Source organism: Rhincodon typus, chromosome 16 (genome assembly GCF_021869965.1).
Source record: "Rhincodon typus isolate 14 chromosome 16, sRhiTyp1.1, whole genome shotgun sequence".
NCBI classification, from domain to species: domain Eukaryota; kingdom Metazoa; phylum Chordata; class Chondrichthyes; order Orectolobiformes; family Rhincodontidae; genus Rhincodon; species Rhincodon typus.
In genome coordinates this window covers 61,533,985-61,599,480 of record NC_063347.1, presented here as the reverse complement: position 1 = coordinate 61,599,480, position 65,496 = coordinate 61,533,985, and the positions used below count along the sequence as shown (strand labels likewise).

The window sequence follows — 65,496 nt, the reverse complement described above, 5'->3', positions numbered from 1 at the left end:
CTCAGAATCTCCAGCATCAGCAGTTCCTACCATCTCTAATCTAGCTGATTCTGTCTTCAAAACATGTCTAAACCATCAATCATTCTTGGATCCTCTTAATGAGCATTGCCCCTCATCTACATACCATTCTTTGCATTCTGGAAACTTCCAGTATTCCTTGCAGTTAACACAGATACGTGCTCAGTAACTTTTGCTCATCAACTGATCTCATGTACCAGTACTCGGATCTATGTAATGTAGAGACAATCATATTTCTCAAAAAGGGTTTTCTGCACAAACTGCATTCCTAAAATGAAAATCTGATTTCCAGTTATTTGTTCTTGGCAAACTCACGTCAACTTTTTATCCACAGTAAATTCAGATATTGATCCAACATCTGATGTACTTTTGCTCAGTTTGCACCCATGTAAAGCAGAAGAATCGTTAACTGCAATATTGGCAAAGTAGCTGGATCTCTTTACCTGCCAATAAGTTATCAATTTTCTCCTAAGTGCCTTTCATTACATATAATGTTGCACAGTGCGTTTTAAGCATGTTTAAAAGCTCCCACACTGACCCTGACACATGACCTCCTGTGATCCAGCAAATCCTACAGTCTGGCAAAGGCCTAGTTGCAAGGTGACTGGAATACAGGGTGCAACTTGTACCATACTTAATAAAGTACTTCAATGGTTGTGAAGATTCCTCTATATTTACAACGGAGCTCACCACAAAATTATCAGTTTGCAGCTTCAGAATCTGGTCATTGTGTAGTGTTAGGTTATCAACTCATCTGTATTCTTGATTATACAAGAAAAGCAAGACAACTTTCAAAGCCATTGAAAGAATAGATTACTTTTTTAAACAAAGAAATGAAGTACTGATTACACCCATTTACATTTTGGTGTGTACCTTATAAACCTCAGCAAATATATTCAGCACAAGGTGAGATGCATACAAACATCCAGAAATCTAAATATACAATAAGTTATCCCTTGAAAATCACCTGCATCATGCATTTATTTTCAAAACACACTGAATTCAGAAGTCATATTTTGCTTGTATTATGTTGACAGTTAAAGGGGTAAATTAGTCCAAATGCTTATACTTGTGATCTGGAAATTCAAACGGCTCAGAAATGGATGCTCATGAGAAAGGCAGACAGTATTTGTCTTTGTTCCAACCTTTTGTTACAAAGGCCAAATGAAAAGTCAGGCAGTACGAGTACCAGGCTCTGGTTTCTCACTGCTAATACTGTACTTATGAATAAATGAAAAAATACAGATAGACAATATAAAATTAAGAAGAGGGGAGAGCAACAGAGTGAGACAAGACAAACTGAGAGGCTATAAAAGGGCCTGTAATCAGGAAAAATAACCAGTTTTGGGGAAGGAGTACATTTTATCATCAGCCGCTACAACCAGCAACTCAGCAGGGTGCACTGCCTGAAAAAACAGTGAAGGCAGATTCCACTCAAGAGAGTGTTGGCTGATTCTTTGGATAGAAATGGCGTGCAGAGATATAGGGAAAAAAAAAAGGAGATTTTGGAACACACATTTCTCCCTGGACTGCTGGCTCTCTTCAGCAACACAACACTACCATAGGAGATTTTCTCCCCCCTTCACTGTCCACTTCTGTCTCTCATAAAGGCACCAATTAGGTCAATAACATTCTTCCTGGGGATAATCGGCATTAGTACTATCTGGGCAATGTAGCATTTGTTGTCCACACATTGCTACAAGGTTAGTTTTCTCCAAAGATGCAGGTTTTCTGGATTATTTAATTCAAATTAATCACTTCCCACAGTAGGAGTCATGTTCAACTGGCATGCTTGTCCCATCATAAACCATAAGCCATTCCTTACTTGACGCAATTTGTAACTTAACAGCACCTCTGCAGTATTACTCTCACATGCACAACTATTAGAAGTCAAGGCGATGTACAATTTTTTTTAAAGATGTGATACACTACTTATATGTATTCTCTTTGTAAAACCTTAACTTCATTGTTGCCAGATATTTGTACCAGCTTTTGCAATTTAAAAAGCCCACGTTTGAATAATGGAAAAGGCTCTGGTCATTATTTAACTTCAGGCTCTGTTCATATTTGTATAGCACAATTTGTATTTGACATAACACAACACCCCATGGCACTTCACAGAATCATCATAAAGAGCATGATGCCAAGTTAAATGAAGAGATATTGGGTCAGATGACTAGGCTTGGTCAAAGAGGTAGGTCAGAGAGCACCTTGAAGGAGGGATAATCCACAAGCAACTGAAGGCATGACCACCTCTGGTGGAGTGAAGAAAATCACAAGTACACAAGAGGGTTATGGGATTAGATACTACCCAACTTGGAAGTTTTTACACAAAAATGTGTTTTTATTTCAAATCTGTAGTACCTTTCATTTTATTTTTACAACTCTGCGGAATAGACAAGTTGGCAGATAAAAAGGTACGAGTGAAGGCTTCAACAGGTGAGCTGAGACAGGGGTGATGCTGGGCAATGAGAAATGTGGAAATAGACAGTCCCAATTAAATGAGGAGGTGGGTGAAAGCTCACTTCAGGGTTAAATATGACATCAAGGTCTAAAATAGACTGTTCAGTCTCTGATTATTAGTTGGAGAGGAATGGAGTCAGTCATGAAGTGACAGAATTTGGAATGAGGACCAAAAACAATGGTTCCAGTCTTCTCAATGTTGAGAGATTTCTGGTCATCCAGCACCGCGCATCAGAGAAGCCGTCTGAGAATTCAGCAACAGTGGAGGAGTCGAGAGAGGTGGCGGCAGCAGTGTAAGCAGAGAAGGCAGTGGTGAGGTAGAGCTGGATGTCATTAGCGTACATATGAAAATTAAACTGCCTTTGAAAGGCGTTGCCAATGACATGTAGCAGGGGTTCAAGGATAGTTTGTGTGGGGGAAAGCAGAGCTAACTGTACAGGAGCAGGAAGTTGAGCCATTTTGGGTCATTCTCTGGCTACAATGAGATCACTAAGAATGGAACCATGTGAGAGCAGTCCCATCCAGATGGGCAACAGGAGAGCGATTTTGAGCAAGTTGGTTGTGGTCACCGTGTCAAACGTTACAGACAGGTTGAGAATGGCAAAGTGAGAAAGTCAATCCTTGTCAATTAAACAGGTTGTCTCTTGAGACCTTGATAAGAGTTGTTTGCGTTCTGTGGCAGGGGCAGACCAGATTGGAAGGACCTGAATATAGAGTTCAGGGAAATGTAGACATGTAGTTGAGAAGTAGTGACAGTTCAAGGACTTGAAAAGGACATTTGGAGACAAGGTAGGGTAGCTTGCAAGGATGATGGGGTCAAAGGTATTGTTCTGAGGAGACACAGAAGATTTTTAAAGGGAAAGGGGGTAAACATCTGGGAGGTAAAAAATACTACAACCCAGCCAATAATCCAAATGGTTGGATACGCTCACCAATTCAAAACTGCAATAGACTTACAGAAATGATTCATTTGAAACACCATAACTGATGTTTTTTAAGAACTATTCCAGCTTAATAGCATGTAATGTTTTGAAACCATAACTTGCAAATCCTTCTCATTTTCCATTCCAAATCCTAATGATGTCTGGCTGCTAACATTCAGAAAACCAAGTGAACTTCACGCGATGGAAACTTAAATTAAAATTCTACTTTTAAAGGAGTAAAATGTTAGAAACAATAAAGGGAGAATTCTCAAAATCTTAAATCTGAACTAGTTCACATAGAATCATTATTTCATCAAAAGAGAGCCTCTCTGTACTCCAAAGCAGCAAGGTGAAGAAACCATTCATCAACACACTCTGTGCCACATAGGTAATAAATACATTTATGAAATGTCTGAAAATGCCTGAATCTCAGTTTGAATCCCGCCATGCCAGTGAAGGGTTTGAACTATCTAATCAATTCTGAGGACGCACTGGTACCAACCCCTCACCGCCTGCATCTGGCCGTAGCGCCAACCACTCACCACCCACACCTGCAAACCCCCAGCACCAGCCTGCCACTGCCCACACCTGTCCCCAGCCCAAAATGTGCAGTCCCACTGTGTGCCCACACTTGCAGACTGCAACTCTCAAAATACACCCCAAGTATGCTCCCATTTCAAACTGTAGTGATTTTTAATTTAATATTGTACGCATCCATTATTTTTCTCTCCATGCTGACACAAAAAGCACCAGTTTTGTCTTCAGACTCCAAACTGAGCATGAGCAACATCCTACGGGAATGGCTAGCACATTTCCCAATTATAAACCTGCTTAAAGAGTTCATGAAGTAATGCCTACAGCCCGACTGGGTGACAAAGAACCTCGATTTTAGCTAATATACAAGCTATAATGTACCAATTTGAGTCTCAACTTTGAAACTTAAAACCGAAGCATTAAATTTATCAAGTCCATCCAAATCAAAGCACTACAAATAATGTGGACAAAGTAATTATATTTACATAATACTGTTACAGGGTAATAATCCTAATAGGATACCCATTGTTGTAATATTAAAGATGTTTAAAATTTTGAATTTTTTTTTTCTTTAAAACAAAGACTACAAAACTACCCATACGATTCAAAATAGCCAGTTACTGAACTAAGGAAAGGACATATTATTCAAACAGGCAAAATGTCTTGTCAGCTTTCTAAAACTTACATTCTGTCTAAAACAGATAATGAAAACTTAGTCATCTTCAGGTTTTTCATTCATTTTAAACTGCTCAATAAGTACATCACATTTTTCTCCTGATGAAAAGAATGATTGAGAGGAGCCAAGTAGTTTCATGTCCGAGGAACAGGAGATAGAATTACAGGGTTATGACAACGCAGTAAGTGGCCATTCAATCCATCGTGCATGCACTGGCCAGACTGCAGTATTCACTCACAATTGCCTCATCTGCCCAACCAGATGAACTGTTTAAATGCAGGGCACAAAAATGAAATTTAGTCAGATCACTGACAGTGCATCAGGCTTGGTTCTCCTTAAGTCAGGTTCGAGAATTAGGGAGTCATTACAAAAAAAAAGAACAAATCTTGTGTGTGCAGCTTGAATTCATCACACATCCAAAAGGATTTCCTTTAACAAACTTAACATCTTTATTTTCTTTAGACCAACAGCAGCCTGTATACAGTACAAAAACGCAATACAATCAATTCAAGTGAAGCAGAGCCACATACCTGGTCCAAGTGTAATTCTGATCCAAGCACAGAATTCTAAATGTATTACATCACTTTCCATCTCCCAAATAAACAGAATACCAATCCCAAGCATAATTTTTAAATGCATCATCCTGCTCCAAGCATAATATTTCCTCAGTTATATCCATTTTTAGTGCTCAGCACACTGTATACTGTCAATCCATTTCCAATTTTCACCTAAACACAACAACACATTAGTAATTCAATGAAAACCACATTAGCACCTTCTTGAATAAAGTTCTTTTGTCACTTAAGTGTAAATGTGCGATGTTGAGATTAATATTAAATGCACAATGAACGAATGAATGGTCTGTGGTAAAAATACAAATGGATCATGCAGTCTATAGAAATCTTGTTACAGTAAATTTTTGGCAAACTAGTTATAGTGACTATCTGCATAATTTTTAAAGTGACACTGAACATAGGTCATAAACGAAAGATTTTCACAATCAGAATTTACTTAAGTAAGCAGCATCAGAAAATAATGGACACATTTACTACCAAACCCAATGTGCTATACCAGTTTATATTAAGCAAGCCAAAGCAGTACTTTAGGAATAGACATAAGGAAAGCAAAATAAAATGGGATGAGGATATCCAAGAACAAGTATCAGTCCAATCATTTCACAAGTAAAAGTGCAACACTAAATAAGGTGTCCAATTACAAAAGAGATCAAGTAATTAAAACCAGTGCATGGAAAAAGAAATGTCATTAAAAACACAATCAGGCAGACATGGACTACAATCAAAAACCCTGTTTTCACTGCATTATTGGAGTAAAGTGAAAATGCTCAAATGTACACTGATTTGGGAAAATAATGCAACAGTTGCACAGAACTTTTTTACCTTCTGAGATTACAACTTGAGAGCATGCACTTTGTAGTCCCAGAGCAGCTTGTACGTTACACTGCACATCCAACATAGGTTGGAAGAATCATACAACCCTCTTCACTTTATCTTTAGAAACAAATTCTTCCTAATGGATCTCTTCTGCAGGAAAGCTCAATGAGCCACCTGCTTCACATGGAACTTAAGCTATGCACAGCTCCTTTCTCCCCAGTTCCTGGGTTACTATTAGAGATCTCGTAAATAACCAACTCCACACACATACCAAATGGTCATCAAGCTGTAATATTTGGAGGTTCAGCAGAGGCAAAGTGAAAGGGATGATGAGTGATTAGCAATTACTTGCACTCAAAATTCTGAAACTCTCCAGAATGGTGGTGTACCCTAAAATCAACAAATTTGGAACTAATATGACAGAAAGTGAAATGCATAAACGATAAAGGCGTCATTTGCTGCACAGGATTTAAACAGATTAAAATCATTAAAGGGTAGGATAGTAAATGAGCCCCACTGACCTGTCAACACAAATAAATTACAGCTCCAGCTTTATTTAAGGGTTTGACATAGGCCCTGTCTAGGGATGATTGTTTCCTGTAAGTTTCTTTGAGACATGTAACCTGTACCGTACTACAAATAATAAAAGTACAGAGGGTTTTTTTATATTGATCTATGCACGCAAGACATCTGAACATTCATAAAAGTGAAACCTTTCGTAAAAAGTGTTATTTTTAAAAAAATGTTGCCGATGCCAATGGCATTGACTGCTCAGATAAAAGCCAGAGCTTCCCCTTTCTGCATTATAGACAGGAAGCGGAGCTCTGAAACTCCCTGAAGTAGTATACAGCTGCCTCATCAAAAAACAAAATTAAATACAAGCTTTGATATTTTCAAAATCATATATTAACTGCTACATTTTAAAGCATCACTCAAATGGAATAATCCAATATGAAGTTTCACTCTTTGCACAAACATTCCCAACACTTTGTATCATACTTTGAGAAAGTATGAAATACAATAACCGATCTTGACCTTGAATCCCCAAATACTTTAGTGTACTATTAGACACATTAGCTTTCCAAGGAGATTTAGATTACAATTCTCTAGGCTGCCACTTCATACCTAACTTGTTTCCAAAGCTCACTGCACCAATCCTGCAAATCACGGCAGCTGAAATACACCTTGAACTTATCACATCCAATCATTTTATAGTCAATGACTGTTTAAGCATCTCAGAAAGCTAGTGAGTGTCAACGTTTTTTTTTTATTAAAAAGGTACCAAATGCCAGAGTCATGATAACCCAGCTGTATTTAAACTAATGTATAAAAATCCCATTTTATTAATTCCTTATTGTATGGTTGACATGCTATGATGTGGAAGCATGTTGTGTTGGATTATCAATCGGCAATAAAGGAACAGTATACAGAATACTGGGAGATGCCTTTTATTTTAGGCAATGTAATGTAATGTAAGGCAAATGTAATGTAATGTAAGGCAATGTACATTTCTTTGTAATACAATTACAAACAACATAGCACCAACAGAGAATCACGAGTTAACAAAGAAATCGGATTTTTCCCTTTCTGTCATGCATGTCCAAGGACACTGGTCAGCAGCACTCATTTTCATTCTGAGTCAGACAAAGGATCCACATCCGATTCTGTCGAATCAGATTCAGTTTTGGATTCTTCCCCTCTTCTCCATTCTTTGAGAAGAAGCCTCCATTGTTCAGCTTGTAGCCACGCAGCATAGGCTGCATCTAAATAATCCTGTCTGTCTTCCGGTTTCTCCAGGCACAGCCTGAGCAACTGATCTAGTTGATCTGACGTAAGCCGATTCCTTCAGGAGAAATTAAGAAATAAAATTAAAATTGTTCAATTACTAATAAACCACATACAGAATAACGGCCAGCCAATTGCAACTTAACCATTACCTGTATTTGTTTTTTATCAAGTTCACAGATGTAAATCCTATATCAGGTTCAGCAGTTGAGGCAGACATCACTACACAAACCTCAGATAGTATCGAGAAGTTTGGATATTCTTTCCTCCACATATCAGAATGGGCCAGATCAATGCAAACCTGAGGGAGAGAAGGGGGTGGGGATTAGGATGGGAAGAGGAGAATGAAGAAAAGAAATTCACTCTTGCTCTAATTATACAAATATCTCGCAAAGACTTGAAAGTATCTTTCACGTAGGAGCTGCAAATGGCTTTTTTTCCTTCATACAAAGCCACGTTTCTATGTTAAAGATATCAAATATTTCAAACTGTAGACCAGAAATTCTCAGTAGGTTTAGAATATAATCATGTTCTCTACTTTCCATACTTTGCATGCAATATTCATAACACTAATACACGCATTACACCAGAATTAATACAAGTACTCAATCCATATAAAGATATTCTAAAACTTTGCTTACTTCATCTAAGCTCTCTCCTTTTCTGGATGCAATTAAGTATTTCATCTGATCCCATTCTGCAACCAAATCCTTCCCATCATTTGAAAGTAGGTCTGAGAAATGATTCTGGAGAGCTGCTGCTTCACTATTGCCATATTGAGCCAGTTTCTCTGGGTCAGAAGGAATCCTATCTGGATCTAGGATACGAAAAGCTCTGATGATTGCATTATCAGGGAACCTCTCCTTCAGACTGTCAACAATATTCTTCACCTAATAAAAACAAAACACAATTATCAAGACAAGTTAAAGAGAGCTATTCTACAGTAAAACAACAACTCCATTAACCCATTTTTGCCAACTATCAGTTTTTACTGCACCACGACTAACCCAAGAGCCTGTCACATAGTACTTAAAATTGTTGCGAATCTCTGGACTTCTCTCCCAGAGTGTTGTGAATGCTTAGTGAATGTATTAAAAGCTGAGGCAAGACAGGCTTTTGCCCTCCCAGGGAATACAGGCAACTGGGAGTGGGCTGGAAAGTGGAATTGTGATAAATGATCAGCTATGGTTATAATGAATGGCAAAGTAGGCTTGAAAGTCAATATGCTATACCCCTGCTTCTATTTTTTTTTAGATGTTCCTTTCTTGGTAGTGGCATCATTTTTAAAATCTACTAACCAGAGTTTTAACAGAGACAGCTATCTCATCAGTAGCTTTAGCTGCTGTCTTATGAAGTATAGGTCCATGTGGTTTCCTTGTCATGGGTGGCCGAGAAAGAGCACCACTTTCCAGTAACTGTATTCCTAACAGAAAGCTGCTCTCCCACAATATATTGTTTCCAAGGTACTTGCACTCAAGGAGATTGATTGTAGCTTGAACCCTTTCAGGTACTCTGACTGGGTTCACAAATCTTTCCTGAAAAAATAGTGATAGATTGTCCAAGTGGTGGAGGAGATCTTTCAAGAAGAAAATGGCAAGTAGAATGCTGTAAACGTAAAGAGAGAAAAGAGACATTTCACAAACAGAGGATTTAGTCATCTCGGGAGCTGGATAGCAATGCAATGGTGAATGCGTTACTTTAAAAGTAATTTTAACAAAAGGAGTTGCGCACTTGGAGTGTAATTCACGGTTTTAGCAATGGCTCAGCTGGTACCACTCCAGCCTCTCAAGTCAGCAGGTTGCTGGTTCAAGTCCCACACAGGAACTTCAGCACAAAATCTAGATTAAAAACACCAGTCCAGACCACAGGAAGTGCTGCAAAAGAGGTGCCATCTTTTAGATGACATGTCCAATCACACTGACTTCTCAGGTTAGCGGGATATTAAAGACTCCAAATGTGAAAATAACCAAGTGTCTTTGCTCTAGTATTCTGGTCAATAATTATTCCCTGAGCAGCACTTAAAAACCAGATTATGTGCTCATTATGTAAATTTCACTAAAGATATCAGAAGTTAAACCTGGTATGGTGCTGTCTGCAAAGTGCCAAAATTACAAAGTTCACAACAGTCAGCTTTAAAAATACTTTCAACTTTGAATACGTTAAAAATGGAGAATGTAATACCGAGGCTGTTGAAGTTTGAGGAGGATGCTTTCTGCTGTGATGTCATGGTCACTGTAACTCATGTCAGAAAAGTATATGATGAGAGTTTGGTACGATTTGCAAATTGCTTGGATTGCCCTGCCTCGATTTATCCATTTGAGGTGGCAAGCCTTTGCCAGTTTGATGGCGTTTGTCTCCAGGACATGAAGAACCTCTTCCAAACCGCTGTGTTTAACAGTGGATCTTTTTTCAAAATAAAAGAGAAAAAGTTACATGAAATGGTTAACTTTTCATCAGTTTTCCTATATAATCAGCTTCTAGCACCCAAGTTTAGGATAACTGAATTACAACTTCCTGATTGACTTCAAAAATCAACCTCAACATAAATCATTAAAGATTGGACCACGGCTCTCAACAAATAATGTTAGCAATACACCAGAATGCTGTGGCACAGAAACTGGACTGAAGAAAGGGGGCCATTTTTAGGGTTCTAATGCTCTTCAGAGAGAGGATAGAAATCTATTTGTTCAAATACAGTGGTCAAAAAGACAAACTTAAACTAATTTAACCCTGCAAAATGACTAGTCATTTTATAAAACAGAGAAACGTCTAAACGTTTACAAATGTTGAAAATAGAAGAGGTCATGTTGACAATACTACAGTATTGAACAGTAAAGAGAAAACTTGACTGCAGCGTACATACAGCATTGATTAAAAATGGGAAACTGCAGGAAGCAAACTCTCTAACATTACCGTGTTTATTACTCAAAGTTCAACAATTAAGTTTAATGGATTATGGAGGGTATTAAGGCATTTGAAGTCTCATAATACAGGGCAAAGTTAAATCACTTCCTGCTAATCCGAAACAGAAACCACTGGAAACACAGCAGAGTCTCTGCAAAAAGCATATACCAATACCTTGGGCACAAGCTCTGCTTGAAGAAGCCAGAATATTAACTGGTCCATTCACCATTCAGGGAGTCTGTAGAAAGAACAGATCAGCTAATGTTCCAAGCTCTGCAAGCAGAGCTCTCACCAGGAATGTGAGCTGGTGTATGTTCTACAGCAGGGGTTGATTAGCAATGAACAGTGATACTAACGGTAAGGCTCAATTCCCATACCAGCTGAGGTCACCAATGAAGGCTCTCCCTTCTCAACCTTGCCCCTTGCCAAAGGCACGGTGACCGTTAGGTGAAACTCACCACCAGCTATTTCTCACAGATCAGAGAACAGACGACGGTCCTCTGGGACCTGGGAACCTTTAACTTTCACAAACTGACTTGTGGAGTGGCTTCTGGCATTTTGTAAATAAGTTTCAGAATTCCAGCTTCTGCAGCTCATTTTTATTTACTGTGGCTGGGTTTAGCTAGTAAATCTAGAAAATTTCCACACTGCAGGTCTGCAAAACAGGCTCCTGTCCACAAACAGCTGAAAACCCGTTACAATTTCAGCAGACAAAACCTATTTTACCTGGAAATGTATGCATAGATAGCTTTGAAGCAACCATCTATTTCTTGAAAGAGTGTAATTTCATTGTACGAATCCTTCATGGCCAAAGCCTCTGAATGTACCACAAAATGCTGTCCAAGTAGCCATGGAATGTCTACCTATAATACAGGTGAGAAATTGCTGAAGTAAAAATCATTGCAGCAGCATTCCGAACCTTAAAAGGATATCACTAGTGGAATGCTGAAATCTTGAGCACACCTAGAATTAGGCAAAAACATGGATGGATGAAACAAAAAATCTCTACCATTTTACAGTAAGAAATTTCCTCCAATACGGGAGAATTTAAGCTACTGTCTCCACCACAAATTCTGTTCCTTAGCCATCAACTCCACCCATTGCCTGACTAAGTCTCAGGCCATGTGACAAAAACCTTTATCCAAGCCGTGTTATCTGGGGACTGACTATTAGAACACACTCCTAGTTGCTTTCGTCTCCGAGAATCTCAGAATTGATAGGGCCAGCGCTGACACGATAGGCTATGAATGAACAAATTATTTTCTACCATTAGCTCTGCTCCATTAACCTGCACATTCAAACATGCTGAATAAATTACAATTGTTTCCAGTTAAGCAATGCTTGGAATTTTAAAATTCTATTCCTGATCTGTAATCTCTCATTGGCCTGGCCCTGTAAACGTCTTCCAGCCTTACACCTCTCCAAGGTACCTGCTCTCCTCCCATTTTGGCTTCTTGATTTTATTTACTCCACCATTAGAGGCTGTACCTCCAGCTGCCAAAGCTGAAAGATATTGAATTCCAACTGTCATCTTTGTTCTCATTTTGTCTCTCCCCACACTACCCTAAAACATTTGATAGGCCAAGCTTTCTGCGCTAATAGCTCCTTACATAGCAGAGTGCTAAATGCTGTTTTGGTAATCTCAAGCACTTTGGGATATTTTACAAGTTAACAGCTCTCAATAAGCATAACTTGTTTTCATCGGTTCTATGAAAATGTACATTCATGCATTTCAAATACGCTTTCCAAGTTGATAATTGGCATTGGTATAACACAAAAGTATACAATATTTATTTGTTAGTACAGAACTTGGGAATTACCAAAAAACAATACACATTGTAGAGGTTTGTCATCATCTCACCAGGCTGGTTCACAAGCATACCAATTCACGGGCAAATTCAACTTTAAATACTAATGCATTAGACAGGAATGCTGGTAGGTTGGCAACTGCACCCTGATTAGTAGAGGCAATTGTCAAGCAGAAGCCACCCATTAATGCTGACTGACATTAAAAGGAAGACTTTGTTCCAATTCTGAACTAGGCAGGTTGACTGACTGGTCAGGGTACTAACTTGAGAAATGAACCAGTGCTAAGATTCATGTTTGAAATGCAACACTCAAATGTGATCCCTCTCCGCACTCTCCCAGTTGAGATATCAGCCAGGAGTTTTCTACCACCATCTATCACAAATCTACCTTCACTGATAAATACACATAGATCACAGAATCCCTACAGTGTGGAAACAGGCCTTTCGGCCCAACAAGTCCACACTGACCCTTGGAGCATCCCAACCAGACCCATCCCCCTATAACCCACACACCCCCGAACACTACGAGCAATTTAGCATGGCCAATCCACCTAGCCTGCACATCTTTGGACTGTGGGAGGAAACCGGAGCACCCGGGAGGAAACCCATGCAGACACGGAGAGAATGTGTAAACTCCGCACAGACAGTCCCCCGAGGCTGGAGTCGAACCCGGGTCCCTGGCGCTGTGAGGTTACAGTGCTAAACACTGAGCCACCATGCCGCCCCATGTTGGGATTCCTACAGTTCCACATGCTGTAAGATTGATGTGAAGGTGCTGGTGTTGGTGTTGGACTGGGGTGGACAAACTCAGAAGTCACATGACACCAGGTTATAGTCCAACAGGTTTATTTAAAATCACAAGCTTTCAGAGCACTGCTTCTTGAAGTCACTTTGTCTGACAAAAGAGCAGTGCTCCGAAAGCATGTGATTTTAAATAAACCTATCGAACTATAACCTGGTATCATGTGACTTCTGACTTTATGCTGTAAGACTGACCTTAACTGACAACTTCTTAAATAGAGCCCGAGGTTATTTGTTTATCAGGCAAACTTGGTGAAACAGAGCACAGTAAGGCCATCTTGCGAGATAATGACTATCTTAATAGGATCATTTCTCACCATATATCACACAAACCCATGGAGACTTTTCATAGGACATAGGAACAGGAGCAGGCCATTCAGCCCCTCCAGCCTATTCCACCATTCAACGGGGCCACAGTCGATCTGTGGCCTAACGCTATATACCGGCCTTTGACCCATATCCTCAATACCTTTGTTTATCAAAAAATTCTGTCTCTCAGATTTAGAGTTAACAACTGATGGTGCACCCACTGCCATCTGTGGGAGTGTGTTCCAAACATCTACCATCATTTGTATGCAAAAGCTCTTCCTAACATCTCTTCTGAATTCTCTGACACTAATTCTCAGATTATGCCCCCTAGTTGTAGAATCCCCAGTGTGTAAATAGTTTATCTACCCTGTCTTTTCTGGTTACTATCTTGAAGACTTTGATCAGATCACCCTTTAACCTTCTAAATTCGAGAGAGAAAAAAAACTAATTTGCATAGTCTCTCCTCATAACTTAACCCCTGAAGTCCAGGTATCATTCTTGTAAACCTACATTGTACTCCGTCAAATGTCAATATCGTTTCTAAGGTGTGGTATCTAGGACTGCTCCCAGAACACCAAGTGGGACCTAACCAAGGTTTTATATAACTACAGTATAACCTCTCCATTCTTATACTTCTCTGATAAAAGGCCAGCACTCCATTAACTTTCTTGACTTTGTTCTGCACCTGATCATGACATTTTAAAAATCTAACACTGAATCCCCAAGTGTCTTTGGACATCCACTGTAGTGAACTTCATACCATCTAGAAAGTACTCTGAGCTCTCTCTTTTTGGTCCAAAATGAATAACCTCACACTTGATTACATTGAACTCCATCTGCCGAGTCATGCCCATTCACTCATTGTATCAACATCCCCTCGTAATTTTATGCTATCATTGTTGTTAGGCATTGATAGTTGTGAAGGAGTCACTGTGCTCAAGAGGCATCAATTGATTGTAAACTGGATAAGGATGCTGTCATATTCAAGAGTGGGCAAACACAAGCAAGCAACTTTTATGTATGAAAAACTTCAAACCCATGTAAAATACTACATTCAATGAGGTGTTCACAAAGATATTGGACAAATAATGTTTTCAATTAAAATGAATTTAGAAAAGGAATAACCTAATTCAAACTTGGATTGTTTTCGCTAGAGTGGAGGCAGCTTGGGGCGACCTGACAGAGGTATTTATAAATTATGAAAAGCATGGATGGGGTGAATAGGCAGAGCCTTTTTCCCCAGGGTGGAAATGTCAAATACTAGGAGCCATAGGTTTAAAGTGAGAGGGATGAGTCTATAGGAGATGTGCAAGGAACTTTTTTTAAAATATAGAGTGGTAGGTGCCTGGAACACACTGCACTCCAGGGTAGGTGGTAAAAACAGATACATCAGCAATGTTTAAGCAGCATTTAGACAAACACAAGAACAAGCAGAGGATAACAGGGATACAGACCATGTGCAAGCAGGTGGGATTAGTTTAGACCAGTACAGGCTGCGCTGACCATGGTGCCATTCTATGTTCGACAGGAGATCATTAAGGAAGTGGACAATGGTAAAGTCCAAAGACACGTTGCCCTGTGATTTCCAGGGGACATCGCAGTTAAACAGAAAGGTTTCGGAGCTTGTAATAAATAACAGATTTAAATTTGAAATCATATACCAGTCAGTCAATGGCCCATTGTCTGTGGCAATGCTTGACAAGGGTGAGGCATTAATCTCACTCCACTGTTCTGTCCCTGTAACTGTGCAAGCCTTCAGGGATCATCTAATTCCCAATTAGGCATTACAACTCAAAATGGCTTCTATCACCTTTTAGATTACTCAAAATTCTAAGCTCTTTGTAGTTCTTCTGTTAATTAATTACAATCTGCTTCCAGTTATCAACTTTTCTGCCAAAGAGAATCATTTCTCCATTTACTCTATGAAAACCAATTATGATTCTGAATGCCTTGACCAAGTCTCCCATGAACCTTCTCTGCACAGAGAAGTGGTGCAGAATTGTGGTCTTTCCACATAACTGAAAGCTCTCAGTCACACGGTACAGAGCAATCTCCTAGGCTTCAACATGCCCAATCAAGGTTCCCAGTACTGGTCCAAAATTTCACAATCAGACCTGGACTACAGGTTTCCTAATTGTCCTCAATCATTTGTACATAGAAATCCATCAACAAAAATTTAAATTGTAGCTAGCACTAAATCAGCATTGCAGGAGCTCCAAACAAAGCATCCAATAATTGGACATCTAACAAAAATTAGCACAAAACTGTACACTGGCATTAGCGGTTCAACTGTTAAGGAATAACAAGAACCATAGACTCTTCGATCTTGAAGGGAGACTGACTAGTGATGGAGTATAAACCACGCAGAACAGGAAGCCTATAGAAGAACCCAGTCAGTTCCATTTCCCTGATCTCTGCAGCCATGCAAACATTTTCTCTCCTCTCCCTCCATGCACCCCCAACCCCAATAAATGTCCATCCACCTCCTTTTGAAATCATTGATCCACCACTACTTTCACCACTCTCGTAAGCAGCACGTTCCAATTCACGCATCCCTGCATCACTTGAATCTGAATGAGTACAGCATATTAAGGAATGAAGGCAACTAGGCAGTACTGGTGATGGGATGGGGAGGCTCAATTAATGGTGGTATTAGCACAATAAAGAGGGATAACTCAAGTACAGTAAATCAACACGTGGAAACAGTTTGGATACAAATGAGAAACGATATAGAGCCAAGGCACTTATGAAAGGGGTGTACAAGTCCCAACAATAATTACATGTCCTAGTGGAACATAAAATAAATAAGAAGAGCTTGTCAGACAGGCACGGCAATTCATATGGAGATATTAATCTACATACAAGTCAGATAGGCGAAGGCATTGGAGATGAGGAATTCATAATGTTTCAGGATGACTTCCGAGAACAGCACACACTGCAGCCACAGAGCAGACTATACTATAGCTGGTATTCTGTCATGAGTTAGGATTAATGATCACATATTAAAAAGGTGCCCCTGACTAGTTGTGACCATAATATGACTAAATTTTACATTCTGTCTGAGGTAGAGGTGGGTCTCAGATTACTTCGCAAAATTTAAATATGGACAATTATGAAGGCATGAAAGGAGCACTAGCTAAAGTGAATTGGCAAATTAGGTTAAAGGTCAATAGAGATACAATAGCAGGCACTTAAGGGGATATTTCATAATACACAATAGACATACTCTAACTTGCAAGAAAAATTCCAAGGGATGGACTCACCATCTGCGGTTAACTAGGAATGTGACACTAGGCAGTGTAAAATGAAAGAAAAAGATATAATTATACAAAACCAGGTAGCAGGTCAGAAGATTGGACGGAATATAGAAGGCAAAAAAGAACATAAAATTCATAAAGAAGGAAAGTTAGCATTTCACCGAGTTAACCAAAAATATAAAGATGATGGCAAAAGCATTTATAATTATTTAAATGAGTGTCCCGGTTCTACACAAAGTTATTAATAATAGCAAAGAAGAAATAGCAGATGAATTAAACAAACATTTTGCATTGGTCTTCACCTTAGAGAATACAAGTAACATCCCTGAAGCACCGATAAGTTAGAAAATGGAAAGGACAGGTGAATTCCAAACAATCGTGAAAAATGGTAAAGTCATGTAGAGCAAATTGTTGGTAAATTGGTTAATTAAGTGGTGAGAGATTGCAGAGCTCAGAGACAGAGATCTGTGTGCCCTCGTGCAGAAATCGCATAAGGTGAATTATGCAGGTGAAGTAATTAGGACCACCAACAGAATGCCAACAATTATTGTGAGGGGAACCAAAAAACAAAAATCTATGCTTTAAGTATGGATGACACTAGAGAAAGTGCATCTGGAGTACTGTGCACAGTACATTCTTATTTCACGAAGGTTATAAATGTGTTAGAGGCAGCTCAGAGAAGGCTTATCAGACTAATACCTGGAAGTCAGCAGACTGTCTTATGAGGAAAGGTTGGACATGGTAGGCTTGTATCCACTTGCATTCAGAAGATTAAAAGGTGATTTGATTGAAATATAAGATTTTGAGGGGTCTTGACAAGGTAGACGTACAGAGAATGTTTCTTTTCATGGGAGAATGGAGATTAATGTTTAAAATTAGGGACCACATAGTTAAAAGCAGCGATGAGGAGAATTTCTCTCTCAGGAGGGTCATGAGTCTTGAGAATTCTCTTCATGAAAATGTGGTGGAAGTGGAGTCCTTCAAAATTTTTATGGCAGTGATGGATACAATCTTGTCAAGCAAATATGTGAAAAGTTCAGAGGTAGGCAGGAATGAAGATTTCAGATTACAATCAGGACAGCCATTACTTACTGAGTGGATTACCACTGCTTCTAATTTGTAGACATTACCTTCCTCAAACCTTAATTCCACATTGACCAGCTCTTGTATCATCAGCTAACAGGAACATGTTGCCCTTGTCTAAACTCATCACAATTGTGCAGAGCCCTATCAAATCTCTCCTCAATCTCCCTTGCTTCAAGAACAATCAGAATTTTCCAGCCTGATCTTGTAGCAAAACCTCACATTCTGGGGCCATCTTGTTAAATCTTCTCTGTACCTTTTCAAAGGCCTTAATATACTTCCCTATTAGTTCACAACATCTTTATCAGTTATCATTGTCAGATATGGCAGGGAGGTCATGTTGGAATGTACAAAACTGTGGTTAGGCCACAGCTGAAGTATTGTGTGAAATTATGGTCACCACACTATAGAAAGGATGAGATTGCACTGGAAAGAGTGCAAAAGAAATTCATCGGAATGTTTCCTGGAATAGAACATTCTAGCTATGAAGAGAAGCTGGATAAGGTCAGATTAGATCATAGGACCATAGAAATGGGAACAGAAGTAGGACAATCAATGGGATCATCTGATACTAGATAAACTCAGGCTGTTTTCTTTGAAGCAGAAAAGGTTGAAGGGGGCCTGATAGAGGTGTATAAGATTAGGAAGGGTACGGACAGGATGAATAGAAAGCAGCTGTCCCGCTTAGTTGAATGGCCAATAGCAAGGGGTCATAATTTTAAAGCAGAAGGCAGGGGATTCAAGGAAAAGCCTTTTTACCTAGAGGGTGATGGGGTCTGGAATCATTGTCCGGGAAGGCAGTCGAGGGGAGAAACCTCAACTTTTAAAAATGTACTTGGATGAACAATTCAGTATCATAACATTCAAGGCTATGGGGTCAGTGTGGGAAGATGGGACTAATGTAGGTAGTAGTATATTTTTGATTGTATAGGCTTGATGAGCCAAAGGGTCTCCTCTGTAGAGTATGATTCTCTTGTTCCCTTTGACTCCTAGGTGTTTAGCATCCTATTGAAAGAATTATATAGGAAAACCAGAGCTGGATAACTTCAACAAAACCTGCTTGCTTTGAGATTTAGTATCTTTATGCGTGTAGCCCAAGATCCCACTTGTTTTTGCTAACTGTGTGCTGCGGTCTTCTAAAAAGCTATGCATGTTTGAATATATGAATTAGGCCATTCAGCCTGCTGTCCAACTCTGCCATTTAATAAGACAATGGTTGATCTGACTGTAGCTTCAATACCACTTTCTTTAATCTCCCACCCTTTTACTTACTTGTCAGTCAAGGATCAAACTAACTCCGCCTGAAAAATGTTTGATGACTCAACCCCACTACTCTCCTTGAAGACAGTCCTTAAAATCTTATCTTTGACTAAGCTTTTGGTTATCCGATCCAATATCCCCTTATCTGTCTGTCATATGTTGATTTACAATGTTCCTAGAGGCAACTTTTAAAAGTAGTATATTAAAAGATACCACATAAATATGAAGTTGTTGCTGTTGTGACCAGTGGAGATTAAAACATTGAAAAGACAATGAATCTACACTTCTGCCTAATAATGGGGCGGCACGGTGGCTCAGTGGTTATCACTGCTGCCTCACAGCACCAGGGACCCGGGTTCAATTCCAGCCTTGGGCGACTGTCCGTATGGAGTTTGCACATTGTCCCCATGTCTGCGTGGGTTTCCTCCGAGTACTCCAGTTTCTTCCCACAGTCCAAAGATGTGCAGGCTAGGTCGATTGGCCAAGGGAAATTGCCCATATAGTGTTCAGGGATGTGTAGATTAGGTGGGTTATAGGGGAATGGGTCTGGGTGGGATGCTCTGAGGGTCAGTGTGGACTTGTGAGGCCGAAGGGCCTGTTTCCACACTGTAGGAATTCTATGATGAATGTACTTTTCAATCCCAGTATAAATTCCAAGAACTCGTGTTTCATCTGAACAATATAAGTCACAGCCATTCTCTGGTTTACTCAAGAGGAAGAGGTAGATATACTCAATTGCTAAGCACAATTGAATACTGGATTGTAAAGATCGTATTTCTTAACCTGTGGGATTAAAAGTGAAAAAAAAATACTCCTTTATACCAAGGGATTGAGATAATGCTGCAGCTTTTCTTTGGAAAAAAAAGAGTATCCAAACCCATTGTTGTATAATATCTACAGGTGGCTTGATTCTAGGACCAGTTGTGTAGGGTCAGGAGTATTCCGCATAGTGACAAATTATTGATTGGTTCCATGGTATGTGGCTACAGCTGAGTTTTTTTGGTCCATACAGCAGAAAATATTGATTACTTCTGTGTTCTGAAGGAGAAAGAACATTCCAAGAGCTAACGACTCTCATTGTAGACTCCCTTTTTAAAAGGGAGAAGAGACAGTGAAAGGATGAAATCCCCAATCAGTAAATGAAAGGGCTAAAAATCAGTGGGTCCATAACTTTGTGTCCTCCTTGAAAGGAACCAGAATAGAACTGACTGAAAACATCTTATTTACGCCTGTAATTTGGACTAATGACAGAACTGTGATTCACTGCCTTTTTTATTCCTTCCCCACCTGTTAAATTGGTGTCTTGTCTCATCTCTGTGTCTGCTTGCATGCATGGGTCTTCTTTAAACAAGTTATAGAACTTAAATTATACAGAGTTATATATTAGTAATTAGCATTTCTTGAAACAACAAGCAGATAGTCCAACTAGAAAAGCAGCCACACTAGACCTTGTATTGGGAAATAAGTCTGGACGGGTGATCAAGCTGGGGAGCATTTTGGGAACAGCAATCATAATTCCATAAGTTTTAAGATAGTTACAAATAAGGATAAGTCTGGTTCTTGGGTGAAAGAGGTGAACTGGAGGAAGGCTAATTACAACAGTATTAGACAGGAACTGGAGAATTAGATTGGGGGCAGCTGTTTGAGGGTAAATCCATATCTGACATATGAGAGTCTTGTGAAGCTCAGAAAATCAGAGCTCAGGACCAGCATGATCCCTTCGTGAGAACGGTAGATAAGGATGGCAAGATTCAGAAACCCTGGACAATGAAAGATATTGAAAGTTTAGTAGTCGAAAAGAAAAAGGAAGCATGTGTAAGTTTCAGAAACTGAAATCAGGCAAGGCTCTTGAAGGATATAAAGGAAACAGAAAATAATTTAAACAAAAATAAAAATAGGAGGGCTAGAAAGGGCCATGAAATGTCCTTGGCAAGTAGGATTAAAGGACAATCCCAAGGCATTTTACATGTACATTAGGAGCGAGAGGGTGACTAAGGAAAGTGTAGACCCAATCAAGGACAATGGAGGGAATTTATGAATGGAAGAGGAAGTGGGTGAGCTCCTTAATGGGTATTCAGAAAGGAGAAGGATGTGGATGATGGCAAGCTAAGGAAGGTTATGTTGATATTCTGGGGCATGTTAATATTAAGGAGGTGATGTTGGAAGCCTTGAAAAACATTGAAGCTAGGCAAGTTCCCAGGGCTTGATGGGATCTAACCCAGGATACTGAAGGAGGCGAGAGAGGACATTGCTGGGGCCTTGACAGATATCTCTGTATCCTCTTTGGCCACAGGCAAGGCCCCAGAAGACTGCAGAACAGCCATTCGTGTTCCTTTGTTTAAGAAAGGCAACAGGAATCACCCAGGAAATTATAAGTTGTTGAACCTTACATCAGTGATAGAACCTTCTCCAAAAAAACTCCTAAGGGACAGGATTACTCGCATTTCGAAGAGATGGACTTTTCAGAGACAGTTTTACGCTGAAGCGGTTCTGTCTTACAAATTTGATTCAGGTTTTTTGAGGAAATGACAAAGATAATTGATACAGGTAGGGCAGTGAATGTCGACTACATGGACTTTACTAAAGCATCTGACAATGTTCCACATGGTAGGCTGGTCCAGAAGATCAAGTTGCATGGCATCCACAGGGAGTTGGTAAGTTGGATACAAAATTGGCTTGGTCATAGATGACAGAGTGTAGTTGTGAAGGAGTGTTTTTCTGACTGGAGATCTGTGATCAGTGGTGTTTCACAAGGATCAGTACTGGGACCTCTGTTGTTAGTAACATATATGTAAATGATTTTGTTGAAAATACACTCGGTCTGATTCACAAGTTTACCAGATAAGAGAGGTAATGCATTTTGGGAGGTCAAATGCAAAAGGAAAGTATACTGTAAGTGGCAGGATGGACACAGAGGGACCTTGGCGTCCAAGTCCATTGCTCCCCAAAAGTGGCAATACAAATGGATAAGGTGGTTAAAAAGGTAGCGTATGGCATGCTTGCCTTCATTAGTCAGGACACGGAGTACAAAAGTTGACAAGTCATGTTCCAGTTGTACGAGACTTTAGGTAGGCCACATTTGGAGTAGTGTGCGCAGTTCTGATTGCCAAGGTATAGGAAGGAAGTGAAGGCTTTGGACAGGATGCAGAAGAGGTTTACCAGGATTTCATCTGAATAGGAGTGCATTAGCTACAAGGAGAGGTTGGACAAACTTGGATTGTTTTCACTAGCGTGTCAGAGGCTAAGGGGTGATCTAATAGAAGTATATAAAATTATAAGAGGGAAGGATAGAATGGATAGCAGTTTTTTTTCCTCAGGGTGGAAACGTCAAACGGCAAGGGGCATAGGTTTAAGGAGAGAGTGGAAAAATTTGAAGGACATGTGCAAGGAAAATGATTTTTTTTAAACAGTGTGGTAGGTGCCTGGCACATGCTGCCAGAGGAGGTGGTAGAAGCAGATACGTTGGCAAAGCTCAAGGGGCATTTAGACAGACATGAATAGGCAAGAAATAGGGGATTATGGACCACGTGCAGGTAGATGGGATTAGTTTAGAATGGCATCATGTTTGGCACTGACATGACTGACAGAAGGGCCTATTCCTGTGTTGCACTGTTCTATGTTCTGCTGCTAGTTAAGAATGATCTGTTCGCAATAAATAGCTGTTATCTTGTTAAGCAAGAAACCTGATGAGTGCTTGCTTTTAATCTGGGTTAGTCAGTCGGGTAATTCAGAGATTTTGGATCATTTTATTCAGTCTTTTCACATTGGTGATCCCTCTCAGAAGATTAGGGCTTGATTTCCAGCACAACCACAGTGAGTCATGGCAGTCAGTATTTCTAGGACTTTACCCTGAAAGCAGACAAGAACTAAATGGGTTTTTAATGGGAAGATGATTGAAGAGTCATGCTTCAGGTTGCAGAATCATCTAAATTATCCACTTATTTCAGCTGTTTAGTGCAAACACCAAAATAAGAATTATTCACAAAAGAAATTCCCTCATTTACCTTTTACTCCTAATTCAAATTACTGGTCAACGAGCATAAGTATCTCAGCCAAAGCAATTCATATTGCATTTATTGTAAATTAAAGACCAAATGAATGAATCCAATGTGAGAAACACTGACTCAAGATTCCCCCAGCAATTTGTTCTATATTTCCCTCTGATCCACTGTTACACTCCGAGGAAACAGGTGATACGTTGACATGCTATTAGTTCCATTTAAAAAACAATAGCAATCATAATTTTCCCCTTTTGTGCCCGTTAGACTTAAAAACAATCTTGCAATAACATGCTTTATTACTCACACAAAAGCAGAAATTGCAGGCGAAACTCAGCACATCTACGGGAAGAAACAGAGTTAACCTTTTGAGTCCAGTCACACTTCATCAGAACTCTGCCTTCTTCCCACAGATGCCGCCAGAGCTGCTGAGTTTCGCCAGCAATTTCTGTTTCAGGTCTCCAGCACTTGCAGTGCTTGATTTTATTTTACGCTTTATTACTCATTGGTTGTTCCTTTTAAATTTGCTCACAATTATTGGGAAATATTGCATGAGTTTACAGATGGGATGATCTGCCAATTGAAAACAGTCTCAGCCAAGCCATAAAGCCCAAGTCATCCGGGCTTATTGTATCTGGTTATGCAAAAAATTGGTCGGCTTGTTTCCTATCCAAAAGAAATAGCAATGTAGTTGCAAGACTTTTGATAAATGCCACCCATCCACTTCACATTGCCACGATGTTTGAGATATTAATCAAATCACTACCAAACAAAAAGTACATCACTTCTGATTCGGCACAACACTGCTGTGGCACATGCTATATTATAAAAGGGGGAAAAATGAAGTTCTGGAGAGTTTGATAAGATTGGGGCATGAAACTTCAGAATTCACTACAGACAATCTTGAGAATTGGGCCAGAGATAACTGAACACTGAAGATCAGGGCTGTCTTTTTTGTAATTCATTCTTGGGATGCAGTCACCACAGGCAAGGCCAGAATTTATTGCTCATCTCTATTTGCCTTTGAGAAGATAATGGTGAAGCTTATAGATGGTAAACACAGCAGCCAAGGTAGGGGAGATAGCAAGTGTTGAAGGTGGTAGACAAGTGGGCTGCTTTGCCTAGACGTATCGAGTTTTGTCAGAGTTGCACTCACCAGACAATTGGGACATATTCCATCACTTTCCTGACTCATGTCTTGTCAAAGGTGCCTTGTGGATGGCACAGGCTTTGGGGAGTCAGGTCGTGAGAAAATTGCTCTGTTCTTATACCTATTTTTGTGGCTGATCCGGTTAAATCTCTGTTCAGTGGTAATGCCTAGCATGTTAATCGTGCAGAATTAGATAACAATGTCTTTGAATGATATGGTCTCTTCTTACTTTCTACTTAATAGCCCAATTGTTATCCAGCAATGAAGGCACAGAATGCTTTGTTATCTGAGAAATAATCAGATTGAATAGTAGACAGTAGCAAGTTGTAATCAGAAGGCATCTTTGTCTCAGGTTGAACATAGGCAATGAGAATCCATGGGGTATACATCATTCCACGACAATGTTGCCACCTCTGATGGACCTTTCCTGTCACAGGAGAAGCAAGGAATGTTGCCTATGATCTGCAAGGATGATTACATCATTCTTGTTTGACTGTTAAATGGGACAGCATTCTGAACATTAGCATAGGTCTCTCGATAAGGAAAGAGAACAGAGTTTGATGTGCTTATGTTTGGTGATCTTATCTGCATCCAATCTATGTGATCAAAGTCAGATAGGCCTTCGATTTTATTCTCATGGTACTACTGTGTAGCCATATTAGAAGATATTTATGGAGACAGTACTTATACGTTTGGAGTCACAAATCATATTTGAAAAGGGCAGGTTTCCTTACCTGAAGGTCATTAGTGAACAGTTTGGTTTTTCTAACAATATGGTAGCTCCACAATCGCCACTCAGAATACTAGATTTTTATTCCATAATTGACATATAAACAGAACGATTGAAACTTTTGCCTCTGAGTTATTCATTCAGGCCTTAGGAATATTAACCCCGAACATATCCATTACACATTAAGTACAAGATACACTACTAAGACTTTGGATAACTACACACTTGTAAATAGTGTTATGAAAAACATTAATCCCAAAATGACATGGAAATGAGAGACAAGTATACAATTTACTTTCCACCTCCCCACACACAATTCTCAGTTGATAGATAGTTGCGGATCACGTCAATAATTCTCTATTCATTGGATTTTCCCCAACAATTTTACCCTTCCTTCATTATTAGGCTGCACCAGTAAATTGAACAGATTGAAAACTACCCGAGGTCTGAATGCAGATGAGTGGATAAGATCCACCTCGAAAGTCTAGAGGGACAGAAGTCCATATTTTTTACAAAAATATAATTGGCATCCAATTGTCAAATGACTGAATGATCAAACAATACTCCCTGAGCTGCAAATTTAACAACAATTCTATCACAATCAAATAACTGGTTTTAAGAATGAATATTACAATGATTTACCTTCAGCTTGACATGAAGACCTCCTTTTGATCCCAGCATAATGGGCGAACCATTTGTTGTTATCATGGCCATAGACTGTAGACAGATCTGGTGCTCAACATAGAACTTCTTAATAGATTTGTAAAGGGAGAGAGCATCAGCTTTACCATCCAGATACAGCAGCTTTATAAATTTCACCTGTAGCTCAGTCTGCATGAAAATAAATACAACCACTTACCCACAATAGCATGCATGTCATTCTTTTAAACAAACACACACAAAACAGTGCAAAAATCTTGCTTACACCTTCCATATACTGAAAGAAAATTGGACATTAAAGAATATACAAGTCACTACCATCACTTCCAGATGAAAAGATAAAGACTAGAAAATAATCAATTTGGGAAAGATAGTACGTTCGGCCTCTCAAAGAAAACAAATATTAATGTCAGCAGCCAACATTTGATGAATTCATGGATGAACTTTAATGCAAGTGACTTTCTTCAATGGGGAACTTGGTAGCTCAAGAAAGGCAGCAGTAGAGATACTAAGTCAGCAGGTTGGGGAATGGGGAAGAGAGGGGGAGGGAGTCGACATGAAAGGGGACAAGGCGAGAAAAGAAAAAAATGTAATGATAGTAGAGTTGTTGACTTTTCCCTAAGATAGGGGATTTCAAGACTAGGGGCACAACTTTAAGGTGAGATGAGAGATTTTAAAAAAGACTTGAGGGGCAATTTTTGTTTTACATAGAGGGTGGTTCAAACGTGGAATGAACTTCCTGAGGAAGTGGTGGCTGTGGATACAATTACAACATTCAAAAGATATATGGATAAGTACATGAATAGGAAGGGTTTGGAGGGATATGGGCCAGGAGCAGGCAGGTGGGACTAGTTTAGTTTGGGATTATGTCCGGCCTGGTTGGACTGAAGGATCTGTTTCCGGGCTGTATGACTCTATGATGGGGGATTGATACCAAGCCCTGTAAAGAGCACTAGTCCAGAAGACTGAGTCCGCCTGGTACGAGAACTCATGACGTCTGCTCAACACTAGGAAATCTGTAGTGTGAAAAGGGAAGATCCAGTCGCTGTGGACCATGTAGGTGCCAAAAACATAGGCAGAACAAAGGTGGAGATTCTGCACAGTTAGTACAAGGAGATAGGTGCCAAATTAAAAATAGAACATCAAAGGTTGTAATACCTAAACCAATGCAAATTCACATGGGGCAAATCAGATTAGAGTGATGAACATGTGACTGATGTGGGAGACATGGATGCTGGTTCATGGCACACTGGCACCAGTATTAGGTTAAGTGGGATTAGGTTAAGTGGGAACTGTACCAATGGGACTGTCTCCACTTGAACTATTCTGGGGTCATGTTCTTGCCAACTGCATAACTGGAGAAGTAAGGAGGTCTTTCAGCAAATAGTGGGGTCAAAGGATCAAAATTGGGAAGAGGTGATAAATCAAAGCCAAGGCTAAAACAGAAAGCTATTTACGGGGGAAATAATAATCAGATCTTAACAACAAGAAATAGTGAGTATGAAAAGACTAAAGAGGACTAGAATTTATTAAAAGGCTAAACTGAAATGCTCAAAATAAAAATGATGAACTGAATATGCAAACAGAAATATACATGTACAATCAAATAGCCATGACAGAGTATGGATGCAGGATGAAATAGCTTGGGTCCTAATTATTGAAGGGTATGGGATACTTAGGAATGGTATGAGACTCGGAAAAGGTAGAGGTGGTTCTATTAATGCATTATTCTATTAGTACAATAGACAGCGATGACCCAAGTTTAGGAAACCAAGCTGTGCAAACAGTTTGGGTAGAAATGAGAAATGATAAAGGCAAGAAGCCATTTATTGGAGGAGTGTGGAGGCCCCTACAAGTAAATATACAGTGGGGTGGAGCATAAAGGAAGTAGCACCAAGAATTTGTCAGAAAGGTAAAAGCAACAATCATAGGCGGCTTTAATCTATATCTAGACTGGAAAAGTCAGACAGATAACGGGAGCTGAGATGAGGACTTCATGGAATCTTCTTGGAATAGGTTCTTAGAATACCGCATTCCAGAAACGACAGAAAACATGCTACGCCAGTTCTGGTATTGTGCAACCAGGTAGGATATTAAAGGTAGGATGAGATACACAACATTAATGGTCTCACAGTAAAATCACCTGCAGGTTTTGGCGACCACAAAAGGACTGATTATTCAGTTTGTGGCAGAAAAGGAGTGGCAAATACCTTTTTTTAAGAAGCAACGAGGGCATGAAAACAAGGCTAAAAATAAATCAGAAAATTATGTTAAAGGGCTCAAATCAATACAAATGGAGTGGCAGGCATTTAAGGGGAATATTTCACAATACACAGAATAGATGTATTCCAATAAGTAAGAAAAAATCTAAAGGACAAACCCATCACCTGTGAATAACCAAAATTGTTTAAAAAGGTTGTATCAAACAAAAAGAAAAAGCACATAATTCAGCAAAGAAGGTGGCAGGCTAGAACATTGGACAGAATGTTAAAAAAACAGAAAATGATAAAAAATTAATAAGGAGAGAAAAGTTAGAGTGCAAAGGATAGCAAGCCAGAAATATAAAATCAAATAGTAAGCATTTCTAGAAATATAAAGAACTAAAAATTTATTGATGCCAGAAAAAGTAAAACCAGAAATAAGGAAATGGCAGATGAATTCAACAGATATTTTACATGGGTTTTCACTATAGATGATACAAGTAACATCCCAGAAGCAGAGATAAATAAGGAAATAAGAGAGGGGGAAAAACTCAGGAAAACCCACAACCACACGAGAAACGTTCGAGTGTGAATCATTAGAACTGCAGACTGACAAGTGTGCAGGTCCTGGTGGACTTCAACTTGAGGTCTTACAAGAAGTGGGTAGTGAGATATTTGATGCAATGGTTTTATTTTTCCAAAATTCCCTTGATTCAGAGGTGTCATTAGATAGGATGATAGTGAACATAACTCCTTTATTCAAAGGCAAAAGAGGGAGACAGAAAGCAGGAAACTACAGCCCAGTTAACTTAACATCTGTCATAGGGCAAATGTTTAAAAAGCCAAAAGATTTTACAACACTTAAGTTCAAGGTAATCCGACAAAATCAACTTGGTTTTGTGGAAAAGAAATTATATTTGACTAATATACCAGAGTTCAGAGACGGTAATATATGCTGAAGATAAAGAGCAACTAAATGGATACATTGTACTTAGATTTCCAAAAGCCACTTGATACAAGGTGCCACATCAAAAGGTTATTGCAAAAAACAAAGGCTCACAATATAGCAAATTGGCATAAATTGAAGATTGACTGGTTAACAGGAAGTTGACAGGAGGCATAAATAGGTCTTTATCAGCCTGGTAAGATGTAACGTACAGTGAGTCATCGCGATCAGTGTGGGGACCTCAACTAATTAAAGTTTATAACTGATTTAGATGAAGGGACAGAAGGTATGGTTGCCAAATTTGTTGATGACACAAAGCTAAATAGGAAAGTATACGTGAAGACAAAGAGGCTACAAAAGATGTAGATAAATTGAGTGGTCAAAGATCTGGCAAATGGAGCGTAATGTGAGAAAATGAGTCATACAGTCATAGAGAAACAGATCGTTTGGTCCAACTCGTCCATGCCGACTAGATATCTAAACTGACCTAGTCCCATTTGCCAGCATTTGGCCCATATTCCTCTAAACCCTTCCTATTCGTGTTCCATCCAGATGCCTTTTAAATGTTGTAATTGCACCCAAATCCACCACTTTCTCTGGCAGCTCACTCCATACACGCACCACCCTCTGAAAAAGTTGCCCCTCAAGTTCCTTTTAAATCTTTCCACTCTCGTCTCAAACCTATGCACTCTAGTTTGAACCCCCCTACTCTGGGGGGAAAAACCTTGTCTATTTACCCTATCATCTCCCTCGTGATTTTATGAGCTTCTACAATGTCCTCCCTCAGGCTTCGATGCTCTAGGGAAAATAACCCCAGCCCATTCAGCCTCTCCCTATAGTTCAAATTTTCCAACCCTGGCAACATCCTTGTAAATCTTTTCTGATCCCTTTCAAGTTTCACAACATCTTTCTTGTAGCTGGAAGACCAGAGACTGAACGCAGCATTCCAAAAAAGTGTCCGAATCAGTGTCATATCCAGCCATAACATGACCTTCCATTTCTTGTACTCAACACATTAACCAATAAAGGCAAGCATACCAAATGCGTTCTTCACTATCCTGTATACCCGAGACTCCACGTTCAAGGAACTATGAACCTAAACCCAAGGTCTCGTTATTCAGCAACACTCCCCAGGACCTTACCATTAAGTGTATTAATCCTGCCCTGATGTGCCTTACCAAAATACAACACCTCACATTTATCTAAATTAAACTCCGTGTACCATTCTTCAGCCCATTTCCCCATCTGATCAAGGTCCTGTTGTACACTGAAAAACTTTCTTGACATCCAGTACACCAATTTTGGCGTCAACTGCAAACTAACTAACTATACCTCCTATATTCACATCCAAATCATTTATACAAATGACAAAAAGCAGTGGACCCAGTACTGACCCTTGCAGCATGCCACTGATCACAGGCCTCCAGTCCAAGTAGCAACCCTCCACCACCACTCTGTCTACTACCTTCAAACCAATTTTGTATTCAAATGACTAGCTCTCCACGTGAGAACCCATGTGATCTAACCTCACTAACCAGTCCACCATGTAGAAGCTTGTCAAATGCCTTTGTATCCAAAAAGACAACGTCTACCGCTCTGCCTTTATCAAACTTCTTTGTCACTTCAAAAAACTCTATCAAATTAGTGAGACACAATCTCCCACACACAAAGCCATGTTGACTATCCCTAATCAGTCCTGGCCTTTCCAAATACGTCTAAATCCTGTCCAACACTTTACCCACCACTGACATCAGGCTCACCGGTCTAGAGTTCCCTGGCTTTTCCTTACTGCCTTTCTCAAATAATGGCACCACGTTAGCCAACCTCCAATTTTCTGGCATCTCACCCCTGGCTATCAATGATACAAGTATCTCAGCAAGAAACCCATCGATCACTTCCTTTGCTTCCTACAAAGTTCTGGGGGGAAAATGTGAAACTGTCCATGTTGGCACAAAGCAAATTATCTTGAAGATTGCATGGCTCCAAGAATAGGACAACGTCCTGGTACATGAAGCACAAGTGATCAGCATGCAGGCACTGCAAGTAATTAAGAAAGCTAACATTTATTACAAGGAGAATTGTATATATAGTAGGGAGTTTATGTTTCAGTTATACAGGACATTGGTGAGACCACATCTGAAGTACTCTGTACAGTCTGTACAGTCACCTATTTAAGGAGACAATTCAGGGAAGGTTTACCAGACTAAAACTGGAAATGAGGCAGTTGACATGAGGAAAGATTGGACAGATGAGGTGCCACTGGAGCATCCAGGAATTTAGAAGAGCAAAATGTAACTTGAATGTCAAAGTGGATGTGGGTAGCATAAACCCTTTTGCGGGAGAATCTAGATCTAAGGTTTAAAACCAGGTTTTGCCCACTTAAAACAGAGAAAAGATTTTACTTCATCTCTAAGGGTAGAACTTCTTTTGAACTGCCTTCCTGTAAAGACGGAAGCAATGTCCAACAACATTTATAAGGCAGAAGTAGATTCTCATTAAACTGGGAAGTGGTAGGATATCAAAGGTTAGCAAGAATGTGGGTTTAAGTTTAGAATCAACAATGACCTTTTTGCCCAAGCCCCTTGAACAATGCACACTTGTGGAAAATTCTGGTTGACTGAATTTGAGGCTGCCCTGGGGGCTCACATGGCAGAGGTTTTCACAGTGGTTAGGTTCTACTCCCAATACACCTTGGCTTGAAACTGGTTGGAGGACAGATCAGGGAATAATTCAGACTGGCTACAGCAGGACAAATTACTCAGTCAATCCAAAACATTGGCAGATTGCAATGACCATCAGGGATGTTCAGCATCACACAGAAGGTCTGACAGAAAATTCCTCCAGTCTTACAAGTCTAAGTAATGGGTTGTAAGAAAAAGGTGCTTTTTGGTGGCACCTGTACTAACAAAGGAGAAGGAAACATCATTGAGTATACTCCATTCAATGCACTCCTCCCTTTTCATAGAAGGTAACATTCAAATCTATTGACAAGGAGGCTCAAAAGTAGGGTCTCTCTCTCTCTATCTCATTCAACTGAGAAAATGACAGGGAGCATCTCAAGCCGTGTCACTGCAAATGGCAGGTTAAGCAAATACAAACTGCTGTCCAATTGCGATTTGTGAGCCAAAGACAAAGACAAAGACAGTCATGGAACATAACAAAAGCGGATTGGGTGGAACAAAACAAAACAGACTTAAGATTCTTCTGCCTTAAAGAGCGAAAATAACTTTTAAAATATTCCTTTCTTATCTATTCCTTGTTACCTCCCAGCCATTAGTTCAAAATTCAAAATATGACCTGTGTGAATGCTGCAAGTTGACCTTAGTTCTAGAGGAAACTGGTGAGGGGCATCCATATTTAGGTCACTTCTACAAATATATTTAACCCTAAATCAGAAAAGGACTAGCCTTTCTTCTTCTTTCAGTTTTAACTTGAAGACCAAAGGTTAGGGAATCCCAGCTTTAAAGGAGAAAAGGTCTAGGGAGCATACCTTTAGCACAGTTACATACACTGCCCAGTTACCAAAGAATTCAGGTCCATATTTTCTAATCAATTCAAGTCTCCACTCAAAATTATTCATCTAATGTAGGTCGATTGTACAACTTTATGGATAAAGGTAAAGTCACCATTGTCTTACCAGACCATATGGCTGCTGTCTCATTAGAGACAACTGATGGCAGTTTAACCTGAGGGTCACCACACCACAGGTGAGGGGAGAGGTTGAGAAAGAGAGTCCTTCATGGCAACTTAGCTGGTGTCATTCTGCATCACACACCAGTCATCCATCAAGCTGACAAGCTGAATTAAACCTACAGAATCGACAGGCGCAAATTACTGCAGATGCTGGAATCTGTAGTGAAAAGAGAAAAAAAAAATCACAGCAGGTCAAGTAGCATCCATGGAGAGCAAGCATGCTAACGTTGAGTCTAGATGACTCTTCAGAGCTCTGACTGCTTTCTCTCCATGGATGCTACCTGACCCGCTGTGATCTCCAGCACATTTGTTTTCACTACAGAACTGATAGTTCAAAAAAACATGGATGCCAAGCAGTACGCATCCTAACTGAAAAATACTGAAAACAATCCAAACAATGTCCGAGTGTGAATTAAGTCCAACACCAAAGCATGAGAGTTACACCTATAATGTACACCATTTGTAGAGTTTCCAGTACAAGTTGTTTAAAATAGCTGATTAACTTATCGGCTGAGAGGTTGAAGGCTCCAAATTAGGAAGAAAAAAAAGGGGAAATTTTGAAAGCAAACCTCCAGGTTCCTCACCAGAGAGATTACACCTTCTCCCCCAACCCCACCACTACTTGTACTTCTACGTGAAGAAAACATGCCTGTGTGGGATAATACTCCAGTCAAAAAAAAACACAAAAATGCACTATTTCTTTGGAGCAGGGGTTGAGTATCTCCAGTAACATTAAGAACAAATAAAAAAAATTGTGCATCGTCATATGGTGATTATAGTTTTGTATAACCATTGGTCACAGCTCACTTAATGCTTGTAAACCAATTTTAATCAAATTCTGGATATTAAATAATACTGTAAGTACCATTACATTTATTAACAGTAACTTAATTTTCTCAGGCAAAGTACTAACTGGGGCAGGGAGTGAGCTTGGTACAAATTTAGCAGCTAAGGTATTTCCAATAAATTTAGTTAGTCTCAGCCAAAGGAACATATACCAATTTCATCAATCCCTCTGTTGCTAAAACATGGTAAAGATGGAAAGGATAACGAAAGACTTCAACCAAAGTAACTTTATAGTTTAAGAAAACAAGCACAAGGTGATAAAATAATAAGGAAAAGTAGATATGAGGGTATCCGTATCTGAATTTTAAGAGCACACAAAGTGAGATGCTTTATTAAAGTACAGGTTACACATGCAGCAGTCAGAAATGTTGTTGGACAGGAAGAGCGCTTACCACAGTATACGAAGAGAGCTCAATACACATGGCAGGAAGAAATCATAATTGTAAAAGTCACCCCAAGCTCAAATTAAAGGCAGACAAAATAAAATAGCCTTAAGTCCACAAGCAGGGGGCAAGATTAACAACAGATGTGATAATAATCTGTTCTGTGCAAAAACAGATCCAGAAAGTGCTGAAATAGCAAGTGGCAAATCATACAACTTCATATAAACTGGGACTTGCAGAAGCGCTGACAAAAGAAACTGAAGCACTGAATATCTTAGATCTAGTAACCAGGAATTGAATTTCCAAACTCAAGTGTCCAGGGAAGTTAACTAAAGTAATCAGATGAAGGAAAGAGTTAATTTTTAAAAAATATTAACCTTCCTCTTTTGTCTGTTATGCAAGTTTTGGCTGGAAGACTGGGACTGTCAGCCCAATTCCAGGGAAAGAAAGTAAAGACATTATTTTCATCATAAGATGTTTCAGGACAGGCACAAGCTGTCTTTGTTGGTTCAGCCTCAAGTAACACTACAGATGTCCCAACATGAAGATACCTGTTGAAATGCTTTCACCATCAAATCAACAAACAAACTTTAGATAGTGATTCGGCAGAAAAACTGTACATCACTCCACAGATCCCAGATTCTCAGCACTGTCTCCAGTTGAACAATGAGTTTGACAATTTGGTCAAAATGATGGTTTGGGCAGTAATTCTCCTGAAAGCCAAACATGCACACTCCAATAGGCTAGGAGCAGGATGCGAAGCATATCAACCAGATTTTGCAGTGACCAAATGGCAGTGGTCAGTGTTCTTAAAGGAAGGCGTCCACAGATTCTGGATTGATTTCAATATTATTTCAATGTCAATTTTGGTGATAAGTTATAGGGGTTTCTAAGTGTTTATTGGAAAATAAAGGACAAGTCAGCTCATGCAAATTAGGAAAAAGTTTCAACATATTTATCATGAAATATATTTCATGAGAAGCAAAAACCCTACCTGAAAGGTGATCCATTAAAGAATAACAATCCATTAAAAGAAAGCTGCAAAGCTAAGAAGAGCAATACAGAGAATGTAGAGTGTTTCAGAAACCAGCAAATGAAGACTAAAAGAACTGAGGAGAACAATGGAGAGTAAACAGAAATGCTTTTACATTTCTTGCAAGGGCTTTTTTTAAAAAACAGTTTGAGAGTCACAATAGATGCAGGATCCTTAGAGGCTGAATCAGGAGAAATCAGAATGGGAAGTAGGAAAGGCAGAGACATTTAAACATAAATGCCTCCTCTTTAAAACCATCAGCACAAAGTCTTCAGCCAATTAGATTCACTCCATACAATATCAAAAAATGGACCAAGGGTCAAAACACATTTTAAAAATGGGTTCTTCTTTTCATTTTCTCAAGAGTTAGTTTTTGACCTTCAGAAGCTACTTTTAATCATTTTTCCCCAACTCAGTTATTGACTAATCCAAGATTTACATTTAACAATTGATTCCACATTGATAGTGATCTAGCATCAATTCCTGCTTGCAGAAGTGTTCCAAAATTCTACAACCCTTCCTGGTGTTTCCTAATTTCAATTATAAAAATTCAGGTCCTCATTTTTAGATTGTGTCCCCTGGTCCTAGACTTTGTTTAATTAATTAAACATTTACTTCATGACATTTCCCTCATTACAACAGTGACTTGACTTGCAAAACACTTCTCTAATTTGGAACACTTTGGGATATTCCAAGGTCATTAAAAACAAATTCGGATTTTAGTATGTCAAAACTGGTTGCCCATTTGCCTCCAATTACTGCACCTCAAATAATTTATTGCATATTAAACACTTCGCAATGTGGTAACAAATGAAAATCTTTATGATATAATAATATTCAGCCTGAAATTATTCATTTCAGAGTCTGCATTACAATGGCATCCATTAAGTTCTTTCTCCTCTCACCAACTTCCACTCACCCATCACTGCTCCTTCCCACCCATATCCAGTAGTTCCAGCATTAAGCTCCAGGCTCATTCATCTATAAGTTACTCACTACCTCAGTGTCTGATGTTTCAATGGCCCCCAATTAGTTCAGCATTCCCTCAAGTTTAAAACATTTCCCACTTCCCTATGCCTCATAGCAGCAGCTCCTCATTTGATCGCTCATTTCTTCACATCCTAATGCATTTTCCCAAATTCAAATTGCTAATACTCAAAAGGTAGGTGTGGGTGGAATGGGGTTCAATTCAGCAGCACTAACACCAGTATTAAGGTAAAAGGAAACTATTCCAGTGAGATGGACTGCATTTGAACAATGCTGGAACCAGCATCCTGGCAAATCCTGCTGGAGCTGCACAGTGGCTCAGTGATTAGCACTGTTGCCTCACAGCACTAGTGACCAGGGTTCAATTTCACAGCCTGTGTGGAGTTCACACATTCTCCTTATGTCTGTGTGGATTTCCTCTGGTTTCCATCCACAGTCCAAAGATGTGCAGGTTAAGTGGATTTGCCATGTTAAATTGCTCATGATGTCCAGGGATGTGCAGGCTAGGTAGATTATGGGAAATGTAGTGTTGTTACAGGGGTAGGGTGGGGGTAAGTGCACGTGGGATGCTCTTCAGAGGGTTGGTGTGGACTCAATGGACATAATGGCCTACTTCCGATCTGTAGGGACTCTATGAATTCAAATAACCAGGGCTGTAGAGAGGGCTTTCAACTAAATGGGTCAGGGAGGGTTCTGGAGAGGGACAAATGCAAGCCTACAAGGCAGAAGGATATCATGACACTGCAGGGCAGTGATTAGGTAATCATATTGAGAGTGGGCAATAGGAAGGATCAGAGTATACAAACATTACAAAACAGTAGCCATTAGGGTCGGGTTGGGGCAGGGGGAGAGAATAAAAAGACAAAATTAATAGCTCTTTACTTAAAATGTAAATAGTATTTCAGAACACATAAATCAATTAGCAGCATAAAGAGAGGTTGATGGGTATAATCTTACAGCCATTACAGACGTACAGTTACAAGGAGATCAAAGCCGGAAATTAAATATTCTCAGGGTTTTGAGTGCTTACGAAAGGACAGGCAGGCAGGAAAGGGTGGTGGGGGTAGCATTGTTGGTAAGGGATGGGAATGAGTACAATTAGAAGATGCAAAATTCATAATGGTGGAGTTAAGAAATTAAATGGGAAAGAAAACACGAGAGGAATAGTCTATAGGCCCCCTACCAGTCACTACACAGTGGCAGAGAAAAAAATCAGAAGATAATGAGGACATGTTAAAAAAAGGGCAATTCATTTATTATGGATGAATTTATTCTTCACATAGATTGGAAAAATCAAGTTGGCAGTAAGTATGAATTCAGAGTGCATTCAGAACAGTTTCCTAAAACAATATCAAGAATTGAATCCGGCATCTGGATCTATTTTAAATCTGGCAACATGTAATAAGACAGATTTAATAAATAATCTCAGAGTAAAGGATTCCTGAGGGAACAGTGGCCATAATATGTCAGAATTTAGTATCCAGTTTGACAGTAATAAACTTGTGTCAGAAACAATTGTGCTAAACTTAAATAAGGTTAATTATAGAGGGATGATGATAAAGTTAGCTGGAGTGGACTGGGAAATGAGTAAAGCAGCAAAGATAGTTGATGAACAATAGAATGAGTTGGAGAAAAAAAAAAGTATTCATGACTTGCAGAAAAAACACATCCCACTGAGAAAGGAGGATTCTTGGAAGGTGATGTCTCAACCATGGAAGTTAAATTGCAAGGAAAAACATACAATGTGGCAAAGATTAGTGGCAAGCCAAAAGGATTATGAAAGTTTTAAAAAATCAACAAAAGAGAACAAAGTAAAAGGGAGAAAGTAAACTTTGAGGATAAACTAGCAAGTAATACAGAGAAGGATAACAAGAGCTTCTTTAAATATACAAAAAGGTAGAGAGAAAAAGAGGTCAAAGAGAAAACAGGCCCTTGGAGCATTAATAATGTGGAACCATTAAATGGCAGAGAGGTTGAACAAAAATTTTGCATCAGTTTTCACAGGAGATATTAACACCATTTCTGAAGTATAAAATGATCAAGAGGCAAAGATGTGCGTGTGCATGCACGTGCTGATGCGGGGGATAAATATGATAACAATCATTAAAGAAAAACTACTAGGGAAACCAACGGGACTAAAGGCTGATAAGTCCCTTGGACCTGTTGGGTTATCCTAGGATATTAACAGGAAAGAGTTAGAGATAACATGGGTACACTGACAGCAAACTTCCACGAATCCTTAGATTCAGGGAAAGTTTCAGAGGATTGGAAAACTGCAATGTAGCATCCATATCCAAAAAATGGAGGTGACGGGTAAAGACAGACCAGTTAGGTTAAAATCTGTAAATGGGGAAATGTGATCATCTGTTATACAGGACTAATAGCAGAGCATTTAGAATTACATAATATAACCAAGCAGAGTCAATATGAAGAGGAAGTCGAGCCTGACAAGTGTAACAGATTCTTTGAGGTGGTATCAAGCAGGATAGGCAAGGGGAAAGCAGCAGATTCAATATATCTGCATTTCCAAAAGGTATAAAGGTACAGCACATAAAGCAACATAAGTTAAGAACTTTAATAAGATTTTGCTGAGGTAGCATATTAACACTGAGGGGGCCTGGCTAACTAAGAGAAGACAGTTCAGATAAGAGAAGCATTTTCACGATAGCATCCCATAACTAGTGGAGTGCCTCAAGGATCACTGCCACGGTGACAATTATTTACAAAATATATTAATGACTTATGATTAGGGAAGTGAATGTACTATTGCCAAGTTTGTAGATGACACAAGAGGTTGGAAGATATGTGGTTAGAGTGACAGAGTCTGCAAAGGAATATGCGCAGGTTAAGCAAGTGAGCAAAAACTTAGCAGATGAAATACAAATGAGGGGAAATGTAAAGTTGAATCCTTTAGCAGGACTAATAGAAAAGCTGAATATTTAAATGGAGAAAGGATGCAGTAAGTTGCAACACAGATCTGGGGGTCCTCAAGTAGAAGTCAGAAAAACCTAGCAACAAGGTGATAGGTAAGGGAAATGAAATGTTGGCCTTTAATTCAAAGGGAATAAAGTGGAAAAAAAAAGACAGTGATAAAATTATACAAGGCACTGGGTCAGACGAAAGTGAGACTCTTATGTGAGGAAAGGTTTACAGGCATTTGAGGCACTCTGAAGAAGATTCATTAGGTTGATCCTGGGCATGGAGTTTGGAAGTTATTGAAACAGAGTCTCAGGGCACTTGGCAGGGTCGACAGAGGAAGAGTGTTTCCTCTTGAGACAGAGTCTGGTGCAGAAGGCATAAACTCACAATTAGCGTTCACCCATTTAAGAGATAGAGGAGGAGGACTTTTAAGGGTCTGAACCTGTAGAATTCTTAAATAGCCTAGCTTTAGCCCTCTGCAGTTGAGTATATTAAAGGATACTTTTTCAGCATCATGGATTGAAGGGTTATGGGGGGGGAAGAGAAGAGAGAGACCAATCAAGTGAAGTTTAGCGTCAGATCAGCCATGATCTGATCGAAGGGCCGAGCAGACTCGATGGGCTGAATGACCTGAATCATAGATTAGAATCTCAGAATCCCTAGTGTGGAAGCAAGTCACTTGACCCAGAGCCCAAAACGACCCTCCAAACAGTAGCTGCGCCAGACCCACCCTCCTACCCTATCCCTGTAACCCTGCATTTCCTACAGTTAATCTGCCTAGCCTGCATATCCCTGGACACTATGGGCAATTTAGTATGGCCAATCAACCTAACCTGCACATTTTTGGACTGTGGAAGGAATCCCACACAGACATGGGGAGAACGTCCACGTAGAGTTTGCAGTCACCCAAGGTAGAATCCCTAGCGCTGTGAGGCAGCAGTACTAATCACTGTGCCACTGTGCCGTCTTATATCTTATGTTCTTTCTCAATTGCCTCTTAGTTAAAATCATTTTCCAAACCAAAGAACTGCCTACAGTTTTGGGTTGAAGCTTTTTTCAGAGTTCAGAGTTCAGTTGCCCAAAGAGATTCTTGACTTTGCATTTGGTCTAAAAGTCTTCACCCTCTTGCAGGCCCTTTCCTTTTACCAGTTTCCATTCTCTCCTGTCTGAGTCACTTAAAACCTGTTATATTTTCAATATTTTTTTCTTCTGATCAAAGTTTAGGTTGGATTTCTCTCCACAAATGTAGTCAGGTATGCTGACCAATTCTAGCATTTTCTCTGGTTATTTCACTCTTTGCCTTCCTAATGGCTCATTAGCATTGTATTTAGTATACAAAGACACAATTCCAAAATTCCAATTTCTTAGTTTCTTATACTTAACAAGGCTACTTTTCTGTTCTTTCTACAAATGAGTATGGCCATACTAGTCTGAAAACATCTGATCTTGTCTGAACTCAGAACCTAAGCAGACTCAGGCCTGGTTAGTACTTGGATGGGAGATCGCCTGGCAATATCAAGTTCAGTAGGCTTTCTTGGCAGCGCGGTGCCTCAGTGGTTAGCACTGCTGCCTCATAGCGCCGGGATTTAGGTTCGATTCCACCCTCGGGTGACTGAGTGCGTGGGTTTCTGCCAGGTGCTCCAGTTTCCTCCCACAGTTCAAAGACGTGCAAGTTAAGTGGATTGCCCATGCTAAGTTGCCCATAGTATCCAGGGATGTGTAAGCTAGGTGCATTAACCATGGGAAATGCAGGGTTACAGAGAAAGGGTAGGGGGAATAGGTCTGGATGGGATGCTCCTCGGAGAGTCAGTGTGGACTTGTTGGGCCACATGGCCCGTTTCCACATTATGGGGATTCTATGAGTAAACTAATTTCACCACAATATACACCATCTTCCGATTCACTTTCTTCACCAATACGAACCCCAAGTTATTAAAATCACAAAACAGCACTTCACTCCCCCCCACAACACATTCTATTCCTAAAATTCCTAATTTACACACTATTTGATGATGCACTTGAATTACAGAGTCTTTGCACTGTTTTAGCAGATGATATTCTTTTCAAGCCATACCTAAGTTACAAGAGCTCCCTCAGTTTCCTGCTCTTAGCAATTAGGACTTATTCAGTCATTTATAGTTGACCAACAGTTCATGAACAATAACAGTTTCTACAAGTAACACTACAGCATCTATACAGACCAGGTGCTGAAGCACATCAAACCAAACACCAGCATTTTCTCTTCCACCATGAGCACAACTAATTCCTTCAGAATGCACTACCTGCAAGGTCTCCTGCCTGATCTGCTACACCACTCTGCAGGCCATCTCCTCATGGAGGGTCCAGTCCACGATCCAACTCGTGCTGACCAGAGAGTTAGCCCAAAACAAAGTTTCTGAGAGGACAAGGACAATCTCAAAATACAATAGCTGCAAATAAAGTCGGATGGCTGAATAAAAAACACAACCATTTTGATAAAGGCCAGTAAATGACAGCCTTCCACCTTGGGAAGAGAACAGTTTTCATCTTGGTGGTCACTGAGTTATATATCACCTGGTATGTCTCTACCAATAGCTCTCCAAACAGCCAGCCTCTGGAGCTCACAACTATCAGCAACTCTCATCCAGCAGAGAGCGGCAATTCCTGCCACCTTCCCTAGATGCTTGGTGTCCTCGTGTCTAGGCACTCAGGTAATCAGGACCCAGCACCAAGATCACCTTCCAGAAGAATTTAGTCTAATGGCCATCATCCACTAAAGAGCCAAAGAAATTGGCGTTTAGTAATGAGTGTTTGTCGACAGAATTAGCATGCTCCAGGAGCTGCAGATTGGTGACCTTGTCCTGCCAAGAGAGAATTACAATATGTCCGAGACAGCAAAAACCACCACTGTTCACAGATGCTGAGCATAAATTTCCAAGTCACGCATCATAGAAGATAGCATGTAGATACACACTTGGTAGGCACTCAGATTGTCTCCAGGTAATGACAATGCAACTGTAAGGTCAGCAAGCAATTCCCAAAAACATAACCCTCCTCTGATCAATTTTTTTTAAAAAGTTCTAGATGAATAAGGAAACAGCAAAAAAAATTACTACGCAGAAACCAGCAAAGCGAATAAAAGGAGAAATTTATAGCCTGGTTTTCTATAAATCTAGAGCAGAAGCACAAAAGGTTCCATAAACAGTCAACATTGTAGAGAATGTAGCCTGCGCTATAAATGCATGGACAATCATGTGACTCACATCATCTACTGTTGAACTGTAAGACCTGACCAGAATAATATGCATCAACAGCCACTGAGACCTATCCTGACAAAAAGACCAAGATCGAACCTCACTTTTGTCTTTTTTTTTAAAAGGAACAGAACAGACAACTACAGCAAAGTGTCAATAATGGTTTCTGGAAGATCGGGGCAGAGAAGAATATTGCATACAGTTTGTTTCTACGTCAGTGAAGAGGGGCACATACCATTCTGAAGAATGAAATCACAATTGTAATCTGCAAATATAAACAACACAACAGCCAAAGACGAAGTTGACAAAAAAAGCGTCAGGGCATGAAAAAAAAAGAAAAAAATCAGACCAGCATTCAAGGGCCATTCAGGCCACTGAACCTGCTCTACCATTCAAAGGCAGTCACTGCAACTACAGATCACATGATACTTGACAATAAAATCAATCCAACTCATTTTGAAAATTACCATTAATTCAGTAACTTTCGGGGAAGGTAGGCGACTGTAGATGTAGGAGAAACGTACTCCAGCTGCCTTTTAAGTGATCCTGGATTTCCTAACTTGAACTGCTGAGAGAATTCTCCAGGACAGTCCGCAGGGCCTCAGCTGCTTCAATGACCTTCCCTTCAAAAAGGTCAGGAGTGTGGATGTTCACCAATAATTACAGAGTTTTATTTGTAATGCAGCAGTCCACGACCACATACAACACCCAGACAACATCCAGGTTTGGGCTGATAACTGATTGCCTGGTCCTTGCATCAGTATTGGCTAGGAGCAACTCCAAAAAAAAGGTGTCTCACCATCTCCTCTGGAGATTCAATTGCATTATGAAAAAAAATCTCCCGCTGACGGTTAGCGCCAACCAATAACGTTACTCAACCAGTTAGATAAATGCTATGGCTGTAGCAAAGCCTTCAGCACAAACACTGAAGATCAAAGCAGCTCACACAACCACCTTTCCAAAAGCAAATGGGTATGGACAGTAAATGCTAGTGTTACTATTCACCACCACAACCCCTGAAAGAAGAAAAGTTTAAGATTGTGGCCCCTTCTTCCATTAAGCATCTCAATTAGATAATCCTTCTACCTCCTAAACAAGAAAATATACACAGTTTATGTAACTTATTAATCAGAATGCGATCTTTTCGGACAGGAAGAAAACAGCCTTGAATTTAGCATTTTCCATGATCACTGGACATCTCAAAGCCTTTTACAGCCAATTAAATACTTTTGAAGTGTAGTCAGTGTTATAATGTAGAGAACTGCAGTAGATGATAAATGTTCACAAGCATTTACCAAATGTTTTCTTTCTCTGATGCCGATTGAGTTAAACATTGATCAGGTCACAGGGATAACTCCCCTGTTCTTCTCTGAAACAGTGCCATGGGATCTTTTATACACAGTCACGTAGCTAGCTGGAACCTTGATTTAACACCTCATCTGAAAGACAATACATTCAATGATGTAGCACTTCCTCAGTGCTGGATTAGAAACTGGAACCTTGCATCAGAGGCAAGTGTGATACCCAATGAGGTACGGCAGATGCTAAAGTGAAGAACTGCTTGCATCCACTGCAAATTACACAATCTATGGTTAATATCTCCATCTCAAGGTATGGTGCTTCAGACGGAATTTGGCTAACGTCAGTACAACTCAATACCACTTCCTCAATTTTATGTTCCAATCACAGAAAAATTTCAACGTTTCAGCAGCAATTTTGGTAACTTTTGCAACTATGCACTAACTTTCAGAATTGGGTGCATAGACAAAAAGCAAAAAAGAAATTGGGTGCCCATAATTCCTTGATCCTTCCTATTGGGTTAATAGTCCACATTAGGTTTCTCAGAGCTGAGGTGGATTACCTCACACTTCCCTACATTGAACTCCATCAGCTGCTCACTCTGTTAGGCTATGTCACTACAATCTTCTGCTCTCATGGACAACTTAGTATCACCTGCAAACCTGGGTATATTCCCTTACCTGTGAATAATATATATGTAGTAAATGGCTAAAGGAAAACTATTTCACCAGTCAAATATGATGAATGTTATCCCACTCCATCTACCACCTCCCAACCAATATCTAACTCACGTCACAAAGTAGCCTCCAATTCCAATATACTTTTCATCTTCACTTAAAATGCCTTCTGAACAATTTCTAGAATTCTACACTAAATATTATCAATATATATTCCCCTATCTTCCAAGCAAATTAAACTTTCAAAAAACTTTATTTGGGTTATCTCACTCCTAGGTGAATTTTTTTCCTCAACATTCAACTAAATCATCCTCCTGGTTTTGATCAATACTTGGTTGAAAAATTGAGAAAAGAATTCAATAAATCCAACATCCAGGGAGGGTGAGTGCAACCCAGCACCCCGCTGCCCCCCAACAAAGCTCAACATTATTTGCTCCTAAATAGCATCAGATGAGACAAATGGACATGGGATGCATAATATCTGAACACTGAGTAGACGGATTGAAAAGGAAAGTGGCACCAAGTATTAGTCTAGTCAGACCAAATGGCCTTCAAAGCATTCAGATTGTTTGATAATGTCACCATTCCTGGAATGAGGAAATATAAATATGGAGACAAGTTGGGACAAATATAATTCTAACAATTATGCCAAGTGCTTAAAATCAAGAAGGGATAAAATAGTAGAAAGAAGTAGATTGTTTACAGTAGTTGAGGGATCAAGAACAAGGAGCTCTAAATACAAGATTAAATGGGAGAGTTTTAGAACAGACATCAGAGATACATCTTCTCATAGAAGTCAGGTTACAGAAGTCAGTTCCAGGCTGAGGGTAAGACAGTAACTGCCAACATTTCAAACTGAGATAGGAAGAAGGGTGTGAACCTTAGTGAGTAACTGCAATTTAGAAACTCTCTCAAGTGGAGAACAAACTACACAATCCAGTCAAGCGAAATGGTCTGCTTTCATGTTGCAACTTCTTTATATTGCTTTAATGTAACCACATGATTAGAACTTCAAGCCTGTCCTTGGGCTGCAGAGCTAGGGAAATAAATCGACATAATGTAATCTTATAACCAAAGTTAATCCCATCTGCTATGAGCAAAGAAGCCAAGACATAGGCTACAAGCCACCAGATCATAATCTGACGCAACAATCTTAAACAAGTATTTGGTGGAATACTTGAGTGCATCATAACTTGAGGCCAGCTTGCCGACCACTAATAAAAGATCGAACAATACCGGATAATGACAAAACAAAGATCCAATTTTTTTTTGTAAAAAAAAGTTTCAATTAACTATAATAATTGAAAGAAATGTGTTGTAGTGCAGACCGTTCCAATTAATGTTTATGAGGGAAATATTTACCCAGACTGGGAAAAAAGGAACTGGTGCTTCAAGTTGTGGCCACACACAGGAGCCAGAATTGTTGCTTGGGAATGGATCCAAGGCTGTGATGATAACCGTCTTAAAGAGAGATGTCCTGTTGCGACTTTTTTCCCCCAAAGAATACAGGCCAGTGTCAGCCTGCTCCAATGATGTTGAAGCATGCAATTTGAGGAAGAAATGCTCGAACATAGGAGGAAGAACGTCTTGTCTCAGCGAAAAATGTATGGAATGGTCTGCCAGGGAGAGGAGTAGAGGCAAAAACATTAGGATGGTTCACAATACAATCAGATGTGGTGATGGAGGGGTTAATGTAACAGGACATAGGAGTAAGCATGTGAGCAAGATCAAAACAACTGGAAGTTCACTGCCATCTTCATCTCTTGCACAGTTGTGTCAAATCATATGTATAAATTTCCTGGATTAAATAAGTGCCCAGTCAAATTGAAACAAATTGTGAATTTGCGTAGATGTTTGATAATAAGGCCTGTGGCTTTCTGTAAAACAAATGTGCAACTTTATCTACAGTATTTGAAGAGTTAATGAGAAACTGAAGGCTAATCAATTCAAACTGACAGCTTACCAGCCACCACCCACATCGAAAGGAGGAGAAAGCTACTGCAGCAACTTAGATGTGCAAGGTAAAGTGCACTGCAGTGACAAAATGATATAAATTTGCCACATTTAGATATTTTTAAAATCAACTTGCTTAAACATTTTGTGACGTGTCTGGGACAGTTGGACTTGACCAGAAGCTCTGGCCCAGAGGATATACACACAATATTCATATATTAATCGAAGTGGGGATATTAAACATGTCAATTTCACACTCCAATAAAACTGTTGGAAATAGGTGAGGGGAGGGGGGAGGGAGGGAGCGAGAAAGAAAGAGGGGGAGCGAGAAAGAAAGAGGGGGAGCGAGAAAACGAGAGAGGGAGGGAGCGAGCGAGCGAGAGAAAGAGAAAACACAGTCAGATCAAGAGAAAATGGGGTTATGTAGAGGCCATATGTATTTTATTTTCTGTATTTTTGATTGTGGGCTAATATGGAAAAAAAACTGTATAAAAACGAAGGATTACTGCATTTTTTGAAAGCAAGTTACCTGACACTCACTGTAAATGTTGTTTACACAGCTGTTGGTTCGAACAGCTGGGGAAAGTCTAGTTACAGACAGGCTAGACTTTGGGCTGTGTAGAAATGAGATTTGGCCAGCAACAAGTAACTGATTGAAACCTGGTTATTAGTCCACAGACCAATGACAAAGATCTCCTGCCTGCCTACAATTATGAGATTGGCTCCCATGTAGCTGAACAATTTGGGTGCGAATATTTGGGTCACAGCTGTTAGATCTCTGGAAGGGAAGGAGCTGTTTCTACTCTGCAATGAAAAGCCTCTCAAGCTGATTTATTTACTCTCATCAGTTGCTGTAGTCTGGGACTTCTGATTAATAAATCGTAGACTTATCATCCTGCGGACAGTGACCACTGAACTACCTTCTCTGTTTTCCCTCTGTCTATAATACCTACATTTTTATGTCTGCATGCGTATGTGGAGGGGGTATTTGTAAATGAATTTGTCTTCTAGTTAAAATTCTAACATTGATAGTTCATAATTGTTTACCTATAGCTACAGTCTAATTATAAATAATTTCTGGTCATTATTGCCCATGCTGCACTGTCAATCTACATTCAGAAGACAGGTAAATTGAGCAATTCTGCTTAATCTTTGTAACCTTTCACTTGTGTGACAACTCCTTTGATTGATTTTCAACTTGCTACTCAATTGAGGTGTAACAGTTAATAGAACTGCAAAAGCACTGACACTTGTAGCTGTATAAAATGATTTTAATACTTAAAGCTTTTAAAAGTAGAACACAAAAAAAGTGTAGGAATAAATATTTCTTCCCCATTTCCTTCACCTTCAAGTGATATTGAATATCATGTGAAACAGCCAATCTTACATTTCACTCAAATACCAATACCCACATCTGCATTGGACAAGGACGAATCCAGGGAGAATGTGCTAAAAAAAAACAAAAATCGATACAACTCTACTGAATGTCATTGAGTTCATTTCAGCTGTATGTCATTAGAAATCCAAATCACTTTCATACAAGCAGTACAATGTGACAAACCAAAAAGCTGATGTCTATCTAAAAGATGTGGTTACATTTTGCATGAAAAAAGTCAGTTCTGGGAAACAAGTCACAGCTCTTCACTTTTTCCCCACTTTTAAAAATTCATCCACATGCTTCATCTGAATCAGAGGAGGAGGCTGAAATCTGCATGAATATTAACCATGATGAAATCAGAAAGAAAGTATATCACTTGCAAACTTCTATTTTTGAATTCACACTTGCACTGCCAAGAGCAGTGAAGTTTGTTGCTAACTTCTCCAGGACAGGTACTTATTTGGAGTCCCATTTAGTTGTAGGTAAATTAAGAGTCTTACCTTGGCAAGAAATTTTGTGTACATCATCAGGTGTTTCTCAGTGGTAATATCTGAACTCTCATCAACAACCAGAGAATGAACTCGGGCTTGTTTTAATGCTAATAAGTTTTCTGCCTCAACAGGTTCATTTAGAGCTGCAACAAACTGCCAGCTATAATTTTTACTCCTGTGGCGTCTACCCAATGACACGCCATGGCTCTCTATTAACCTAAAATAAAAAGTGATTGTGAGAAAGACATGAACACAACACATAAGAAAGAAAAAAATCTGTAGAAACAGTCTTTACCTGTGCAGGCTTTTAGCTTTGGATATGGGTAACTGTTCCTTGATTAGCCAAAGAACATTTCTGAGGAGATGAACAACATCCTCTTTTGAATCACTGTTCAGAGCATCAGTAAACAGCGCCTTCTCCCAGTTGGCTGCATTTAACGGAACTGACAGTGCTTGAAGGTGTTCCCTACTTGCCAGGTGGCGAAGCAAGTAATCTTTTTTCCACCCACCTTGCGGTTGGGACCTACCGCTTGTCCACTCTGTATCAGTAATGCTATTATCAACACAGACTCTAAAATAGAAGACATCAAAAAAGATGGTTTCATGCATAATCTTAACGAACTTTGCAATAATACCTACTCGTTAAATAGATATGCTTACTTGCAATAGCATTTGTTCTGCTGCTCGTCATACACAAAACAGAACAATCGTGGGTCCATTTGAATCCATGACTTTATCCCACAGTTACTGCTTTTACACTTTTTCATCATGCCAAAATCGATGTCAGGGGTTTCCTTCAGTTCATCATCAAAACAATTGGTATAGTTATCAGGTCCTTTGTCATCATCTTCATCAATCTCATGGCCATTAGCAAAATCCCCTTCAGCATTCTGCAAAGGAAAGATGAGGACATGGCATTTCAAATGGCCATTTTTAAAACTAAACCATTGAAAACATGATTTAAAAAAATCAAAATTATTACCTCAGGTGATCTTGCAGTTTTACGGTGAAACAATTCTAAAATAGAGCGATGCATTGTATGTCCATCCAAACTGGAAAAATGTGAAACATGAAGTTAAAAATAAAATACGAAATGCTTAAATAAAAGAATGATAAATTTTAAATGTGTTTTTATCCTTTCTGCTTTTGTAAACAATAAAAGCTTTTAAATAGTTTGAACTGTTTCATGTCTGGCTTTCCATTAATATTCAATTATCTATGTGGGTTCCAAATTTTAGAACACCATTTAGCATTGCCTTCGCTAATGCTTCAATTTTAAATGAATCCCCAACTAGTTAAATTAGAAGTGTAATCACCTAATACACACCCAATCTAGGGATGTTTCTATAGTTGACAAATTCATGTCACCTTATCTTGCCTTTTGGTAATTCTGAGACATCGAGGCTCTCTGGTGCACTGAAGATCATTGAATGAATTACCAGTTATTGCAAATATTTCAAAAAAACAGTACGGTTAGTGAATGCGGGATCCAAGAAACGTCTAAAAAAGACATACACAGGACAATTCTTTACACTTCTGAAATAAAGTCTAAAAAATCTTGTTGGCTGACTTTATCCAATCAACAACAAATTCTCCATTGTTCAATCAGACATGTCCAAACACACTAAAAAGCCTTCACAAATCAGTATGTTCAATTACATCACAATGCTTTACAGCCATTGCACAATAGCTCCTGTGCTCCATTACTGTTAATTAATCACTGCTTGTTTCTACAATTGCACAGCGATAATGAATTGTTTTATGGAATTTCTCAAATATATTTCTATCCCGAATGTCTAGCTCTGTTCACCGAAACTTCAAAAGCCTTATTTGAGTATTTCAAATTTTGTGTCTCCTTCAAAGCCTTAACTCCTCCACAGGACTGTATAAATCTTATTGAAAGGAATAAAAACACATTTAAAAACACACTATATATTATTTTCCTCTTACCTTTCAAAACTTAACTTGCACCCTTTTAGCGTCACAACTGCACATGAAAACCAGCTGGTCCTTCCACAGCCTTGCTGAGTTCCTCCAAAGTTGCCCATCTTGTGAACGAATAATTTGTCGATTCTCAAAAGCTTCAGCAGTCTTTTCCCCACTTCAGCCGCAAAGCCTCCTCAAGTCCCCAAGACCACCAAAAAAAGATTGAAAACTAAAGACCATAGATCCAGAGCCCTGATCAACTTACACAGGCTGGATTTAAAATAAAATACACAGGGGGGCAAACTCTGTTTTAGTGCCAGTTGGTGGGGCAGAAGAGAACAGCAAGCACAATAGACCACGAATCAGTTCTGTGGGAAATGCGCTTGTACATTTGTGGAAACACTCTCTTGCCTATTCTGTACATTTGTCAGGAGGCTAAAATATCACCTTTACATGCACATTCATCCCTTTGCCCTTCCCCCTCCCACAAACCCAAATATATATTTCCTCCACATTCACAGGAAATCTACAGTGCTCTAACTCAGGCAACGTGCGTGCATTCAATCTGAACCAAGAGCTGTATTCACAGATGCATTTGGACTACCTGTTTTATCACTATTAGCATTTTTAAAGAGCACTTCATATTTCTGCTATATCCTGGAGCATTAGTTTGGTCCAATTTACACAAACTGCAGCACTGGTGAAAAGAATAGCAAATTTTCAAACTTGCAATCTCCATTAATGCAGAAATAGCATCAGAAATGATCTTCCTACAATCATCAATAAAAGAAATTGACAACTAAAAGATTTCAATACATACTTTATTTTTCTACTTTGTGTTGTGGTGCACTTTTCTGCTTATTATTCTCCTCAAAGTTTAAGGAATTTCTTAACCACCCAAAACTTTCAAGTCTGGAACAATTGAACAAATACTAATATTGTGTATTAGATCTACAGTGTCAGAAATAGGCTATTTACATGCAATTTAAATATTTAAGATAAGCAAAATTAAAAAATTACTGGATTGAAAATGACTTAAAATACATAGCTGGCAATAAATACCACCACAGTTACAGCCAACAAAACAAAAATACTCATTGGTGATCTAAGGCTGGTTAGAAAAGGTGCCCTCTCAACCAAGGTTGAGCATTACTACTGTACAAATGTATTGATCATTACTGTTTATTGCTGGTTTGATTCCTGCAAATCAGACCACTTCAAAACTTGCACTTATACAACCAACTCAGAACATGCTAGATACCATATGTATCCACATTACAAAAGAAGGTAGACCTATTCCAATTTTAACATGTCAAAGTGTGCTAAACCAACTTATAAACTGTGATGTCGTTATGAAAGACAAGGACGAGAACAGAATTTAAACAATAGAGTGTAATTCTCATCTAAGATTTAAAATTCTGTATAAAACATCAGAACAAACGTGCATAGACTGTCTTCCCCCAAGTTGGATTTGACACCTAACGAAGACTATATCACCTCCCAAATTCGGTAACTACACAGAGTCTGACACCTAAAATATCCAGATTTGTAAAGCAAAGGTGGGGAAAAAGTTAAGCTACAGACCAGCCATGGCCAAACAGAGGAGAAGAAAACAGTCTGGATGGGCTGAATGGCCTACTCTTGCTGCGCTGGCATGCACAAAAGGAAATCAATTCTTTTTCAGGAACGGGGAAAGGGAAGCAAATGCCTGAAAAAAAATACAGGAGAGAGGCGCAATGATCAGCGCTGGGGTTACAAAACTCAAAATACAAGTCACTATGTTCAAACTTACAACTAAAACTTGACTCAAATACTTAAATACCAATATCTGCCACAACAACTGTAAATTTTAAAAGGTCAGTTCTAGCCTTGCTTTTATATTTTAACCGGTTTTCCCAGTGGTATTTCTCCTGTATCTAGTCTACTGTGCGAAATACAGAGAAATGGTTGCAAAGCACAGTCAGAAGGGCCAGCACCCCCAGTGGAATTACACTCAAATTGTTTGAATCCTGAGTCAGATCCTAAGACCTATTCTTCTTCCTGTCTATAAAGCCAATGGCATCATCATTATCTAATGACAATACCGCAGTATGTGGTAATTTGCTAAATCTAATTTTTTTTTAATAACATTGAAATAAATATCACACTGTCTAACCTACAAGGGTTTCTTTTATCCTATTTTCAATAGTGTTTTTGGGATAATCAAGGTCATTCAGTAAGAGGCTACCCAAACGCAAATTCTTTGTTTAAATCATAAGAATGTAAAATACTAAACAGTTAATAAATAATTGATGGCCTTGCCATTAAAACATTGCAATTAACTTTAAACTCATTAGAAAAAAATATCTTTTTTCTCTAAAAGGCATTAGTAATGTTTGCAGTTATACAAGATGTTGCTATAGTTACTCCTGCAGATTTGCTCTTTTAATCTTTGGTAAATAAGTGTTTTAATTACATATTTCTTTCAGCTCTGTTACTTAATTTTTAGTAAACACACCTGTTAACTTGTAACTAGTTACCTAGCACAACTTTAATTGCTTAAATGAATACTCTTAAATGATATTTACATCTCCAATGAACAGAATGATTCTCACGTGTACAGTTCATTGTGCAAGGCTGTAAGCTTTATAACGACCTGCCTTTGGCTATTGATGGTACAACCATTTCTCTGACAAGAAAGTTTTTTAATAAGTACAGTGTAACTTGATATACTGTAGACAAGGCTTTACTACCCTCTTCACTGATAGTTGACAGAGAAACCAAATGTCACTTTTACCAGTTAAAAACAGTGGGTTATATTCAAAGTCCAAACACAAACTGTCTTTCACTCAATTTCACACAACAAAAGCAGGTTGGCCTTTAGCAACTCTAAAGGACTTGAGGACTACAGTTCAAACTATTGCTCAGCAGAATTGTTAACAGTTGTATTCTCATCAAAATATTTCTCTTTTCTCTGAAGAATTTTCTCTTTAACTCAATGCATTTACTTCTTGACTGGCTGCAGTTGTGAGAATCCTGCTCCAGTTTGCCCTGGGTGTTCAACATGCATGTTAGCTACAAGTCAATGCGGTGGCGAGCTCTTCTATCTGCTTATATCCAAAACTTCCACACGTTCCATAAGATGGTCATCAAAATTGTTCTCCCTCCTTAAGCCAGGGAAACAAAGGACAATTGCAGCAGAATCTTTATAGCTGCCACAACTGTTATTAAATTACTCAACATAGGCCAGGAATCAAATCTGGAATCTATATGCTTTAGCTATCGACAAGATGTTCATGTCTGATGCCCAATAAAATGCAAGAACAGTAATACACCAAAGATAGAAACAATCCACCTTTGGGTTTCAAGAGCAAACCTCTAGGAACAAACCCCAGCTTTAGCAAAAAACCCTATGTTGACAAAGCTGAACTTCAGAAAATAAATGGAGAAGGGCAGATATAAAGAACAGTACCCCCCACACTGTTTTCCCATGTACATATGAACAAGGTTTAATGAGCAGGACAAAGTTGAGAAGGCAAGAAGTGTATATCTAACCCAATAACACAGCTTACACCTGCATCTGCAACGGCAAGGAGTATCCTGCAACAGCAATGCAAAATGCATAAAACAATTTCGGCAACAAACATGAGAATCCCCAGTGTCATTACAGTCTAATCTAATCCCTGATTTATTCTTTGAGCTCCTTCTGTAATGTATCATTATACCATACTCCTGCACTGTCTCCACAAAGGACAGGTTCTCCTGGCCATAGTGCAGCCAATTGTTACATTACCTCTGCCCAGAAAGTGCCACAATAGTCCCAACATAGGACAATTATCTAAAGATGTTCATCAAAATGAAGGAACCATGATAGCCAGCATCATCCCCATCGAACACTTTTGTAAATTACACAGTAACACATGATTCTTAGTTGAAATAAAGGACAATCACGTCTTCTTCACAGATACAGGATTGAGAGTATTAAACAAGGTGCCCTGCATTCCAACAGGTATTATTCACCTCTTTCCATTAAAAAGTGAATTCATATTTATTTCTCCAATTTTTAAAAAGGCGCAAGTCCATACCATGCCATCACGGCAATATGATTACCCCTAACACCTCATTCTTTAGTAAGATCTGTTGCACAGCAAACTTATTATCAAACCCTTGATGCTGCATTATCACGATGCTCTTGGTTTCTTTCTAGTCTTTTAAAACTCTGGATAACACAGCCAGCGATGGAACACCTCTACAGTCCCTGCACTTGTAAAGCCAGATCTTGGCAACTCACTTGTGCCAACAGGCACTAATGAATGATGGGTCTTTCCTACAGACTAACAAAACCTAGACTGTGGGAGATGCCCAAGGGTTATGGTCCTATAACATACAGACTGAGAAAACTAAACAGAGCCCCTCACTTCTAGGAAATATTTCTCAATGTCAATTTAAAGCAACTCTTTAAATCTGCTTGAAGTTGGAAGTGGAAAAATACCCAACAAAAACAAAAGATGAAGATATGTAGATGGAAAACGGCACTCTCATTTCAAAAAAAAAGTTAAATAAAGGACGTACTAACAAATTACTAAATGCCCACAGAACAAAACTAGAATACTGACAAATCAATTCAAAACATGCAATAGCCAATATGCTGGTAAAATACATGTGACATGCACACATTTAACATTAAAGCAGGGGTTGAAATTCACAACTGCCTGCTAAGACCAGGCAGTAATATATTACTTTTTACTCAAAAAGCCCAGCCAGCTATTAGTTGATAGAGATACTGTGACAGCCAGTTATCCCATCTGGAGATGGGGTATGTGTGTCATTCAGTAAGAGAAGGAATTGAGCTTCATCTCAATAAGAAAGGACTTTTCCTCCTTGGATAACAAATATCACAAGCTGGCTGACTGGCTCCTTTTTTTTTATTTCAAAAGAAAAGCTGAATTAAAAGGAAAACTTTTACCCCCACTTTAAAGTTTTAACCATTACATACTTTGAATTTGGTCAAAATTTAAAGTTACCACCATCTGGATTTTTTTGTTTGAATTCTAAGAGAGTGAACAATGTTGGCACTATTTGCTGGCATTAAACATTTGAGAGGAGCGAGATAGATAACCAGTCATATAAGTGAATCCCATTGTGTGCATTAAAGTTTGGAATTGAAAAATAAAAAGTGTGAAGCTTGAAAGAGTCGTTCACTCCCATAGAATAATGCAGCACACCTCACCAGTGAGCCAAGAGCACTCGTGCAAAGAACCACTATAACTCACTCACACCCACTGCATTTGAGTGTTATGGCCAACTCACTGTCACCAGTGAGATATCCTCAAATGTAAAACAGGATTACTGCAGATGTCAGACAGAACAATGATCCAAACCGATTGGGATCTCTTAAGTCCATAGAATTCATCATCAGCTTTCAGATGGACAACCAATTTGCTTTTCTTCACTTTAAAAAGCATCAAATGCTGACTTTTGTTTACACTAAGCTAATCTGAACATTATTTGTATTTACTATTCAAGACAACATAAGATCGGTGCATCAAACTTCAGCAAGTGACATTTGTATGGAAAAATGTCAGCCAGACTTTGCAAACATAACAAGAAGAATCAACATTTTTAGAGAAACAAAATTTGAATGTCAGGAGATTTGGCATTTTGTTTTGAAAGCCAGCAACTACGAAAGCAAGAATATTACCTTGCAAAATGTGGGCAAATACTGAAAAAACACATAACATGCCGAACATGCTATTTCCAGCTCCAACAGATTTATATGGATTAGCAGAACTCAGCTGGCTCTACGCTAGAATACGAGATGGGGTTGATTCAAGCACAACATTTTAAAAAGAGTGCTGTCTTTAGCTTGAAGTTCACCATCAGAACAAAAGGCAAGTGCTCTGAAACTTACAGCCATTACTAAACAATGACAGCACATTACTCTTAAAGAATGTTTGCAGTACCAATGTAAACTGTCAACCTTTCAATACAATTCATCAACTGGGACAAATGTCCAATCAGCAGCTAATCGATTAGATCTTTGACAATGAACAAGGGATTGCCTAAATTTCACTTCTGACAGTCACACTCCACTCTGCAGCAGTGTGAAATGCCATCCCAGCAGTGATGCAATTGAACCAGGGTCACTGAGGTCACAGGGCAAAAAAAAAATCGATACCATGTATGTAGCTCACTTGCAGTTTGAACAATTTACTGAGCTGTTGTTAGGATATCACACCGGTGACAGCACGTAAAAAGGCTTTTCTGCTACATCAGTGCAATACAATGATTCACAAGCGCTGTAAGCACAAGTGAGTTCTTGGTCAAACATCTTACAAATGCATAACAACATGGTTAACAGCAACGTCATCTCTGGTACTGCAGTGAAATCCTGAGCACAAGGTATTGATTGGACACCCACACGCTCTCTCAATTGGCAGATGTGAGCTGACTGTATTTAAGTCAGGAACACTGCAAGTCATGATCAAAGTATTTGAACAGCGCACAGAGTGAAGAAGTTTGCTGCAAATCCAATGGTTAATGGACAGTTTTGTCTGAGTGGATGTCTTAAACTCGACTGTATTGATTCTATGACGTATTATTTAAGATTTGATACAGCATTAAGTATGACTCCCATGTGTGTATCATCATTGTTCATTCTCTCAACACGACTCACAATTACACTGCTCACAGGATCACATGTACAAGTCAAAAACAGTGTCACAAAGTAGAACATTTCAGACAGCATCAGAACACAATGTTTAATATTCAATGGAACCATTTAAAACTCTGCTTGCAGACAATAAACAGATTTCCTGATGGCTGACAGCTCCCAGTTTCTTTTATTTGTGTGAAATGCAAGAACAATGCTTGCAACATTTGCGTACTCCTGCTTTTTCACACATATCAAAGAATTTAGGATCAGCCTCACTAGTAATTTATCAAGTAAACCTTGGGCATTACCAGCATAGGAATCACACACAATTATCAAATGGAACACGTATATACAGTGCCTTCATAGTAACAAACACCCACCTCTTCCCAAAGAAACCAAACACTTAATCCCAGGGAATGTCCTCCCGTGGCAAGGGGCAACATCCAACATTGGGCAATGCCCAGGTGAGCAGTATATTCCAAGGACAGTGAGTTCAGTCTGCTTTTTCATTCTCCCCGACTACCCTAGCCCAGGGAAACAGCAGAGCCACACACCCCCAAAGTGCTATACGAAAGGCTATTGGGCTACACAGTAATGGCCAGGCCCAGGTCTCTTTACCTGTGGGCCTGCCTTCCTTCTCCCTCCAATCCCCCAACACCACTTACCACAAGACACAATCCCCAGCCCTGTGAGGATATATGAGGCAGGGATGAAGCCGACTCCTTGGCTCCCTCCCTTAGTGCCTGTTCCCCTCAGTACTCAAGGACATACAGGGTGGGGATGCAGCCCACCTCTGGGTCCCTAAACCCCAGTCTTGGTCTCACCTAGTCTTTCAGGAATGGCCCCCATCCTCCCAACCCCCAGACCCAGACCTATACCTTTCACATGGCCTCTTGCCCACGGTCTCACCTGGTCCTGGAGCTTGTAAGCCTCCCACGGGGGCCTTACGTTCCTAGCACATCCCCTCCCTCACCACTCCACAACCCACGCCCCATCCTCCTGCCATAACCACCTACCCCACTCCCACCGCAGGACCTGACACATTCCCCAAACCAAGAACTGTGCCTACACCCCTTCCCCCTCCTTGTCTCTCCCCGCCACCCCAGGCCCCGGACCACCACACACCCCCTCCCCCCCAGGCCCCGGACCCTCACCTACCCCCTACCCCCAAGGCCCTGGTTCCTGTTCCTGTTCCTGTCCCTGTCCCTGTCCCTCCCCCACCCGGTCTCACCTGGTCCTTGATGATGTACGAGGCGGGGATGTAGCCCACCTCCCCGGTGCTGCTCTTGGACGCCAGCCACCAGTGCTGGTTGCTGCGCTCCAGAATGACGAAGCTCTCGCCGGCGGTGAAGTGAAGCGAGTGTGGCTCGGCCGAGTGGAAGGTGTAGAGAGCGCGGTACATGGTGGCGGCGGCGGCGGTGCGTCCCGCTCGGTCCACCCCCCTCTCTCACACACACTGCTTACCCCCCTCACTGTCACCACCACCCTCTCTCACTATCTCTCTATGTATTTCTTTCTCTCTCTCTGAGCCGTTCGCCACCTGCGCGCGCAGCCCTCCCCGCCCCCACACTGCGGCTCACTGCGTCATCACGCGCACGCAGCGTCTTAAAGGGACACCCACCCCACCTTGCCCCGATGTATCCCAAGCCCAGATCGCGGATGCAGCTTCCCCCATACCCGGGAGCAGGAGCAGCGCTGGGTGCTCCTGGTTTCCGCTTTGCCGTTTGCAACTTGTTTACTTTCTGCACGACAGGTCGTGTGGAGGGGAGGGGAGGATCCAATGCTAATTAGAGCTCTTGCACCAGTCAGATGTGAGAATGAAACCTATCACATAGATGCATCGCATGTTTAACGCGCTGTTTATACGTTCTGATCATTTCGGAGCGTGCGCAACGTCGTTAGAATGGATGCTGGTTATTGCTGTAAAGCTCTCTTCTAAAGGAAACGGTCAGAAAGTCATTCTGGAACAGTGACCACAATTGCACCAATGCAAAAAAGACGTGCCGCTAAAATCAAAGACTTGGCAGAACTGCTGGACTGTGAATGTACCAGGAAGTTTGTCCTTTTGCCTTTATGACAGGCTGCATTAACATGTTAAAGCAGAGTTCTGCTAAAATAATTAAGAGAAGGTTTCAGAGCCAAGCTTTTAGTTTCTCTCCGAGCATGTCTTTATTCACTTCGGCTCAAAGACCAATCACTGCAGCAGCACTGTTTCCTCCAATTAGTGTCTCTGAGACGTTACAAACTGTTACAAAGTTGTGCAGAGTAATTGTGAGTTGGAAGGCAAGTAGCCAGAATTTGCTTGTTTAAAAAAAAGAATGTGTGGTTCCTTTAAGAGGTAAAGTGTTTTTCTAAGCTTAGAGATTTATGGAAAAAATAAATGTCTGTATGTAGCTGAGGATGTACAGCTGGGTTCTGAAATTGAAATGTGTAGCAATTGTCTGTGTGATTGGGAACCTTGGGCATGTTTTGATTTCTGTCAACTCACTGCAATCAGCCAATTAATTTAAACCAAGCACTTAGCAATTGAAAGCGAATTGAATTTTAATCTGATGGTTTTGACAACTTGGACCAATGCTATTGTAAGAAAATTGATGTGTCATCCAAGGTATATAAGAAGAGGTTTTTGAAAATTGGTGTGAGAGCGAACCGCCGTCTGAGAAATCAGCATTTAGCTCTCACAAAAATCACTAAGCTCTCTAAGAAATCACCATTTATCCATAAAAGGTACCACGGCACTTCTAGCTAAGAATCCTCACAGAAAAATACATCCCTGACAGCCAGATCAGCGGAAGAAAGGCATTTATGACTTGATAACAGTGGAAGAAAGGCATGTAGTCTTTGAGAAACTAAGTTTTAATTTAATTTCTTATTACTTGGGTTTATACAAGTTTATTGGAACAGCATTCCAGTAGAATTTTGTCAGTTACGGAATAGTTAGTAGGTAAGGGGGAATTGTTGAGTTTGTTAGTAATTATGGTAATTTGCTCACTGTTAGGGTTAAATAAATAAATTGTTATTTGTTGCTTATAGTGTGAATATCAGGAATTTTCTTTCCTTTAACCTCCCCTTCTCCATAATAGGCTAACAGATTAGGTGAAGTGAGGCGAGATTCTCTGGATGTTTTGGGTTAAATTATTAGAAGGGAGCCTCTATGCCCACCGTAACAGATTCGGGGGCTTGTGTTTCAATTTTAATTATCAGAGGGTTTCGACCTCCCCTTCCTAACAGTTTTGGGGCTCAAATCCGGGATCTGGCCAGTTCGTGTACTGGATTTGAATGGATCCGAACAGATTTGGATAGATTTAGATATGCTTGGGGATTAGTGTCCTAGATCTTTAAATAGGTGAGAAGTGAAAAATCTGTTTAATTTCAGTTTATTGTGCTTGGCTAAATCAAAAGTGAGGGAAATGGCACTTAAAATTGCTAAAGAGGTTTTGGGATTTGAAGATGCTTCCCAAATTTGCCAAGAAAGTTTAGGAAAACAGAGGAAGGATACACTTTCAGAATTAGCAAACAGGCTAGAATTGGGTTTAACTAGGGATAAGAGGAAAGCTGAAATTGTAAAGGAGTTGGTCAAGCATTTAGGTATACCAGAGAAACAGGAAAGTGCAGGGGAGCTAGTAAAAAAATGAAGTGCAAATAAGATAACTTGAGTTAGAGAATGAAAGGGAATTGAAACAGTTTGAATTACAGTTACGAGCAGAGGAAGAACACAAAGAAAGAGAGGAGAGAAGAGATGGAAAAAGAAAGAGAGACAAAGGGGAAAGAATGTTCGTGTTGGAAAAGATGAAGTTGGAACTAGAGGCAAAAAAGACTTCAAATGGCAGAAGGAAAAGTACAAGATAGAAATGAGGATGAGCAAACTCATAGCCAATAGCCTAGTATGGATATATACGAATATGTCCAAACATTATGAAAATTCAATGAAAAAGATGTGGAAGCCTTTTTTATTTCCTTTGAGAAATTGGCCAGGCAGATGAATTGGCCAGAGACTGTGTGGATGATGTTAATTCAGATCAAGTTGGCAGACAGGGCTAGTGAGGTGTTTGCAGCACTGTCAGGGGAGGTGTCAGGAGGCTATGAAGGAGTGAAACAGACTATTTTGAGTGTCTACAAATTGATACCAGAAGCATATAGACAACAGTTCAGAAACATAAGGAAGGAACCAGGTCAGACTTATGTCAAGATTGAAAGAATGAAATGTGGCAACTTCAATAGATGGGTGAGACCATTAATGATAGAAAAGACATATGAGGATGTAAGAGAGATTATTCTGCTGGAGGAGTTTAAAAACTCACTTCCAGAAATGATAAGAACTCGTGTTGAGGAACAGAAAATTCAAACAGCGGGAAGAGTCACTGAGATGGTGCACAAATATGTGTTAGCACGCAAATGGAAATATAGCTTCCAACAATAATTTCATTCCGTGAGGGATAGAAATTGGGAAAAAGGGAGGTCCTTCAATGAAAAACAAAAAGTAGACCACGCTGGGAACAGTTTACCACAGGTGAAAATAGAAACCCAAGAGGGTGGAAAGGAGGTGAAAGACCTCAGGTGTTTTCACTGCAATAAGGTGGGACACACAAAGTCACATTGCTGGTGGTTTAAGAAAAGCACTGGGAAAAAGGATGTGGTAAAAGAAGCTAAACCAGTGGGATTAGTTGAGGTAGTGAAGGAAATCCCAAAAGAAGCCGAGGAGCTGTAGGAGAGTGCACAGCCTAGTCATGGGCTGGATAGTGAGATGGTGCCCGATCTCTTCAAAGACTTCACCTCTGTGGGTAAGGTTTATTCAGGAAGAACAGGAGGAGAAGGTAAAGAAGTTACAATATTCAGAGATACGGGAGCTGGTCAGTCTCTAATAGTAAGAGATGAAAGTATTTGTACTCCTTCTGAAATGTTACCAGAGAGAGTGGTGATTGGTGGAATAAATGGAGGGAGATTTAGCATTCCCCTGTGTAAGATCAGGTTGGAAAGTCCAATCAGGACTGGAGAAGTGACAGTGGGAGTGATTGAAAGAGTGTCTATTCCAGGTATACAGTTTGTTCTTGGAAACGACCCAGCAGGATCAAAGGTGGGAGTGACGCCCCTTTTAGTGGAAAAGCCAAAGGAAAACCAGAGAACTGAAGGGTTAAAAGAAAAATACCCTGGAATTTTTCCAGACTGTGTGCTGACAAGATGTAAGTTAAAGCAAGAAAGAAAAACTAAAGAGAGAGATGAAGGAGTTGAGGTCCAGTTAGCTGGAACTCTGTTTATGAAATGGTAAACGAAAAACCTGAACAGGTGGAGGATCAAGCAGAGGTGTTAACTTGTGAAAGATTAGTGGAATTACAACAAAAAGATGAGGTAATAAAAGATCTATATCATAAAGCCTATTCAGAAAAGGAATCAGAACGTATTCCCGAGTGTTATTATCTTAAGGATAGAATCCTAAGGCAAAAATGGAGACCGTGGCAGATTAGTGCAGAGGAGAAATGGGCAGAAGTGCACCAGATTGTGTTGCTGGTAGCATACAGACAGGAAGTATTGCGGGTAGCACACAAATTACCGGTAGGAGGTTATTTAGGAATGAGGAAGACTCCGGCTAAAATACAAAAGCTCTTCCATTGGACTGGATTGCACAAGGATGTGGTTGAATTTTGCCATACCTCTCATACTTGTCAAATGGTAGGAACGCCACAGCCAGTAATAAAACTAGCGCCTTTGATTTTCCGGTATTTGACGAACCTTTCACATGAGTTCTACTTCATCCTCCAGCTCATTCGTCTTGCTAACGAGCAACGTTTTCTTTTCCTTTCAGGCATTAGGGCCCACAAGACACAACAAGTCAAAGATACCTATGGCCCTCTGGAACCTACCTCTCCACCCCTTCCCTTCCTTCTGACTCTATCCCCTCCGCCAACCCCCCCACCTCCTGTCGGGTATTCACCATCCCTCCTAACCTTCCGCTCTCCGATGCTGAACGCTCCGTACTCAGCAAAGGCCTCAGCTTTATCCCTCTGTGTCCCCACCTTAACGAATTTCAGGCACGACATGACACTGAGCTCTTCTTCCACTGTCTTCACCTCCGTGCTCATTTCTTTGGACAAGAGTCCTCTCCCCGTCCCACAGACCCCTTCACCCAGTTCCAACACTCTCCCTCCACTTGGACCCCTCCCTCTGGCCTTTTACCTGCACTCGATCTGTTCACTGAGAACTGTCAACATGATATTAGTCACCTCAATTTCTCTGCCCCCCTCACCAAATCCAACCTATCTCCCTCCGAACTGACTGCACTCCATGCACTCAGATCTAACCCTGACTTTGACATTAAGCCTGCCGATAAGGGTGGTGCTGTTGTAGTCTGGCGTACTGACCTCTACATTGCAGAGGCTGAGTGCCAGGAGTGCCTCCTCCTATCTTTCCCTGGACCATGACCCCACCATGGCACATCAGGCCATTGTATCCACTATGGTAACTGATCTCATTTCATCCGGTGATCTCCCCCCTCCACTTCCAAGCTGACAGTCCCCCAACCCCGCACAGCTCATTTCTACCTCCTGCCAAAAATCCACAAACAGGACTGTCCAGGCAGACCCATTGTTTCAGCCTGCTCGTGCCCCACAGAACTCATCTCTTCCTACCTTGACTCAGTCTTCTCCCCACAGTCCAATCCCTACATACATCCATGATTCATCTAACGCCTTACGCCAGTTTCAAAACTTACAGTCTACTGGTTCCAGCGGCCTCCTCTTTACCATGGATGTGCAATCCCTTTACACGTCCATCCCCCACCAGGAGGGTCTTAGGGCTCTCCGCTTCTTCCTGGAGCAAAGACCTAAACCATCCCCACCCACCACCCTCCTCCTCTTGGCCGAGCTCATCTTCACCCTCAACAACTTCTCTTTTAACTCCTCTCATTTTCTTCAGGTAAGAGGGGTTGCCATGGGTACCTGCATGGGCCCTAGTTATACCTGTCTCTTCGTGTGGTACGTGGAACGTTCCTTGTTCCACTCCTATTCCAGCCCCCACCCACAACTCTTTCTCCCATATATCAATGATATCATCGGTGCTGCTTCCCTCTCTCACCCGGAATTGGAAAAGTTAACCGATTTCGCTTCCAATTTCCACCCTGCCCTCACTTTCACCTGGTCTATCTCTGACTCCTCCCTTCCCTTCATCGACATCTCTTTTCCATTTCTGATGATAGACTGGCCACTAATATCCACTACAAACCCACTGATTCCCACTGGACTATACAATCTTGCACCCTGCTTCCTGTAAAGACTCCATCCCATTTTCTCAGTTCCTCCGTCTCCATCGCACATGTTCAGATGAGGCCAACTTTGTCAAGAGAGCCTCCGAAATGTCCACCTTCTTCCTCAACCAAGGATTCCCCAGCTCCTAGGTCGACAGGGCCCTCAACCGGGTCCAACCCATCTCCCGCACTTCTGCCCTCACCCCTTCTCTTCCCTCCCGCAACAGCGATAGGGTTCCCCTTATCCTTCCCTACCATCCCACCAGCATCCACATCCTGAAGATCATCAGACGCCATTTCCGCCACCTCCAGTGAGATGCCACCACCAGACACATATTCCCCTCCCCGCCCTCGTCCGCCTTCCGCAGGGACCATTCCCTCTAGGACACCCTGATCCACCCTTCCTTCACCCCCAACACCCCCCCACAGCCCTACGGCACCTTGCCCTGTAACCAGCAAAGGTGCAACACCTGCCCATTTACGTCCTCCCTCCCCAGTATCCAAGGGCCCAAAAATACCTTCCAGGTGAAGCAACACTTCACCTGCACTTCCCATTGCTCACAATGTGGTCTCCTCTACATTGGGGAAATGAAGCATAGACTGGGTGACCACTTCGAAGAACATCTACGTTCTGCTCACAAAAAAGACCCTGAACTACCTGTTGCCTGCAGCTTTAATGCACCACCCTGTTCCCTGACCAACATCTCTGTCTCTGGCTTGCTGCAGTGTTCCAGTGAAGCCCAACACAAGCTGGAGGAACAACATCTCATTTTCTGCTTGGGGACCCTGCAGCCCTCTGAACTCAATATTGAGTTCAATAATTTTAGGGCCTAATCTCCCATATCCTAGCCCCTACTCCACACACCAGGCCTTGTTATCACATAGCCTACCAATATACACTACCTATTGTTAGTCACTAACAGTCCCCATTAACAACTATTCACCTTCCCAGCCTAATTGTTATCAACTCCTTTGTCTATCCAACTTCTCTTTCTTTGGGATCTATCCTATCGTTTACTACCTACCCCATCCCCCTCCCTATTTTCTGCATATAAGCCAACATTTTCCCAGCTACCATCAGTTCTGAGGAAGGGTCACTGGACCCGAAACGTTTACTTTCATTTTTTCTTCACTGATGCTGCCAGACCTGTTGAGCTTTGCCAGCAACTTCTGTTTGTGTTCTAGAGAAACAGATATTAGTTACAGTCCCTCAGAGTGAGGAATCAAATCCAGATGATTTGGATTTTGGTATGCCTCAAAATAAGTTAAAAATGCAGAAGTCCTTGGAGAATGGGGTAGGATAGTGAGCTATCTGTCTCAGGAGCAGAGAACTGAATTGAAAGACCTATTGCAGTAACATGAGGACATATCTAGGAATAGAATGGGGAGGACTGATTTTATAGTACATGAGGTTGAAGTAGGGAATGCTGTTCCAATAAAACAACACCCCTACAGGCTTAATCCTCTCAAAGCTGCACAGGTACAGAAGAGAGTGGAAGTGATGCTCCAAGAAGACATCATCGAGCTGAGTCCAAGTGATTGGAGTTTGCCGATTGTGTTGGTTCCCAAATCTAATGGTACTCAATGATTCTGTGTGGATTATTGCAAGGTCAATGCCATTACGAAATCGGACTTGTACCCAATTCCAAGGCTGGAGGAAGGTGTGGAAAAAGTTGGAGAAGCCACTTAGATCACAAAGTTAGACTTACTTTGATGTTACTGGCAAGTACCTTTGTCGGAGAGAGCAAAAGAAGCTTCTGCGTTTCTAACCCCAAACAGGCAATGTCAATTTAAAGTAATGCTCTTTGGAATGAAGAATGCACCAGCCACATTTCAAAGATTTATGAACAGAGTGAGGCAGGATTGACTAGTTATGCCGTCTATATAGATGACTTAGTGATCTTTAGCCA

The 65,496-nt window shown here is 40.2% G+C and overlaps 1 protein-coding gene across 1 annotated transcript; it reads right to left on the bottom strand.

Annotated features, from left to right (window-relative positions):
• Positions 1-5,039: 5,039 nt before the first annotated feature.
• Positions 5,040-57,689, bottom strand: LOC109922167. The gene is made up of 13 exons (XM_048606480.1): positions 57,581-57,689; positions 49,740-49,908; positions 48,772-48,841; positions 48,450-48,679; positions 48,085-48,360; positions 47,799-48,006; positions 25,733-25,921; positions 11,421-11,557; positions 9,972-10,193; positions 9,089-9,395; positions 8,432-8,680; positions 7,943-8,091; positions 5,040-7,848 (listed from the first exon to the last, which is right to left on the bottom strand). The coding sequence occupies exons 2-13, from the start codon at positions 49,835-49,837 to the stop codon at positions 7,635-7,637; spliced, it is 2,349 nt and encodes a 782-aa protein (XP_048462437.1). The 5' UTR covers positions 49,838-49,908; positions 57,581-57,689; the 3' UTR covers positions 5,040-7,634.
• Positions 57,690-65,496: the final 7,807 nt, after the last annotated feature.

Coding starts and splice junctions, on each gene's coding strand:
- LOC109922167 (XM_048606480.1), bottom strand. CDS start 49,837: ATGGGCAACTTTGGAGGAACTCAGCAAGGCTGTGGAAGGACCAGCTGG. Junction 25,922..47,798: donor ACACAAAATTTCTTGCCAAG/GTAAGACTCTTA, acceptor ATTTTCATGCAG/ACTGAGCTACAGGTGAAATT. Junction 8,092..8,431: donor AAGGAGAGAGCTTAGATGAA/GTAAGCAAAGTT, acceptor TCTCTCCCTCAG/GTTTGCATTGATCTGGCCCA.